Source organism: Chenopodium album, chromosome 14 (assembly GCF_948465745.1).
Source record: "Chenopodium album chromosome 14, dcCheAlbu1.1, whole genome shotgun sequence".
In the NCBI taxonomy this organism is placed as follows: Eukaryota; Viridiplantae; Streptophyta; class Magnoliopsida; order Caryophyllales; family Amaranthaceae; genus Chenopodium; species Chenopodium album.
Window position 1 is genome coordinate 24524420 of NC_137847.1, and position 72089 is coordinate 24596508.

The 72089-nt window shown below is 38.8% G+C and overlaps 1 protein-coding gene and 1 non-coding gene across 2 annotated transcripts; one reads left to right on the top strand and one right to left on the bottom strand.

Moving 5' to 3' along the window:
• Positions 1–29666: 29666 nt before the first annotated feature.
• Positions 29667–57920, top strand: LOC145580173 (putative serine/threonine protein kinase IREH1). The gene is made up of 18 exons (XM_081637562.1): positions 29667–30532; positions 34823–34893; positions 34993–35175; positions 35265–36620; positions 45441–45613; positions 45877–46123; positions 46290–46382; positions 46463–46603; positions 46692–46784; positions 47901–48105; positions 48501–48586; positions 53210–53298; positions 54448–54499; positions 54592–54648; positions 54736–54909; positions 54995–55072; positions 57409–57557; positions 57641–57920. Exons 1-17 carry the CDS (start codon positions 29908–29910, stop codon positions 57490–57492), a joined length of 3807 nt encoding a protein of 1268 aa, XP_081493688.1. The 5' UTR covers positions 29667–29907; the 3' UTR covers positions 57493–57557; positions 57641–57920.
• Positions 57921–63619: 5699 nt separating this feature from the next.
• On the bottom strand, positions 63620–63726 carry LOC145580470 (small nucleolar RNA R71). Its single transcript, XR_014099504.1, has one exon. It is a non-coding gene; the product is annotated as a small nucleolar RNA R71 (small nucleolar RNA).
• Positions 63727–72089: the final 8363 nt, after the last annotated feature.

Here is a 72089-nt window from a genome sequence, read left to right on the forward strand (position 1 = left end):
CTAAAATGTCGATGTGTGGTAAAGGGAAGTCGTCCTTTGGACTTCCCTTATTTAGATCTCTGTAATCGACACACATTCTTACCCTTCCATCTTTCTTAGGAACTGGTACCACATTTGCGACCCATTCGGGGTATTTGGATACCCTAATTAAACCTGCAGTTATTTGTTTTTCTTCTTTTATTTTAAGAGCTACGTCGGGTTTCATTCGACGTAACTTCTGTTTTATAGGTTTCATTCCTGGAATTAGTGGTATTGTGTGTTAAGCTATTTCATATCTTCGTATGACCAAGAAAACACATCAATGAATTCTTTTAGTAGTTTAATTAAATCAGTCCTTTCTTCTTTGTTAAGAGTTAAACCAATTTTAATCTCTCTTTTAATGGTGGGATCTTTTGAGATATCAACCGTTTCGGTGTCTTCAATTATTGGTGTTTTGTTTTCAAGTGTTTCCATTGCTTTAATTTTTTTTTTTGTCACTTTCATTGTTAGCTAAGCAATGCTCATCATCTTGAGTGAGAGAATGACACGAGGAGTAAGCAAATGAAGACATATTATTGAACTCGGAAATCATTACATTAAATAAAGAGACGTCTGTTAGGACTTGACTACTAACTATCCTAGGAGTAGGTTTTGAACTAGAAGGAATAGAGGGAGACGCAACTATAGAAGGTTTTGAAGACTCGACTACAGAAGACTTGAATTCAGACTCGGACTAACTCAGACTCAGACGATTCAGACTCATCGAACATTGGTCCTTGTCCTGTTGTTATGGAGATCTTTCTTCCACTTGGTGTAGTCACCTTCACAGTCTTTCTCCATCCTCGAACTAATCCTTCTGCCGATGTAATAAGCTTTGTGGGATCAAATTTTTCACTTTGCAAGACTGTTTGGATAAGCATAGAATCATCGTCGATACGCCTAGGCTTATTTTTCTCATAGTCGAAGAGGAGTCCCATGACATTAAAGTCAAAGCATGGGGGTGCTTTTTTCTTGTGAATGGGAGTTGGGATCTCATCTAGGAAATTGCAATCCAAAAAGATTTCGAATCCTGGTTGTCTCATCTAGGAAATAGCATGGATAATCTTCACTCTCTTTTATGAATTGTTCATTCAGAGTGAGAGGGTAATGATCCATTGGGATTGCTTTCTTTTGGGTATGAGCATTCCTCCGTGCATTGGACTTTTCCCGGGCTTGCTTATAGTCTTTCGGAGTCAGTTCAAAACCAAGTCCAAAAGTATCTAATTTAGGAAGGCCAGGCCTTGCGTTGCTATTCCTTTCTTCTTTCCTAGAGTCATTCCAAGAAAGTGCCCTTGCTTTCTGAGAATGCCATTGACTATCATGTTCGAATGGAGGTCGTAACGAAGAGGGGTCTTCTCATCTTCCTCGATGAAAGAGACCTCTTCGGCAATGAAGCCCCATAAATCTTCATCATTCTCATCATGCTCCACAATTACGAGAGGTTTATCAATTGCCTTGATCCTCATAGGAGAAGCATCAATCGTGACAGGAAGTCCTCCAACTATTGCCTTAACTTGTTGATGAAGGGATGAAGGGACGGCCTTAAGGTCGTGAAGCCAAGGGCGTCCCAATAATAGGTTGAAGGAGACTTTGATATTTACCACTTGAAAAGTAGTAGCATGCTCAATAACCCCTGTTGTAACATTCATGGTTACAGTCCTAAGAGCTTGGCGACGAGTTTTGTCATACGCTCTTATGCCTTGTGTGGATGGAGACAAGTCTTCATCCCGGGGGTCCTAGCATCCTCGCAATTCTAAGTGGGAAAACATTAATTGCCGACCCATTATCCACAAGGGTCATTAGGAGTGTAGGGAATATTTCAAGCATCCCAAACCTGAACCCCACTGTGATCATACACTTAAGTATGGTGGCGTCCAAAGGGAAAGAAGCTAGAGCAAAAGAGTCGCCAACAAGTTTTAGGAACTTGTATACCGTTCACGGGGTGAAAGTTACACCCCTTCACGATCCATGAGATCGCTAACCCCATAGTGGTCTAGAACCATGACTGGATATTCAGGGATGAAGGTACAAATCCGACCTAAAAGAGATTGAACCTGTCCTAAAATAGGCCTCTACTTTATTCTTCTCATATTCATGTGCGCTTTCTGACTAACATACAATCAATAGGTTAACCCTAAACCTGTTTAATCTATGTTGGTTGAATATTAATGCACAAACAAATTTGTTATTGGAGATCACTTGAATTATAATCACATTAACCTAAACAAGATTATTAATTATCTTATTAAGCGTGATTACAAGTACAAATTCCCTTTAAACCTTCAAGAGAGGGCGTGATCAAGCAATAACAATAATAATTTCAAGCAACAATAATAATGACAATCATCATCATAATATTCTAAATCTCAAAGCATAATAATATTAGCAAGATCCTTGGCATGATACTAACATGATTGATAACAAATCCTAGCATGTCACTAAACATAAAGATCAAATCTTTAGCCCTAACATGATATAAGAAATAGGAAGCAGCCTAAACATGATACTAGAAAGCAATAAAGACATCCTAACATGATAGTAGGAATTAATATAATATAAAGAACATGAATTCTAAAGATATAAAGCGATTAAAAACAACTTACTTTGTTGCCTCGTACCTCTTTCTTATAACAAAATACACACGTTAGTAAGTTCAAGGAAAATATTAAAATCAAACAATTAATTTAAATAATAGAAATAGGGATTTGGGACCAAACCCTAAAAAATTATCAACCTTTCACGTCTAGGGCAAAGGCAACTTTGAGCTTGGCTAGGTGTGTCTGGAACTCGTGAATGCGGTATTTTTATTTGAAAAGAGAAGGCTAGAAAGAGGGAAAAAGAATAAGCTTCTAGCTTAAGAGAGAGAATAGAAAGAAAATTAGACAATTGTTGATTATTGTGAATGATTGTTGATGATTTAAAACGGGGAAATACGACCCTATTTATATAGAAAATAGTCCGAAAACGATAGAAAAGAGTCAAAATTCAAATTGGAATAAAATTGATTCTGTCGCAGAACGACAGGGTCCAGCGCAGCGCGACTAAGCTGTCGCGGTGCGACGAGATAGTTTTTTACGGATTTGTTTTTATCATAACTTTTGATCCAGAAGTCGAAATAAATCATATAATGTCTTTGGAAATCTCTCAAAGACTACTTTCTAAACCAATTAGAATCAGATTAAAATCCTTTGTAGATAAAAAGATATGGCCGAAATAGTGGAAGGGTGTCAGTTTTGGATAGAGTTTCATATTTCTTTCATATCTTTTTCATTATAGCTCGGAATTAATATTATAATATATCATTAGAAATATAATTTCAAGATCTATCCAACCATATAATATTTGGATAAAAACTATGAGTCACGAAAATAATATCTGATCATCTTTGAATGTCTTTCAATTCGAATAGAATTAGGACTTAAAAAAGGAAAGTTTTATCCAATTTCAAATTCTTTAATCTTATCTTTTCAAAGAGGATAATTAAGATCTTTTAGAAACTAATAGAAGCTTCTAATTAATCCTAATTACTTTAGGAATGGTATTAAACCTTTGGACCCTCCACATTATCATTGGGCCGTAGGTAAAATCCGGTTTGAGCCCAATTTAGTATTTTGGCCATAACTTCCTCATTATTCATCGGAACTGGGCTTATAATATATCGTTGGAAAGGTCTTTTCAAACCCCATCCAACTACACCATTATTGAAACCTTATCATGGACCAAAATAAACTAGACTGGATGTTTTTCATAAATAGGGTACAAAAAGGAATATTTTCAGAAACAGAAAGAAATATTTTTGTTAAAACAGAAGCATTCACAAGTCTCTTTCACAATTCACCTTGTTCGATAACCATTAACGTGAAAGATATTCATCACTGGGTTTGGTTTTTGGGGAGACACAATTAGGTGACTACAGGGACATTCATCCTTTTGCAGATTACTGTGAGGTTTTAGGCCTTGTTATGTTTATCACCTTCTGGAGGTAAGTCTTTGTCAGAAAAAATGATTAGATTGATAGGGCTAAGAAGATCACTTGTGAGGAAGTTAGCCAACCCTCAAGAGTGGTTTCTGAGTCTATTCCTACCTTAGCCAAAGCATCCATTACTTCGAGCCTATGCTCGGGATGTAGCTAAGAGTTTCCATACATTCATCTCGACGTTAGTCTTTTTTAATTGTTTGACAACATCGTTGTCTTCTATGATTGGTATGGGAACTTGTTGAGTGGTAGGAATGGGTTGCGTTGTGATGGGAGGTTGCATTCTCCCTGATCTCGTGTGGACATCGATAGAGGAATCTTCTTCATCCCAAATATCATCGACTGGATAAATTGAGGAGAGTGGAGTTTCTTCTATATCTTTGAGGTAAACATCCTCATCATCACTTTCTCATAATCCATTGATGCTAACATCCTTTTCTGGTCGAATTTGAACCAACTTTCTATTGCCAATCAATCCTTAGACTAAGTCCTTGAATTTGAAACAGCGTTCTATGGTATGTCTGTAGGACTTTAGATACTAATAAGCGGAATTGCATGAATCATATTCATAAGCATCTAAACACCAAGAACAATGCACAACACATGAAGAACAAATAATAATACCTTTGAAGCTGAATCCACGTGCAATCGAGCAAAACAACGGGAGATAAAGAACCCCAAGTGTGATTCCTCTACTTAGTCCACATGCACAGATCAAACCTTCACTAATGCTAGTTAGTTGTGATTAAACCCTTTTAATCAACCTTCAACGGAGAAGTGAGACACGAACTAACCACGATCGACCACCACGAACACCACGAGCCACCAAGGGGGGTGGCCAGCCGTACGGATAGGGAGAGAGAGGGGAGGGTAGTGTGAGAGAGAGAGGGATTAGGGTTTTGGGACTTGGTTGCTTGAATTAGAATTAACTAACTTGTGAATTCTTCTGTCAATCTAAGTCATGGATCTTATTTATAGATCACATCTATAAATAAGAGTCCATGTCAAGCCTAAATTCCTTGTCCTAATCAAACTATTCTAGCTCAACACTCCTTATGGTATGTCATGATCTCATGAGGACCATTGATGGGTCTCTTACTTGTTTGACCCAATACCTTTGTTGTGTGACCTTGTAGGATCCATTCTATTGGGCTTTGGACTATTTAACTAGCCCAAAGATCATTTGCCATATCTAGCACCAAACAATGACGACCCTATAGAATGAACTAATTATCTCCATAATAGTGATCCTTGATATATCTAGTAATTGCACTTATCGAAGACATAATTCCTTCAATCTCCCACTTGTCTGAAATAAGTGCGCAATATTCAAATTCCTTAAGTCAATGTGTGTCGATTTGATAATATGATTGCATCTCATGTCGAGATCATATTAATCTACAAATATTTCTTGAAATCTGAGTTAGAATTACAAAACAAATGATTACTATGTAATCCATTTGAGCACGGCCATGCATTTTCTGAATTCTCCCTCTTCAAGGGGCCAAGACACATTCCTATTGAATAGGTAGACTCAATCCAATCTTGTGAAACCAAAGCTCCCACTCAATTCTTAAAGTAACCGGGAAACATCCTTTATAGCCCCCTTTTACGACATGACGTTTGAATGTACCACAGTTAAGACAATCATTTAATGGAATCAATATTCCACTCATGTCAAAGGAATCCACTAATATATCCGGAAGTTTTATACTTGAACTTCAAAGTAGGTCTATAGTTCGATCGTGCATCATTCATGCATATGCATGTGATTGACCGAGCATCATCACTATGCCCCTATAGCCCATGAAACCGCGCTATCCAATCAATCTTACATGCTAGAACATTTTATGAAATCATTTATGTCCAATTTAATGATTTCGACTAGGAACTTAAATAATATATGGATTTTGTTCACCTATGGGGTTTCATTCACCAGGTCATTAACCTGATGAGCCCATCAATCCATAATTATTTTGGACATTTTATTTAACATTAAAACCATTATTAAATAAGAAAAATAATTAATTTCTGATTAAACATAATTCTGCAAATGAATGTATTACATATGTAATAAGTTTTTCTCAAAAACAAATACAACTTAAATTACATCATTAGCTTCAATCCAGTAGCTCTAGCATGACCCTCATGCTTAGCTTGTGAAAGGGGTTTAGTAAGTGGATCAGCAATGTTCTCATCCGTATGAACTTTGTACATCTTGACATCTCCTTTGCCAACGATTTCTCGAATGAGATGATACTTCCTCTCAACATGTTTGGATTTGAAGTGTGACCTTAGCTCCTTTGATTGAGCAATGGTGCCATTGTTGTCACAATGCAACTTTATTCCTTTCTGAGCACTTGGTACAATGTCCAACTCTGTGAGGAATTTCTTAATCTAAACTGCTTCCTTAGCTGCTTCAACGGCATCTAAATACTCTGGTTCTATCGTAGAGTTTGCGACAGTGCTTTGTTTCGAACTCTTCCAGCTCACTGCTCCTCCATTCAGACAGAAAATGTACCCTGATTGGGATTTGAAGTCATCTTTGTCTGTTTGGAAACTCGCATCCGTATAGCCCTTGATATTTAACTCATCTTCGACACCATATACTAGAAACATTCCTTTAGTCCTTCTCAAGTACTTAAGGATGTTCTTGGCAGTTGTCCAGTGTGCTTCACCTGGATTTGCCTGAAATCTGCTACACATACTTAGAGCATATGCAACATCCGGCCTTGTACATATCATGGCATACATGATTGACCCTATTGCCGAAGCATAAGGTTTATCAACAATATGTCTCATCTCTTCTAGCGTTTTAGGGCATTGAGATTTACTGAGCGTAATGCCATGAGACATGGGGATAAATCCTCTCTTAGAGTCTTTCATCGAAAACCTGTCAAGAACCTTATCAATATAAGTCTCTTGACTTAGTCCAATCATCCTTCGAGATCTGTCTCGATGGATCTTGATTCCCAAAATGTACTCAGCCTCACCCAAATCTTGAGATAAGACAACTTTGGAACTCTTCCAGTCCATAACTCATATGGTGTCCTCTTAACTGCTTTAGACGAGCTTCTGTTTAGTACTCTGGCAGCTGCTTCTAATGCATATCCCCAGAACGATATGTGAAGATCAGTAAAGCTCATCATGGACCGAACCATGTCTAGCAAGGTCCTATTCCTCCTTTTTGATACACCATTTAATTGTGGTGTTCTTGGAGGAGTTAACTGTGAAAGTATTCCACAATTAATCAGATGTTCATCAAATTCTTGGGTTAGATATTCACCACCACGATCAGATCGCAATGCTTTAATCATTTTCCCAAGTTGATTTTGTACTTCATTCTGGAATTCTTTGAACTTTTCAAAGGCTTCTTACTTCTGCTTCATTAAGTAAATGTAACCAAATCTACTTAAATCATCAGTGAAAGTAATGAAGTAACTAAATCCACCCCTAGCTTTTGAACTCATTGGTCCACACACATCTGTATGTATGAGTCCCAAAAGATCACTAGCTCTTTCACCTATTCCCGAAAAGGGTGACTTGGTCATTTTACCTAGCAAGCATGACTCACAGTTTCCAAATGATTCATAATCAAATGAAGAAAGGAGTCCATCCTTATGTAATATCTAGATGCGCGTTTGGTTAATATGACCTAGCCTACAATGCCATAGGTAAGTTGGGTTTGAACCATCTGTTCTTTGCTTTTTATGATCTATGTTGTAGACATGGGTCGTATAATCTAATACATATATACCATTAAACAATTTAGCACTAGCATATACATATTTTCCCTTGAAATAAAACAACATTTGTCTTTAATTTCAAATGAAAAACCTTCAGTATCTAAAACAGGAACTGAAAAAATGTTTTTAGTAATCGCGGGAACATAATAACAGTTATTAAGCACCAAAAACGAGTCCAGATGGGAGCTTGAGTTCATATCTTCCAATAGCAAGTGCAACAACAGTTGCTTCATTTCCTACTCGAAGCATCATCTCCCCTTTAGCTAGCCTTTTACTCACTCTTAAGCCCTGTATTTGATTAACAATGTGAGCACCACAACCGGTATTGAATACCCATGTGGAAGAGGAAGTAAGGTTAATTTCTACAACAAAAACATTAGGTAACTCCTTACCTTCCGTTTTCACTGGTGTGTAATGGGGACACCCTGGTGTGTGGCAAGACCACCTACCACAATAGAAGCTATTTTGGGTGTTTTTGTCCCTCAGGAGAGTTACAGCTCGAGGACTAATCCGACTGCGCCCGTACCTACAAAACAACGGAGACTTCGGGTGTTTGGAGTTCCGCTTCCGACGGTCAAGTTAGTACTTGAATAGGGATAGGAGAAAGTGCGGAAAAGAAAATGAGATCTTCTCAAATTCCGAGATCAGGTGTTTCTCTGATGTGAGAGAATGTAGGGTAGGTGTAATAAATGACTGAATGTCTCCCAAATTTGACGTAAAAACTTCATTTGAGGAATGGGCCAGACCCGGTCATTTTTCAAGAACAGGATTATCTCCCTATTTATAGGGTCATTGGTGAACGTGCCCCTTCTAGGTCATTTGACCTAGATTTGGTGGGCTGCGCCGTTTTGCGGCGTTCTTGCGAATTGGGCTTTGAAGGCTGCAATTTAGGAAGCATCTGAGGTTGACACGTGTCAGCTGGCAATTGGCCCAAATGGACCTGCCTAGGCTTAACACGTGGTCCTCTCTGATTGGTCCACGTGGATAGGGTAATTTTACCCAAAATATTTGCCCCTCACAGGTGGCACGTGGCTGGCCACGTGGCACCTGTAACACCCGGCATTCAGTAAACAGTGAATAGTAAAAACTATTCACCTTCTAGGGTTTACGGGGATGCCCCTGCTTTTACCCTTCTATAAATAGAAGGTTTTACCCTCTCTCTCTCCCCATTTCACACAGCCTTAGACGTTTTAGAGAGAGAAAGAGAGAGCTTTTTAGATAGAGAAACTCTGCATCTATTTTGCTGTGATTTCGCGTTTTTCCGGCTGCATTTTAAGGAACATATCCGGTCACCGCTTGTAGCTGTTTTCAAATATTTAGAGCTAAGTTAAAGGTAACCGCCTATACTCCTTTCAAGCTTTTATACTTTTCCGCTTGTGTAGTTAGGCCTCAAAGATAAAATGGACTCTCCATCGACCCACACGGCACCGCCTAGGTCATTCAGTCGGTCTCCTAGTACGACTGAATCTAGAACTGGGGGTGCCATTTTTGGAAATTCGGACCTGCTTTGCTCATCCCCGAATACCTCCGTCTCTGTGTCTATGCAGGACAACATAGCCAGAGTTAAACAAACGGCTGTCAAGCCGAGCAGGCAGCGCGCTAGAAGAGTGCCCACTGATGAAGTAATTTCAGATGAAGAATATGAGGAATATGAAGGTTCGGAGGAAGAGCAAGAGCAGGCGGGTTCTTCTCCGGGTGGCACCCCTTCAACCCCCAGTGACACAATATTGGAAGGGGCAAACGCAAGGACGATGCCTCTACCCTAGGGTTTGATGGAGAGGGGTCAGGCGGTGAGGAAGCCGCCGAGAGGTCCGGCTCAGAAGCGTCGGGCTTTGACCAGAAAGATGTAGCGGTTGAGTATCAGCAGCCGGCTAAAGGGCCCGATTAGCCAAATCCCTTGACAACTAAAATGCTTCCTAGGGACTTAACTGTCATGCAAAGCAGCTTTAGGGCTTTTGCTGATGCGCACCCGGTTGGAGAGGGATGGAGAATAGCGGTTCCTCCGCCTGAGGCAACGATTGCCTGGGGGGACGATATTGAGAATGCCGACAACTATTTCGGCTATTATGAGGCGGTGATTAGAGCCAGCCTCCGCTTCCCCTTTCACAAAGGGATTAAAAGAATTTTGAAGGGGTATGACTTGGGTGTCTGGCAACTTACCCCAAACTCGTGGATTAACGTTCTGGGCTATATTGCCACCTGTGAGTATCAAAACATAGAGCCTAGTTTTGCTGCGTTTGCTCATATGCATTATATGAGCCGGGCCCCAGGCGGGTATGGTGCGTGGTACACTCTAACCACACACCCGAAATACTTAATAACCTTGGACAAGCCGTCCAAATGGTCCGGGTGGAAGGACAGATTTTACTTGATCTGCTCTCCAACTCTGGGCACAAACGGTTCCTTCACCGGTACAATCAAGATCCGGCGCTGCTCGAAAAGAAGTGCGCCTTGCCCCGGATGTCTTCTAGGGCTTACGAGTGGATCATGGAGCCGGGCTTTTTTAAGACAACAACTATGCCCTTGGAAGATGGGACTCAAATAATTGTTCCTAGGAACTGGATACCCCATCCGGACTTCTTTAAGAACGAGGCCTTCCTCTCCGCCTATGGGCTTAGCCCTATGTTCAAGCAGGGTAGACTTATAACACACTCGACGGTTTACCGTCTGTATTAATACCTTGTTTGTTTTTTGTTACTATTTTTTACCAACCTTTTCCTTTCTTACTGCAGACAAAGCAAAGAATATGGTTCCTCTTAAGATGACGCCTGCTAAGTCGGCTGCTCTTCTGAGGAAGGAGCAGCTTCTGGAGAAAAGGCGGCCTTGGAAGCTAAGGAAGCCAAGAAGGGAGGGGTAAGCCACCGACTGTACCCCCTTTGTCCAACTTCTGAATTACCCGACTGTATATCTCACATTCAATTTATGGATTTCCGGTTGTAATTCTGTTGATATTTCTATTCTTTTGTTTGCAGGCGAAAGCAAGTCTATCCCCCGTTCAATTACCAAATTGTTTAAACGGTCGGGGGAAGAGCTGGCCAAAACTCCGTCTAAGACGGGGAGAAAGAACCCTTCTACTCCCTCTTCAACCAACCCAGATCGTCCTACAACCGGGGGCAAAAGCCCGGTTGTAATAAAGCTTTGAGCGAAAGCTCAGGGCGATCTGCTGGAAAACAGCTGGATGCCTCAACGGCATCGAAGGGTGGCATGCCACCCACTACTACAGACGGCTCTGTAGCGGCTGAAGGGGAAACCCCTCAGCTTCGCGTCCAAGGTAAGACAAGGATAGAACTCTCTTGGCCGGTTAACTATATGCGAGTCAAGACTCGGGTCAATCCACCTGAAGGCTCGACGAGCAGTCGGCATGAGTCGGGTGCCGCCTATGTTGCTTTCTCACCAAGTAATTCTTTTGGTGCAGATGCTCCCTCAGCTCCGCCTAACATGCAGGGGTTTGCTAAGAGGATGGTGAGGACTCTCACCCGGTCAGAGAAGCTCTCTGTGCCGGATGTCCATGTCGTGGATTTTGACTATATCTAGTGCCTGCAGGCTGAGGTAATCCCCTACTTTTTATTTAACTTTTTAAGTTTTAAGCTTACTCTGCTTACTGCCTGTATCCATCTTTTCAGACAATGCTGAGGGTAGACGAGCTAAGGGTCCCCTTCAGGCGGAAGGGAGAACAAGTAAATGACGCTAAACAGAGGGTTGTTCAAGCTCTCAACTCTGCTGAACATAGTAAAATACAATGTGATGTTGAAATTAAAGCAGTAGAGTTGAAACAGAAGGGTTGATAAGGAATCTGACGGCTGTTAATGACGCCACAAATGAGCGGGTGGCCAAGCTCGAAGAGGAACTGAAGACTGCTCAGTCCAACCTCAAGGCCTTGGAGGGAGCTGATACGAAGAACGCCCAGCTGAGGGCAGACGTCGGCCGCCTGGGGGTTGACCTTGTCACCCTTAGGAACCAGCACAGGGACGAGATTGCCCAAGAATAGAAAAGACTGGTTGCTGAGAACGAGCGGGACACGGAGGCCCGGCTGCGTATCGCGTGGCGTCTACTCCACCCCAAAATTGAGTTTGATGTGCTGAAGCTTCGATACGACTACGCCACTGAGGTGTCGACGCACAGCAGCTCAACGAGGAGGCTCCGCCTCCCTTCAAGGCTTGGGCCCTTGAGCAAGGCTATGAGGTCTCCGATGACGAGGGGGAGGAGAAGCCGGTTGTAGGTCAGGACGAAATTGGAGATGATCAAGTCCAGGCTCCGAGTGATCAGACTGCAGCAAGCCTCCCAACCGGTCAGGACCAGCCGGAGCTGACCCAACAGCAATGATTCAGCTTCCTCCCTTTATTTCAGCGGCAGTGTGCCAACCTCTTCCTCCTTCCGGCCTGCGAGCTGAGTATTTGATGTATCTTTTTACCGACTAAGGAGTCGGGTGACAATTTTTCCTTCCTTTCTACGTTCCGGATGAAAATCCGGTTAACATTATTATCCGGTTTTTACCAGTTTGATAAATGTGCTTAATTTAATTTTTACATTTAAGTTTTGCACTTTTTGTTGAAATTTTTTTTGCCTATTTTTGCCTATCTTTTTGAAGCATGCGGCAATTCGGACGACACACCGGCTGTTCTTGCTCTTGGCGGCTGTGTAATTGGTTTCGGTACTTGTAGGATTGATTGACTTTGGAATGTTTGATACTTTTAAGAGTATGGAATGTTCCTGAGTCAATCAATCACAGCAGAGATTGCCCCAAACCAAGTGCATAGCCGTCAATCAGCAGTCGTTTTACCGAATCTGGGTATTCGCATATGACTCTTTGTTAGTCAGACGGGTGATTACCGCCTGGACATCAATGGAACAGGGAACATATTGTCCGCCTGTCTAATGGATCTCAGGCGGCTTAAAGTTCGTCTAGGACACCTTCAATCCATTGTACCTTAATCGCCTGCGCCAGTGGGGTAGTCGGCACAACTTCTTTGCTAGCCAGACGGGTGGTTATTGCTTGGCCATCAATGGAACTAGGGACATATTATCCGCCTGTCTGATGGATCTCAGACAGCTTAAAGGCCGTCTGGGACACCATCAATCCATTGTACCATAATCGCCTGCCCCACTGGGGTAGCCGGTACAACTTCGTTGCTAGCTAGACGGGTGGTTACCACTTGGCCATCAATGGAATAAGGAACATATTATCCGCCTTTCTGATGGATCTCAAACAGTTTAAAGGCCGTCTGGGACACCATCAATCCATTGTACCATAATCGCCTGCCCCACTGGGGTAGCCGGTACAACTTCGTTGCTAGCTAGACGGGTGGTTACCACTTGGCCATCAATGGAACAAGGGGCATATTATTCGCCTGTCTGATGGATCTCAAACAGTTTAAAGGTCGTCTGGGACACCTTCAATCCATTGTACCTTAATCGCCTACCCCACTAGGGTAGCCGGTACAACTTCGTTGAATAGTCTAACAATGAACTTCAGCAATTTACCGGCTGATGTCTCTTGACATCCGATTTTAAGCTTGATCATTCTTTTAGACTATTTTGGTCAGACAACTATGAGTTGACCAATTTGGTCGTTCAATTTTTGCCGTCTGCGTATGTTGGTAGAGCAAACGATAGAATGCCCTCTGCGACGATAACACCCGAAGGGGCGTCGCCGGACGCCATACTCAAATAAGAGCAGACGAATTTATAAAAACAAAATTGCATCCAGCCATTGGCCTCAGTTTTAATTTTAATTTTTGCCACCAAGTCTTTTGACTTGGTTTAATTTCACATTTAAAGGTCCGCTTGTTCACTGCTCAGACGGAAATCCGACTTAAATATAGTGTTAGCCGCTAAGTTTTAACCTAGCTTATTCGATTTGTTGTCCGTCATTGTTTTCAATAGACGGTAACTTGGATTGCGCATGTATATATACAAAGCAATTAAATTATTGAAAACAAAAAGCAACTTTTTTATTGATGGGCTTTTTATTTACAAAAATTTACAAGCCTCAAAAGTAGTACTTTTTCAAGTTATTTACATTCCAAGTTCTAGGCATCCGCCTATCGTCTGGAGTTTCAAGGCGGTAGGTGTCGTTTCTTACTTCTTCATAAATCCGGTAGGGGCCTTCCTTATTAGGAGTTAGCTTTCCATGTTCATTGGCCCTACCGGTTGCCTCCATTTTTCGTAACACAAAGTCCCCAACTTTCAAGGGCCGTTTGTCACTCTCTTGTTGTAGGCACGAGTCATTCTCAGACAGCAAATCTCATGACGCAAGCCAGCATTGCCCCTGCGCTCCAGGAGTGAGTCCAATGCTAGCCGCATGGCCTCCCAGTTTGCCTCTTCATCATATAGCATGACTCGTAGAGTCGGCTCATAATGCTCGATGGGAAAGACGGCTTCAACACCGTAAACAATGAGAAATGGGGTTTCACCAAATGTCCCTTTTTCAGTTGTCCGAATGGCCCATAAGACATGAATCAACTCTTCATCCCACAAACCACCGGCTCTTTCAATTTTCTTCTTAATACCGTCTGAGATGAGTTTGTTGAAGGCTTCAACTTGGCCGTTTGCTTGGGGTCAGCCTACTGATGCAAAATAATGTGAGATCCCTTGATTTTCCAACCAATTTTTGAGCTGAGGCGTCTCAAATTGAGGTCCATTATCAAATACCATAGACATAGGTACCCCGAACCGGGTGATAATGTTCTTCCAGATGAAGGAAATGACATCTTTTATCTTGATGCCTTTGACCGCCTCTGCTTCCACCCACTTGGTGAAATAGTCCACAGCAACAAGTGTCCCAGCTTTAGCCTTGACCGCCTGTAAATATTTTATCATAGTCGGATGGGTGGCTTCATATTCACCATGGTATTGGCTAACGACCAACTGAGAATCAGAGCAGGCGTCAATTCTTATTGCCCCTGCCGCCTTACACATGCGTATACCGGCTAGCAAGGCTTCATATTCCGCCTCGTTATTTGAGGCCTGGAACTTGAACCGTAGTGCATACTCATATTTGTCCCCTTCCGGGTATTCACAGATTATGCCTGCACCACAACCGTTCATAGTAGAGCTCCCATCTACATGCACCTTCCAAACCTGATCAAGGTTATCCGAAGCAACCGGCCTTGTCATTTCGACAATGAAGTCGGCAAACGCGTGACCCTTCACTGCCTTCCTTGGTTCGTAAGAGGTTTCAAGACTTTGCATTTCAATAGCCCATTTGAGCATTCTGTCGGATGTGTCCAAGGTTGTCATTGGCCGCTTGAGGGGTTGATCTGTGTAAATCACCACCGGATGTGCCAAGAAGTATGGTTTCAATTTCTTGACAGCCATGTAAAGAGCAAGGCCAAATTTTTCAGCCATGTAAAGAGTTCAGCATTTTTGAGCACATGGCTAATGAAATAGAACGAGAGCTGATTGTCGTCTCTCTCAGCAAGGAGAACCACTAAGGGCATGATCTGAGACGGCTAAGTACACATAGAGCATCTCCTTTGGCAGAGGGCTAACAAGCCTTGGCAAGGAGTGTAAGTGTTCTTTCAATTTTTGAAAGGCCGCCTCAACATCATCTCCCCATTCAAATCTAGTATTCTTCCTGATTGCTTGGATGAAGTAAAGGCATTTGTCACCTGACCGGCTGAGGAATCTCCCAAGCGCAGCTAGACAACTGGTAAGCCTCTAAACTTCCTTGACAGAGCGGGGTGAATTCATGTCAATCACCGCCTGTATCTTCTTGGGGTTAGCCTCTGTCCCCCTCTGGTCAATCAGGAATCCGAGAAACTTTCCAGACTCAACACCAAAAACACACTTTTTGGGATTTAACATGACCTTATGCCGCCTGAGTGTGGTGAAATTTTCTCGGAGATCAGCAAGGTGATCCGTCTGTAGCTTGGATTTGACTATCATGTCATCAATGTACGCCTCTACATTCCTTCCAATCTGATTAATGATGATTGTATTAATCATCCGTTGGAAAGTAGCCGACGCGTTCTTCAAGCCAAACGGCATAACCATATAACAGAATAACCCCTGATCAGTGACGAAGGCCGTCTTTTCTTGATCTTTTTTCCAAAGGGGTATCTGATGGAAGCCGGAGTAGGCATCCATAAAACTCATCAAGGCATGCTCGGCTGTAAAGTCGACCAGACTGTTGATCTTTGAAAGCGAGTAACTGTCCTTTGGACATGCCTTGTTGAGGTCTGTGTAATCAACACACATACGCCATGTACCATTCGGCTTCTTTACAAGCACCACGTTCGCAACCCAGTCAGGGAAGTTACATGGCCAAATGAACCCAACGTCTAACAACTTTTTAACTTCGACAACGGTCGCCTGACTTCTTTCCTCACCATGATTTCTTTTATTTTTCCAGATGGTCTTCTTTTTTAGATCCACGGCGAGTTTGTGGACAGCGAGATCTAGGCTGATGCCTGGCATCTCCTCCACTTCAAAGGCAAAGATGTCTTTCAATTCCTTCAGCAGATGGTGCAAGTCTGCACCAAGCCTTTCAAAGGCATTCGTCCCCACCTTAATAGTTCGTTCTGGACGGCTGTCGTCCAGAGGAATATCGATGTGTTCACCAGCCGGCTGGGGACGGAGATCGTTTGACCGCTCCCCGGTCAGTGATTGCTATTTCTTCTCCTTTTTCACCTCCACCAGCTTTTCAGTTTTTCTTTTCTTTGCTGCTGCTGGAGGGGGTGAATTAGGGTCCTTGACATCGTCAAGGTCTATTGGCTCCTTCAGCTGACCGGCTGCAGCAGCAGTCGGCTTAACGTCTGAGAGATAGCACTCTCTTGCCGTCTTCTGATTCCCGTTGAGGGAGCCAACAGTGCCATCATCCCTTTCATACTTGAGAAGCATGAGGGCTGGGATTATGACGGCCTTGCACTCGTTTAGAGTGGGTCGGCCAAGAATGATGTTGTACGCAGTCAGCTTTTTAACCACCAGGAACCGGACGAACATGTGTCGTCCTTGTCCCTTCTCCCCCAGCCGGATGGGGATGTCAATTTGTCCGACTGGGTGCACAACTCCTCCCCCAAAGCCAACTAATGCGTGGGAGACGTCGCGCAGACCGTCCCGCTTGTAATTAAGCCGGGACAGACACTTGTAGCTGATGAGATTAGAGGAGCTACCCGTGTCTATGAGGATCCGACCAACCAGCTGGTTGGCGACCTTGCATTCAATGACGACTGGGTCGTCATGCGGTCAGCGAACTTTGCCCCGATCCTTCTCAGTGATGAGGACGTCAGGGAATGTTCCACTTAAGGACACCTGTCCATCATCAACCGAGTGAATCATCCTCTTTAGGTGATCCTTGGTGCCTCGGATGGTCGAGCCACCACTTGCGTATCCGCCTGCTATAGTGTAGACTGGATCCTTGTCGGTATCCGAACTACTAGTAGGCTGGACAGTTTTTGACGACTGCCCCGGATTCGTCTTAGAAGCCGCTTTGGACTTCAAGAGATAGGACTTTAGCAAGCCCTTATCAGCCAGACGGTCCAACGTCCGCTTAAGGCTATAGCAGTCGTTGGTGTCATGGCCCACCTCCTTATGGAAGTGGTAGAATTTATTCTTGTTCCGAGACTGAACGGAACTCTCCATAGGATTCGGCTTCTCAATGGTCAGCCGGTCCTTCACCTCTGTAAAGATGGTGTAGCAGTCTTTACTGAATTCATACCACGAGACATACGGTTTGAATTCCTTCTTCATCTTTTTGGACGGCTGATCAGGTTCCTCAACCGCCCAGACTTCTTTTCTCTTTTTGCTCTCTGCAGCTTTCTGAGCCAGTTGAGCAGACCGACTCTCCTTTTGCCTGTCGGACTTCTTAGAGTCCGACTGGTTGCTGAACGAGCAGAGGTCAGTGGCTTGAATAAAGCTCTCCGCCTCTATCAACGCCTCTTGGAGGGTGAAGACCCTCTTTCGAACAAGGTCGAACTTAAAGGTTGACCCGTCCTTTAGACCCTTGAAGAAGTCTGTATAGGCTACCTCGTCAGACAACCCCTGGATTTGAATTCTCACCAGGTTGAACCGCTTGACATAGGAGCGGAGCCCTTCTCTATCTCCCTGCCGGATAGTGCTCAAGTTAAGACTTGTTTTCTTGGCAAGGATGTTCATTGAGAAGTTGGAGGCAAACAAGAAGGCAAGCTTCCTGAAGCTGTCGATACATCCGGCTGGCAGGTTGCCAAACCATTGTTGGGCAATGCCCTTCAATGTATCCGGGAAGCATCGGCACCACATAGCATCCTCCAGCCCCTGCATGTGCATGAGGTTGGAGTAGGCCATGAGGTGGTCCTCCGGGTTGGTGGTACCATCATAAGCACCAACCAACACGTTCTTAACCTTGGCCGGCTGTGCCGCCTCGGTTATCTCCTTGGTGAAGGCAGAAGTCTGTTCACCAAGTTTGAGCAGACGGAGCTGCCAGTCCAAAGGCTGGACGTTATATGCCGCCTGACCCCCAAAGAGGGTCGGCTGCATGAAGTGAGGAGAATACGGACCGTAGACCATAGGGGGTACATACGGTGCGTTCCCAATCATCTAAGGGCCAGAATGGACGGTATTACCGCCTGTATGGCTCTCATGCAAGGATTGAATATTCCCTGCAGGTTTGTTTTTTAAGCTGTCTGGAAAGCTCGAAGTAGAGGCTGACTCAGACAGCTGCTGACTTCTCCTGCGCTCGATGATTTGTCGAGCGTCAGGGGTAGAATTTTTGTTACCCACCGGTTGTTGCTCCTAGCTGGGCTTTCTTGGACCGTTCTGGGGCAGAAGGATCTTGGACCAGTCAAGGGTTGCGGCTACCTTGTCCTTTGGATGCGGAGTTGGCTGCCTGTCCCTGACTGACTTCTTCCTCGCAGCTCGAGGAGACTTCTTGGCCGGCTGACCCTTGCTAGAGCCAGCCGTTTTCTTTTTGATCAGGTCCTTGATCTCACCCTTAAAACTCGTCATGAATTTCATGAGCTCGTCTCTGGTGACTGGGGCTTGACCTCTTGCCGACTGGGTTTCCCCTTCCGGCTGACCAGGGGACCTACTGGTACCCGCCTGGCTTTCACCGCGTTCTAGTGTCTCTCTGGGACGGATGCGCTTAGTGATGAGAGAGCCATCTTTGGCTATGTACGTTTCAAACTGAGGATCATCCTCTTCATCATCTGTAAAGACCTCCGCCTGGATAGCCTTGGGGCCAGGAGGCGGTACAGACTCTTGAACCATCCTTGAGCTACTCTCCCCACACATGGCGCCAAATGTTTTGGGTGTTTTTGTCCCTCAGGAGAGTTACAGCTCGAGGACTGATCCGACTGCGCCTATACCTGCAAAACAACGGAGACTCTGGGTGTTTGGAAATCCGCCTCCGACGATCAAGTTAGTACTTGAATAGGGATAGGAGAAAGTGCGGAAAAGAAAATGAGATCTTCTCGGATTCCGAGATCAGGTGGTTCTCTGATGTGAGAGAATGCAGGGTAGGTGTAATAAATGACTGAATGTCTCCCAAATTTGAGGAATATCTCCCTATTTATAGGGTCATTGGTGAACGTGCCCCTTCTAGGTCATTTGACCTAGATTTGGTGGGCTGCGCCGTTTTGCGGCGTTCTTGCGAATTGGGCTTTGAAGGCCGCAATTTAGGAAGCATCTGTGGTTGACACGTGTCAGCTGGCAATTGGCCCAAATGGACCTGCCTAGGCTTGACACGTGGTCCTCTCTGATTGGTCCACGTGGACAGGGTAATTTTACCCAAAATAGAAGCATTGGCTTCCCTCCTTCTTCAAGTACTCCTCTGTGTGGTTGATCAATAAGTTGACTAGTGTCACTATCGAGCCTTCATCATCATGAATAAGCTTGACGAGAACAAATCCATCATGGAGTGAGAACAGAATAGTGATATGAGCAAAGTCATCATCAAATGGTCTCCCTAAGATATCCATCCAATTGAATAAATCAATCAATTCCTTCACATGGTTCTTAACTGACTGACCAGGAATGAGTTTCATAGCCATTATCTTACAATGAATTTTGTAAGTCTCAAACCTTACACTGTCAGTCCAGGAGTAGTATATTTGAGGGATCGAGTTAACGACCTCTCTAACATTTTGATCATTGATGCCTTCACTTCCTAATGCCCCAATGCCACCTCGACAGATGGCACAGAGACAATTATGCAGATTGGTCAACTCATAGTCCTTGAACCTTCTCTTCCAACAAGTTGGAATAGATGCCAATATGAGATTCCTAATTTTCTCTGCATTCGTAACATCTTTCGAGCGCCTATTAGGAGTGAAACCTACTGTGAATTTACTCTTAATGGGGATATAGAGTCGAGCCTCAAGCCTGTGGCTCCTAAGAACATTTCTTAGCTCTTCTTCCCATTCCCTGAAGTTTATGAGATTAAGCCTTGTTTTCAGTTTAGTTGGCAAGTTAGTGTTGTCGTTAAAGCTATTCATCTACAAACAAAATCAAAACGAGGCAAAGTTCAATAATTATGTTTAATAAAATTAAAGTACCATAAGCGAATTAAATTGGTAACTTTAATACATTTTATTCAATATTGATTGATCCCAATTGAATTAAATAATTCCAAGACCCTTTATTTGTGTAATAGTTGACCGGACTGAGGCCCTACCATCAAGAATTACATTTTCAAGGTGAGTAAACTCTTTACTGATTACAACTCTTGTAACTCTTGGTTGAATAATTAACCATCACATGTTTAATTATTACCCTTTGCTTCAAGGTTCTAAACGCTTTAGGTAACCTTGTTGAGTATAACCAAGTAAATATGTAGAACGTGATCTACCCAAATTACCCAAGATAACAAGTGACACTGTGTTGAGGCCGACCCATCACTCACGATCGAAGGATTGTTGGGTATCTAATTGGAAAAGCAAACTCAATATTTCCGGGACCTAGATTTATTATGTTGTGATTATTTAGTGAACTCTAGCGCATCATCAATCAACATAAATAAAATCTAACATGCATAATCTACTAATGCATAAATAAACATGACATAGTATGGCCCCTTAATCCTAAAAACTAATAAAGTAAAACTCCCACTTGAACCTTCATGGATCTCACCCATCTAGCTCTTTTGGGCCTTCACTCCATTGGCTTCTTGGATCAACTGCAACCTATAATAGTATTCTATTCTATCTACTACTTAAATAAAATAAAATAAATTACAAAAGTACTTAACAGTACGCAGACCGTATTTAGGTTACAAAAATACGAAACGATGCGCCGATCGTATTTAGAATCTATGGGTCATACTAGTCTATATATAGCAATAAATAATATCATATATTATAAAGTGCCATATAATAAATCACTCATCATGCTTTCCTAAAGTACAACATCGAATGTTCATAATAAAGGAAACATGGCATCTTAATATTTCATATTTTATTAAATTACCGCAATTAGATAATATCACATATTATTCATTACCAATCATAAAATATCATATATTCTATCTTAGGTATGAGATAGAATCAAATCTTATTTTAATTATGGAAGATAAATCTAATTTATTTTCCATGATTATCCTAACTAATTTAGGAGATTATATCCTAATTGCCTAGCCAATCACAATATTTTAAATTAATTATTATCCTAAAATAATTATGGGATAATCACATTATTTAATCAATTATTATCCATATAGAATCTTTTTGCTCAATTATTACCCAAACTTAACAAAATTAACAACTTTAATTTTGATAATTACCTTTTCAAAATCAAAACTTATCTTTTTAATTTTGAAAATTGATTTTTATCCAAAATAAAATAATTCTTTTTTGTTTTGAAAATCCACGTCAGTCATCGTGGTGTGGCCAGCCGAAGCTAGCCACAGTGGTCGTACGCCTTACGGTGTACGCTGCTCAGCAGCAACAACACACGCAACCCTTGCGCGGCACTACTATGGTTGCTCCTACTGTCTGAGCCTCCTGCCTAGCCCCGCCCACCCTCCTGGACCTGGTGTGACAGTCGCCGTGGCTGCGCCACCCAGCCGCAGTTGTCGTACCCCAAAACACCCTTTTATATTTTAATTTAAATAAAAATAAATCTTTTGTTAAAAAATAAATTAATTTTAATGTGGTCCAATTAATTTCAAAATTAAATCATATTCAATCTTGAAATTAGGGTTCTTCATGAAATTAATCCCCAATTCAATTTAACTCTTAAATTAAATAATTTGATCATGAGAAATTCATAATTTAACATGAAATCAAATAGATTGAAATCATAAATCACATAGCAATCGAATTAAATCAAAACCAAAACACAAAAAAAACACAATTTAGGGTTTAGGGTTTCGAAATTTTCGAAAATTAGGGTATAGGGGTTCGAATTTTTTTCGAGTTTCTAGGGCAAAATTTCAGATCTTTTGATGGCTAATTTTGAGCAAATTAAACAACTTTTAATAATTTTATATGTTAAATCACATTTAAAATAATAATTGACCCATAATTAAATTATTCTCCCTCCTAATTGAATTAAAATTGTGGACATTCAAAGAATTAATAATTCAATATGTGTACGCATAGGCTAATTGATACCACTGTAGGACTTTAGATACTAATAAGCGGAATTACATGAATCATATTCATAAGCATCTAAACACCAAGATCAATGCACAACACATAAAGAACAAATAATAATACCTTTGAAGCGTGAATCCCGGTGCAATCGAGCAAAAACAACGGGAGATAAAAGAACCCCAAGTGTGATTCCTCTACTTAGTCCATAGGCACGGATCAAACCTCCACTAATGCTAGTTAGTTGTGATTAACCTTTTTAATCAGCCTTCAACGGATAAGTGAGACACGAACTAACCACGATCCACCACCACGAACACCACGAGCCACCAAGGGGGGTGGCCGACCGTACGGATAGGGAGAGAGAGGGGAGGGCCGTGTGAAAGAGAGAGGGATTAGGGTTTTGGGACTTGGGACTTGGTTGCTTGAATTAGAATTAACTAACTTGTGAATTCTTCTGTCAATCTAAGTCATGGATCTTATTTATAGATCACATCTCTAAATAAGAGTCCATGTCAAGCCCAAACTCCTTATCCTAATCAAACTACTCTAGCCCAACAGTCCTTATGGTATGTCATGATCTCATGAGGCTCATTGATTGGCCTCTTACTTGTTTGACCCAATACCTTTGTTATGTGACCTTGTAGGATCCATTCTATTGGGCTTTGGACTATTTAACTAGCCCAAAGATCATTTTCCATATCTAGCACCAGACAATAACGACCCTATAGAATGAACTAATTATCTCCATAATAGTGATCCTTGATATATCTAGTAATTGCACTTATCGAAGACATAATTCCTTCAATGTCCTCCTGATTGATGGTATGGACAATAGAACCTATTTGTCCTTTTCAGCAATCCAAATGGTCTTAGATTGAAAGGTTTGATCTTCCCATTCTCAAAGAGCATTTGGAACATGTTCGCATAAGAAGTCCCAATGAGTGTGTATGCCTTATTATTCTTTCGAGGTGGTTCGACTACATTGAAAGAAAATGTCTTTCTTTTAGTAGTCTTTGTAGGCATTACTTCTTCAATGACACGCTTTTTTGAACCAACTTTGCATGGTCAAGGCCCTCGCGACATAGGTCTATTGCTTCCCTCATTGTGTTTATGAGAAGTCATACCTCCACTTTAGTGGCAGGGTGTTCTCCTGCGGGGAAATCACTCATGGCATCGAAAAAGGTTTCTTCCTCTTCTTCGATAGAATGAGTTTCTTCAATTGGTTTAATGAGGAGTGATGGGTCAGCGTGGCCTTCCTCATCAAAAATCGCCAAGGAGTCTGAAAGTGGAGCACTATTTATACTTAGCTTCTTGCTTGCAGGAGGCAATGGGAGTTTATTGCTATCAATTAGATCTTGAATAGCTTCTTTCAACTTCCAACAGTTCTCAGTGAGATGGCCCCTGCCTTGATGGTACTTGCAATTTGCGTTGGGGTTCCAACTAGTCGTCCTCTTTTTGACTGGTGGATCTTCAAATGGTCCATTAAGAGTTATGAGACCTTTAGCATGAAGATGATCAAATGTCGTGTCATAACTCATGCCAATAGGTGAGAAGTTTCTCCTAAATGGCTTCTTTTGTCCTTGATTGTTCATGGCTAGGACCTCGTTTAAGTTAACGGTGCTAATATTGTTTGAGTGGGTGGTTTTGGAAGAAGAAGGATTGTCGTTCTTCTTTCCTTTCCAGCCACTGTTAGAGTTGCTATCAGCTTTTTGTTTCGCAAGGTCGTCTTCAATATCAATTCCTATGTCATAGACGGCCTTGAAAGTACTCAAATTACTTTGGTATTTGAGATGTTTTGAGTACTTTTCTTGGAGATTCTTGATGAAAAACCTCACGGATTCCTTTTCAGTAGGAACCTCAACCATTTTAGCGGAAGTTTCCCTCTACTTGTTGAAGAAGGAAGTAAATCCTTCGTTCTCTTTTTGTTTCAACATCTCAAGTTCCCTATGGTCCGTTTCAACTTGAATGTTGCATTTGTATCTATCAATGAAAGCGTTTGTTAAAGAATCCCAAGAGGAGATTTTCTCCTTATCAAGGGAGAAAAACCATTGTTGACAAACAGTTTCTAAAGATAATGAGAACAACGAATGAAAAGCTTTCTTATCAATTCCCTTAATGTTCATTATTGTTTCAAAAGCTCTTAAATGAAAGTAAGGGTTATCAGTTGGCTTGAACTTAGGGATGTCGTTGGCATTGAACTTCTGCGGAAGAAGTTCCTTCTCCAAAGAGACCCCTTGTGAGCTAATCCCTTGGAACTTGTAGCCATTGGAGATTTTGCTCAAGCTCTCTTCCATTCGCTCAAGTTGTTGGTTCACAGGGTCATTGACTTGAAGAGTGAGAGTTTTGAACATCTCGATCAAACTAGCTATGTTCTGTCTTAGTTCACTAACTTCTTCCTGGGTTGCCATTTTCTTCTTAGCCTTTCTTCTTTGTCGAAACGGTTTATCAAAAAGTAAAACTTGGACGAAAGTGTTGTCTTTGATTAGTCGCCCTTCCTTTCTTGACCAAGCGCTGTAAATATTAAACCATTTTTTACTTAATGACTTGACTCAAATTGACTTTGATTTATTGGGTTTAAAAAGCAAAAGAAAAAATAGGGTGCATATTTTTGGGAATCATGTATGGGGTTCAATCAACATGGTTATGATGGGAGGATTAATATCCGACTTACCCCCTTAATAAGAATGACGGAAAACATGCGCACACAAGACTTTCTAGACATGGTCATGGTGAACATATATACAAAGTGTGTGCTTAAAAAGTGAGTAAAAGTGGCATGCTTTGACACTTGTGTATGACCATGCAACTACGTGCCTAGACACAATTAAGGACTAAATAAAGCTTTAGTTATTAATAAACTGATTAATTAGACTCGGCGTGAGGACTCAGGCAGAAAACTAAACCATCGCAGAAGCAACAGAACGTCGCAATGCGCCAGAGCCATCGCGGCGCGATAATGTTATCGCGTCGCGATGGACAGCAATGGACATTTGCGTGTCGCACCACAGGTCAAACATTCACGTCATTATTGAAACGTCAGTCCGGTCCTGTTTCCAGTGTTCTACCTTAAAGGACAAGCCTATAGTCAACTAAGTCAGGTTTAGTCAATTTATTAGGCTTTAATTAACCATATTAATTAATTAATTAATTAAACAAAGTCCTATATAGTCATTAATTAGTTTAAGTAGACTTATACACAAGTCAAACAAACGGTTAGTGTAAACACATATTGATTATGCACAAGCAAGAATGCACAAATAGTCAAGTAAGCACAATATGATGCAATGAGTTTGCAACCTAACCATGGCTCTAGTTCTCTAAAGTTCAAGGATAAGGGTTAGTCAAAGAGGGTCCATGGTTATGAGTCCAGATGCATCGCGCGGAAAAGCCTTACCTTTGGAAGGCTTGGCGCATATGGATGGGACCCCACAGGTTAAACTTGTTTCCATGATTTGGTGAATTCACAAACTCAGATGTACCCTTCGTTGCAATGAGCGTTCGATTGGGTAGATGGAGCGTTAATTCCCAGAGGGTTATGGCCATATGTAGAACACATATGGGTTCAGAAAAGAGGGAAAAACTCAATCAGAAAGTAAAATCGAGCAAATAGTACTAGAACCGATCAAAGCAAGAAAGCATAGTTCTGGCTCAGTATTGGAAGAACTTGGTGCGAGACAACAGGGACCATCGCGAGACAATAGCCCTGTCGCGCTGCGATATTGCTATCGCCGCGACAGAGCCATCGCACTGCGATGGGCACTATTTTCTCAACGCCAGTTCCTACATGCCTCAACAGCTCTCTTTATTCTTAGAATTTTCCAGTTTTCGCAGCGTTTTTTCGATTCTAGTTGTGAAAGATATTTCCTAAATTTCCTACATGTAAAAAAACCTATGTTTTTGATGCATTACGGATGATCTATCCAATGCGGACCTTTTTATGCTTATGCCAATAATGTCAATCAAAATTACGCACATGAATACTTAGAACTTTTCGAGTCTCATCCACTCATTCTAAATTATTGCCTCAGCAGAGACGCCAAAAACTATAGGGAATATCTCAAGCATCCCACGCTTGAACCCTATTGTGATCATACACTTAAGCATGGTGGCGTCCAAAGGGAAGGAAACTAGAGCAAAAGAGTCGCCAATAAGTTTTAGGAACTTGTAAACTGTTCACGTGGTGAAGGTTACACCCCTTCACGATCCATGAGATCGCTAACTCCATAGTGGTCCGGAACCATGACTGGATATTCGGGGATGAAAATACAAATCAAACCTAAAAGTGATTAAACCTGCCCTAAATAGGTCTGCACTTTATTCTTCTCATATTCATGTGCGCTTTCTGATCAACATACAATCATTGTATTAACCCTAAACCTGTTTAATCTATGTTGGTTGAATATTAATGCACAAACAAATCTATTATTGGCGATCGCTTGAATTAAAATCACATTAGCCTAAATAAAATTATTAATTATCTTATTAAGCGTGATTTCAAGTACAAATTCCTTTTAATCCTACAAGAGAGGGCGTGATCAAGTAATAACAATAATATATCAAGCAACATAATAACAACAATCATCATCATCATCATAATAATAATTTCATCAAAGCATAATAATATTAGCAAGATCCTAGGCATGATACTAACAAAATTAATAACAAATCCTAACATGTCACTAAACATTAAAAATCAAATCTTTAACCCTAACATGATACTAACATGATAGAAGAACTAGGAAGCAACCTAAACATGATACTAGAAAGCAATAAATAACATCCTAACATGATACTAGGAATTAAAATAATCTAAGCATGCTTTCTAAAGAATTAGAGCAATTGAATTACTCACTTTGTTGCCTCGTATCTCTTTCTATCAAAAGAATACACACGTTATTACTTCAAGGAAAATATTAAATCAAACAATTAATTTAAATAATTGAAATAGGGATTTGGGACTAAACCCTCAGAAATTATCAACCTTTCATGTCTAGGGCGAAGGCAACTTCGAGATTGGTTAGGTGCGTCTAAGACTCGTGAATGCGGTATTGTATTTGAAAAAGGGAAGGCTTAGAAAGAGGGAGAAAGAACAAGCTTCTAGCTTTGAGAGAGAAGAGAAGTAGATAATTATTGATGATTGAAAACGGGGAAACAACGCCCCTATTTATAGAGAAAATATCCGAAACGTTTAGAAAAGAGTCAAAATTTGACTCGAATTAAAACATCCCCTATCGTGATGCGATACGATAAGCCTATCGTGCTGCGATAGACTCCTCGCAGCGCGATAGTGCGACTACTATAAAACAATTGTACGAAGTCCTTCCCCTAATATAACTAGACGATTAGACTCCGTGTTTATCATTAATTTAAGATCGGTTTATCATTTAAAATATTTGTTTTATTCCAAATAAAATTCATTATCTTTTCTAAATAAGATAAAAGTGTAATTATTAATCCTAATTCCATTAGAACTTAAACTAAACTTCTAGATTATTCTAGAAGATTAAAGTCAATCCTAATAACTTTAGGAATAACAATTAATGGACCCTCCACTTGATCATTGGACCATATAAAATCATTTTGGGTCCAATTTAATATTTTGGTCATAACTTTCTCATTATTATCAAATTTGGGCTTATAATATATTGTTGGAAAGATCTTTTCAAGCCCTATCCAACTACACAATTATTGGACCCATATCATGGACCAAACCAAATTGGACCGGACATTTTCCATAAACAGGGTACGAAAAGAAATATTTTCGAAAACAGAAAGAAGTATTTTTATTAAAAACGGATGCATCACGAGACTCTTTCACATTTCACCTCATTCGATAATCAATGATGTGAAAGATATTCATCACTGGGCTTGGTTTTTGGGGAGACACAATCAGGTGTCTACAGGTTCTGTCCTTCACCCCTCATATTTTCTCTATAAATACGAATCTGATTTCTCTAGTTTTGGGGCACCAGACATTATTCTTTTTCTCCCTACACCGAAAGTCATTCTCTCTTCTCCCTCTTATGCTCTAGCCATAATACAAGACTCCTTATTCTTTCACTATACATCCCCTAAGCACCTCAAGGAGTCCATACAACACCCGAACTTCTATATTTAAACCAAGACGTGAAAGGTAAAATCGACTGAGGGTTTGGACCAAATCAATTCTACTCTTTATTTAATTTAATTTCAATTTGATTTATATTTTTATTGAAGTTACTAACAATTTTTTTATGATGTAGCAATTTAAAGAAGCACGGAACGTGAGTAATTTATTCACTTAATTACTTTTTTATTATTCTTGTTGCTAGTATCATGATTAGGTTTATTATTATTTGATTTGACTAACATTATGATTTTTAAATTGCTTCCAATATTAATGTTGATTTTATTGCTATTATTGATCACCATATTGCATATTTAAAGGGGATATGTAATTGAAAATCACACCTAATAAGATAATTTAGACGACCGATTTAGTTTCTTTTTTAATCTTGTTGTTTAATCAAGTGATCACGATACTTTAAAATTATATGTTGCATTAATATTCAACCAATTTAGCATAATTACAGTTTGGAGCAAATTGAATCTTTGTTTGCATGCTTTTGAGATCGCAGGAAATACTTTTCGTTATAAGAATTGAGTAGAGGCCAATACGGGCGAATGTGGCTCCATGACTCACTTCGTACCATCATCCATGATCTTCCTTTTCATGGCTCCTAACCATATGGAGTTAGTAATCTCATGGATTATGAATGGGATGTAACCTTCACGGATCAATCGTTGTTGCCTTTCGTTGTCCTTTAATCGTGGTTGCCTTAAATGATCCGTGAACGATTACATGTTTCTTAAAATCTTGTTGGCGGCTCCCTACTTTGCTTCGTCCCTAATCGTGTCCTTAATCGTATGTCAATTCCACTTCATATAAGTACCAAGCATATTTACAACATACTTAACGTAGGCGCGCTTCGAATGACGCCTGTAGGAGGGGCTCATGGTGTTGGCTTTTTAGGTGGGGGTAGTTTGGGGTAGGTACTACAGCTCCGAGAGGGTTGGGGTGAGGTTTTAGGGATGTTATGGGTGGTTGGGAGGGTGTTAACGAGGTTGCGGGTTATGGGTCCAGTGGTTGTGGGGTTGGTTTTAGGTCTAGTGGATGCAAGGTCGAGCCGATTTTGTGGTGGCTGGGGGTGGGTGTGGTGGGTTTGGGTGGTTTCTAGTGGTGCCTAGCCCTCCCTTTAATTATTTATCTCTAGCACCTAATTTAATACTTACTTCGTATTTTGTTGCACATAACAAGAAATAGAGGTACTGAGATGTGTTATGCAAGTTGATCAAAAATTAAGAACATGTTGGCTCGTGAATGCAAAGAAAGTAGGAAAATACTAGTAAAATAGTAAGACTGACGCATTAATCTGAAATCACAGCAGATATGCTGTAAACGCGCATCACCGTCTTCTCTCTCTCGTTTTTTCTATCTGCTATCTATTCTATACTCTATACCGATCCTGGTCCAATCTTTGAAACTTTGAAGACGACCTACTCCACCCACCATTTCTACTCTCCTCCTATTTTCACTCCAAAACTCCCCATTTTTCCGGCTATGATGTAGTACTACTTTCCGATTACCCCTTTTTTCGACTTTCCCAAAAAAAAAAAAAAAATGGTATTTAAAGGCAGATTTTTCTCCTCGAAGAAATCATCAGACTCTGATGGATCCAACAGTCCTCGTCGTTTCAATTCACCCAGTAGATCCGAGAAGAAGAAGGGTAAATCATCTGAAAAAGATTTAATTAATAATACTGGTAATAGTAATTCTACTGTTTCAGCTACTAACAATAGTAGTAGTAATTCGAAACATTCAGTTGTTACCAAGAAAAAGGATGGTAAAGGTAAGGAAGCTCGAATTGATCCTGGGATTAAGCCCAATTCAGGGTCACCGTCGGCTTCGGTGTCGCCGATTCTTGCTTCGTCTTTGGGTTTGAACAAGATTAAGACGAGATCAGGGCCGTTGCCTCAGGAGAGCTTTTTTGGGTTTCGACCCGAAAAGAGCGGTGTTGTGCTTGGGTCTAGTAATCTTTCTAAGCCTGGTAGGGCGATTCCTAGTGATGGGAGTGGCTCCAGTAGTAAGGGTAGTGGGAAAAAGGAGATGGGTTGGTTGGATAATGTTGTTGAGAGTGGAAGTAATTCTGATAGCATGTCGCCCGAGAGCGGTGGGACTGCCCCGAGCCCGAGTTTATTAAATGCAGGCCAGTTGCCGCGATCTAGACTGTCGTCTGGAGGAGTAGGTAAGGGTTTCTTACTTGCTTATAATTATGTAACTATGTGATGATTTGATCAACCGAGGAGAGAATTGTTTACCCTGTAGTTATGTAACTATGTACATTTTTGTAATTCTTGTAATTATGGATAGTAGCATGTAGTACAATCCTGCCTGGTTGGTTTTTTTAGCCGTGTCGTATTGTCAGTCTTTGGACATGAATGATTTTCAAGAAATAATAGGAAGTGGGCAACTTTGTTTCTATTTTAAGTTGCTTTGTGCTAGACGATTTTATGGTGTTAGTAATGGTGGTTGTTAAGGTTGATGATGATGATGATGGTTTTTATTACGGTTTTTTCACCAAATGCCTTTGACCTTTTGCAAAATTCACCAACTACCCTCAAGTTTTTCAAAATTCACCAAATACCAATGACGTTTGATATTATTCACACCGTGACCCTAAAATATCCCTCACGGTCCGTTAGCAATTAGTAATAAAATTTAATTTACCAAATGCCCTAAATTTTGATATCCAAACAAGGGGGAAAAAAAAACTCATCACGCCGAATTCCATTCCCTCCAATCTCATTCAAAGACATCCCAAGACTGCGTATACAGAACCTAATAATCAACGACTCACCATAATAAAAACGGTTTTTTCACCAAATGCCTTGACCTTTCGAAAAATTCACCAAATACCCTCAAGTTTTTCAAAATTTACCAAATATCACTGACGTTTGTTATTATTCACACCGTGACCTCAAAATACTACTGACGCTAAAGGTTCGTTAGCAATAAAATTTAATTCACCAAATGCCCTAAATTTGTTAAATAATTACACAAAATACCTCTATTTTTTGAGTTACAACGACTAGTTTGAAATTTAGGAAACTAGCTGTTAATTTTGATTCTTACCCTTTTTTGCATAAATAATGAACACATAGCAGTCCTCTTATTTGGTTAACCACAATTTTAATATCATGAGTTATATGTCCAAATCATTAAGAGTTGCAAACAAATATTGCAGTTCTAGGAGAAAAATTACAACTAGAAGCTCTAAGTCCGTTAGCCTGCGGACAAGCCCAGACCGTTTACTAGGCCGGGTATGAACAAATTATCAATCCCGCATAAAAGGGGCCTGAGTTTTCTATATTAAGCCCGTTGGAAAATATATGAACTATAAGCTCGGTCTGTTTCCCGCCGAAGCCCGCAAAATTATCATCTCTACTTCATTTGACCCCTTGTTTTCCTCTGTTTGCCCGGTCTCCAATACTTCTTTCACTTCTTTTTATGAATAGAGGTTTGTGTGCAACTCTTATGCACTCATACATTAAGGAAGAGGACTTAGACATATAACTCATAGTGTTAAAATTTGTGGTTAAGCAAATAAGAGAGCTGCTATTTGTTGAGTATTTATGTAAAAAAGGGTGAAAACCAAAATTAACGGTTAGTTTTCTAAATTTCAAATTAGTCGTTGTACCTAAAAAAGTAGAGCTATTTTGTGTAATTATTTAACAAAGTTAGGGCATTTGGTGAATTAAATTTTATTGCTAACGAACCTTTAACGTCAGGAGTATTTTGAGGTCACGGTGTGAATAATAACAAACGTCAGTGGTATTTGGTGAATTTTGAAAAACTTAGGGTATTTGGTGAATTTTTCGAAAGGTCAAGGGCATTTGGTGAAAAAACCGTTTTTATTATGGTGAGCCGTTAATTATTAGGTTCTGTATACGCAGTCTTGGGATGTCTTTGAATGAGATTGGAGGGAATGGAATTCGGCGTGATGAGTTTTTTTTTTTTTTTTGCCCCCTTGTTTGGATATCAAAATGAGAAGAGGTGGAAATGGAATTGCATCTGTATAATCTCCCTGTGGTAATTTAAAATCTTCAAATGTTAAAGCGTTGGAAAAAAGTGCAAGCTACTCTTTTTACTTTTCTACTGCCCGACTTCCCCTTTTCTCACCTTTCTACAATGAAAGGTGTGTGAGGCTAAAAGCTAATGTGAGCGAGTATGTGTGTGCGCGCGCGCGTGCGCATACTGGAGAGTTATATAGTGTTTTCTTTGAATTTTGGTTGATGGGAAAGCACATTCTTTTTCAATATTTAAAACCCGACAATTTTCAAATGTGTCTGCTGATGTAACAATGTGGTTCTGATTTGTGTCAAAAGACTTTTCAATTTATTATTTTACTGTACTGGCATCTAGGAGAGATTTAAAAGGAAAATTTCATACGCTTCCTATTTATGTGGTGATTTGAAGTATTTGGGTATACAGGTCTAATAGGCAATGGATCACGACCTTGATTTGTACCATGACAGTATTCTTGTCAAACCTACTTTTCCTCTTAGACACCCATTTCAGAAAATTTTCAAAGAAGAGGAAAAGGAATAGAAGTACTCAAGAATCAACTCAACACCATAGAGTTACAGCTTAAGATTGTCCAGTTTAACAATGGAACTCTGTATGTGGAGTTTGATGATTAAATGTGACCACCTACAGCTTATTTGTTAGCGGAGGAGGTTGCAATGGTTGTAATAAGGGGAGTGATGACAACATGCATGTGGAAGTGGGGTTGCATTGTGGTTGATAATGGTGAGATGAGGAGATAATTTTTGATAGGGTTGAATTAGTGATGGGCATGTGCTTTGTTATGATTGTCAGTTTTGTGACTCATGCAATAGCCCAGTAAACAGAAAAAAAATAAATTGTGTTTTTAGCTTTAGGAACTCCTTACAAAAACTTTCATAAAAAACTTTCTTGTATAAATATTTTTGTAAAATTTTACCTTTTGTCGGATTACAGCCTTTAACTTAAAATATGGTGTTGACTTGGCAGTTTTTGCTTAAGACACCAGGTACCATATAACAAACAACCATTTACTTTGCTATATAATATGTTTTAAGAAATGTTTTTATTTACGTATTTTTTTTGGTTGATTGTAGTTTTCCACAGAATTTTACATATTTACAACCAAACATATGACAAGGTAATATTGCATACCTTGCTTTGACCAAACAAAACAAAATATCAAGTTCCCTTTCTTGAATTTTCCCCTTGCTTTTCTTTCTTGATTCTTTTTCCTTTTGATAGAGTGCCAAACAGCCCCAGTGTTAGGAACATGGTTATTCATGGTGCTGAGTCAACTCAGGGTCTATCTTTTTGTGCTCAAGTCCAATGCCAATGTGTAAGGTGAAGGCACGTGCATCACATAAGGCAGAGTTGTTCCAAAATTATGTTAAATTATTTAGGCTTATTTTTCTTTGCTCAAGTTAGCTCTTCTGATATAGGGGGAGAGAAAGAGAGGGGGGGGGGGGGGGGGGGGGAGGAAGGGGAGAAAGAAGAGCTGAACTTAAAGAATTAAGCAAGGAGTTTGTGTCATTCATTATTCCTTAGAAAAATCAAAATTAGCTTCCTAGTGCAGCCTTTACTTGTTCTGGTACTAGTTAAAAGGCTGAGATGAAGACTTTCATGATTACAACCTATCTAAAAGGAGGATTTAGGTCTTACTCTGTTATGACTTATTTAACACAAAATGAGTTTTGATAAGATCAAATATAAGTGTAGACAAAATAATTTTAATAAATAAAGCTTTGTATGATAAGTTTAGAGGAAATCAGCTGAAGAGAACAGATCTTTATTTTTTGTACTTTAGTTGTCACCATGATTTGGACCTTTTTTCTTTTCATTAAAAGGAAATTAATTTTTTGTTTTATGCTGTTTTCAAATAAATAGAAGAATTATTTTACTATGGAAAAAAAAAGTTTACTAAAATATTTTTCAAAGCATTCATTTAAAAAGAGAAAAATACCCAAAATTGTGTTAGTTCAGCTACAATCGGTTTCCTGATGTCCACATCATTCCCACTAATGTGGCAACACAACTACTACAACTATTGCAACCAAAACCCCAATTTCGATCTATGGTCTTAACCTAACACTTTATTTCACCTATACAACAACCTCAACGAATGCACAATTTGATGCTTTGCTTGCAGGCAAGCTCTATTATCATTGTGCATTTAAACATACCTCTATCTCTCTATTCTATTTTTTAGGGGGGAGGGGGGTTGGGACATGGGAATAGGAGTAGGTATGGGTAGTCCACCAATGTCTGACAAACATGACGGCATAATGAATGACATAGACCTGAATATTTATAACATTTTGAGAATTCCATAGGATATGAAATGAATTTATTCCTATGCTTTATACCTTTATGTGCCATGCAGCCCATGTTGCATGTCGTCATTACTTCTTAGTTGATGGAGTGACATGTGATTATTTCCACCTATCCTACTAAGTCTGTACCTTCTATGCAGGAAATTTAAATTCATCCTGGGAGCAGTCAGGAAGCATACAAAGTCCAGATATTTGTACTCCTGAAGGACAGGTTGTTAGTTCCCTCTCTCATCACTCTGCATATTAGAAGCGCTATGTTGTTTTTCTTTTTTCGTTATATCTAATTGAATTATAATATTTTATTCTTCAGATGGCTTTTGATTGTGAAACTCCAAAGGAATCTGAATCTCCTCGTTTTCAAGCCATTCTTCGTGTTACAAGTGGGCCAAGGAAAAGAAATCCAGCAGATATAAAAAGCTTTTCCCATGAGTTGAATTCTAAGGGAGTACGGCCTTTTCCATTTTGGAAGCCACGTGGTTTAAATAATCTGGAGGTAACTATTATGTGCTGTAGTCTCACTCATTTCCTGATGGTATAATTTTTCAGTACTTATTTACTTCTAGAAATTGATATTTCATGTAGGAAGTTTTAATCATGATACGAGGAAGGTTTGAGAAAGCCAAGGAAGAAGTAGATTCTGACTTAGCTGTTTACGCAGCCGATCTAGTCGGTCTCTTAGAAAAGAACACAGAAAATCAACCTGGGTGGCAGGAAACTATTGAGGACTTATTGATCCTAGCTCGGAGTTGTGCTATGACACAACCAAATGAGTTCTGGCTTCAGTGTGAAAGCATAGTTCAGGAATTGGATGACAGGCGTCAGGAGTTGCCTCCAGGTACTCTGAAGCAGCTTCATACGCGGATGCTTTTTATACTAACGCGATGTACCAGATTGTTGCAATTTCACAAGGAAAGTGGATTAGCAGAGGATGGACATGCCCTTCAACTGCGCCAATCAACAATTTTACAGTTTGCAGAAAAAAGGCTTCCTCCTGGAAAAGATAGAAAAAGTAGTGTTTCTGGAAAGATTTCAAGGGGATCATCTTCACAAAAATCCTTTAGTCAAGAACAACATGGTCACAGTTTGCGTTCGTCAGATATATTCACTCCTGTTGAAGCGATAAAGATAACTGAATCTCCTTCTGGGAGGGAGCGGATTACTTCCTGGAAAAAACTCCCTTCGCCTGGTGTTAAAAAAACAGAAGTTCCGCTTGAAATCGAGCAGAGTGATAGTAAATTGGAGCATATAAACATATCTAACAAAAGTGAAATATTAGATACGGATCCGTCTTCTATAAAGGGATCTGAGGCCCTTTCTTCCAAAGATTCAGTTGCACAAACTTGTGCTTCGTCTAAACACCGGCAGAAAAATTCCTGGGGTTACTGGGAAGACCAGCCAAGTGTGTCAGATGAGAGTTCCATAATATGCCGAATATGTGAGGAAGAGGTTCTAACTTTACATGTGGAAGATCATTCAAAAGTATGTGCAGTTGCTGATAGATGTGATCAGAAGGGCTTAAGTGTCAATGAACGCCTTTTAAGAATTGCTGACACTTTAGAAAAGATGATTGAATGTCCTCCACAAAAGGATTTTCAACCTGCAATTGGGAGCCCTGATGCTGCAAAAGTATCAAATTCGAGTGTTACTGAAGAGTCTGATGTTTTTTCTCCAAAACTTAGTGACTGGTCTCGCAGGGGATCAGAGGACATGCTGGACTCTTTTCCTGACACTGATAATGCTGTATTCATGGATGATTTGAAAGGTTTATCATCTATGTCTTGTAAGACTCGTTTTGGCCCAAAATCTGATCAAGGAATGACAACATCATCTGCTGGTAGCATGACTCCTAGGTCTCCTTTAATGACACCAAGAACCAGCCAAATAGATTTGCTTCTATCTAGTAAAGGTGGTTATTCAGAACACGAAGATCATCCTCAGGTAATTTTCTCAGTTTTGTAAACCTCATATTCATGCTATCTGTTTATAGTTATTTAGTAAATTTGGAAATCAATGCAACTCTTACATGCCTTTCTTTTTTGCACCTCATTGCTTCTTATATGAGGTAATGCTCCACTGTTAAGCTTGCTGAGTACTGAGTAGTTACATTACTACTTTGGTAGAAACCACAAATTTGCACTTAGGTAGGTTGGTATTGTTGTGCTCTATGATATTTGGCACATGACTGATTACTTGAAACACAGGTGCGTAAACACCAAGAAAAGGAAAACAGTATGCCGATCAAAGAAAAATAAAGGCACTTGCCACCTCGAAAACTGAGAATCTGTAAAAAAAAAGCTTTCCTTTAGGATTAGAAGAATGAGGCCCTCCATAAATAGGGCTAGAAAAGAAGAAATTCATTTGTATGAAAATCAGAACACTTTTGTGGCTCTAACAAGTCACTTGTGATGATTTTTTCTTTTTTCTTTTTTCTTTTTTTTTTTTTTGTTTTTTTTTTTTTTTTTTTTTTTAAATTTATTTTTTACAACGGTCAGAAAAGGAGACTAGCTCCTAACAGACTCAAAGACTAATATAAGGAGAGAGCCTAGTTCTCTTAACCAAACTAACACTAGGACTATATCGGGGGATGGGGGGTACAACTTTCATAACTTGCTAAGGAATACAAATTAAGGGTTGACGAATTCCATCGCAGGCATTAGCTATAAGATGCTCGGTGTTTGTTCCTTTGCGCTTCTTGGACCTGCACTACCTGGGATAGACTGTATGTGGTCTAGATCAAACGCCATAGGGTCTTCTTCATTAGAACCAACAGATTCCACTTCAGCATTATTAGTGGTAGAATAGTCTCTCGCTGGAACTTTACTCCCATCCTCGATGCTTGAATCTTCATTGCTTTTATCAATTAGACGAGAAAACGTGGGCTCATCAAACCTCTCAACAACAGAAGTGTAGGGCTAACAAACTGGTTGACCACTTCTGAGAGGGCTTGACCTTTTCTCTCTTTGATTTTTTGTCATGTTTCCTCTCTCTTGGACTCATCTTCCTACGAGGCATGAACAAGGATTGTAGATTTTTGGAGTCCGTACCCTTGTAAGTTTCAGAATGCCTATCCTGAGTAGTCCTTTTCCCTCATTTGTACAATCATCCATGAGCCAACAGATTTATTAGAGAAGCTCAAAATCTTCCCTTGCCCTAGTTTCGAATAGGACAAGCTAGAAATCCTTAGAGATTGGCTGCCTCTCGTTTCATTGGAGAAATAATGGATTGCTCTAGGATCCATTACCTTTGCATGTCTTGAATCTTGATTCCTGATTGTTTTGGGAGCTTAGCTTTGAAAGGCGCGAGGCGCACCGAGGCGCAAAGGGTTTCTGGAGCTTAGGCGTGAGGTGCAAGGCGGAGGCGCGCGCTTCTCGTACATGAGGCACACTTTTTTAAAATTTTCTATTTTAATTATTCTACAGCTGTCTTGGTATTGAACATAGGGAAATAACCTAAAATATAACTACATAAGTTTAATAATTAAATAACATTAAAATATTATTAAAAAAAAATTAGGAAAGAGGGAAAAGAAGTCACGTGATTACTAAAATCAGAAGAGGAAGTGGGCTGTCTTCAACTACAGAAGAAAAAGGATAAAAAATACTTTCAAGAAGAAAGATGACATATCCATTTAAATTTAACATCTTAAATGCACATTCTAGGCTTAACTCAAATGCGTTCGTTCCAAAGAATAGTAAAGAATGTTACTATATCCCACAAAGAAGCTTAAAGTAATAACTAATTGAAAGAGATATGTCATTACTCCCACCACAGCACACAAAATTTGCATTCTTTTCCTGACCACAACACCACAGTCTGCCTTACCAGCCTGTTTTCCACTTCTTTTAGCTTTCTAATCTTGCATTAGAATTTTCAAGTGCTGTGAGACCTAGAACGGCATACGGCATGTCCACTCCATTACTAAAACCCCAAAATGCTAATGCCATTAAAACAATAGCAGTCTTGTAGTGCAAGAACAATTCTCTTCCAGCTTCTTCATTGGCAAATCATATGATACTCTAGTGATACCGTTTTATTTGGTCTCTGAGTAACATAGAAATTGTCTATATCTCAGATATGGGGAGGAGGCGTCAATCCTAAAAGCAAGAAAATGGCAGGAAAAACATTGTCAAAATGATAAAAATACAAAAATGTATTTTTTCTTACGTCCTCCGTTCCAATGTTGACTTGGAGTGGTGGTTGTAAGGTAGGAGTTAGAAAATGTGATGGTGTGTTTAGTGGTGGCTATGACGCCTACGAGAGGAGGTCTTGGGTTAAGAGGGTGAAAGTGAGAACTTAATTTGTTATGGGCAAGGGAGAAGAGAGATCCAGGTGAGGATGAGTGTAAAATCGACAATTTAACATATTAAAAATTGAACCAAAATAGAAACACGTCAACAAACAAGAAACTTTTTAAAAAGGATTACATGTCAAATAATTTGGAACTTAGTTTTAAAAAGCGCGAGGCGCAGAGGGTCCTTGTAGCCTAAGCGCAAAGCGAAAGCGCACGCCTCTTGAATTTGAGGCGCAAATTTTTTAGTGTTAATTTATTTTTAGGATTTTTAAGAAAATAACACCTCAAATTTAAAAAAAAATTGATTAGAACACCACATTATCTCAAATTTTTATTATAACACCACAAAAAAACCAAAAAATATTTGATTTCACCACCAACTAACGGATTTTTGGATGAAATCTGTCAGTGGGACCACCAAGTACACGTGGCACTCCTGGATTGGTTTTAAAAAAAAAGAAAAATAAAAAAAAAAAATAAAAAAAAAACCTAAACCCTTACCCAGCCCCACCACCGGCAACCCTGCAACTACTGCCGACAACCCCTCTCCCCATCATATCCCCACTGTCGGCACCCTTAGCCATCGAAAAGCCATCGAAAAACCCACCGGAGCAGACCTTGAAACACCCTAGCCACCGAAAAACTACCTAACCCAACCTCAAAACACCCCAGCCACCGAGAATCGGTGTTTAAACCCCAACGGACGGAATTCCAACCAGCAAAAACGACCTCTCCTTTACCCTTTCACCCTCAAAATGGCCGGACCATGGAAACCCAAGATGGTAAATTTCGGTGGTTAGTTTGGCCGTTTCAAGGGTGGGGCAAAAGGAGGTGGTTTTTTCGCGGTGGTTTTGTGAGGTGATATGAAGTAGTTGGGCTATTTTCGGGGAGTGGTGAACAGGTAGAGCCGCTGGTGTAGGGGTGTTGGTCGCTCGGTTTCTCCGGTCAAGGTGGGGCAGTGGTGGTTTTCGGCTAGAGTTGGGTTATCGGCGGTAAGGTGGTGCGGTGGTGGGTCTGGCTTGGCTGGGTTAGGGTTGAGGTTTTCTTTTTCTGTTTTTTTTTCTTAAACTAATCAATGAGTGCCACGTGTACTTGGTGGCTCCCACTAACGGATTCCATCCAAAAATTCGTTAGTTGGTGGTGAAATCAAATTTTTTGGGTTTTTTTGGTGGTGTTATAATAAAAATTTGAGATAATGTGGTGTTATAATAAAAAAATTTTAAAATTTGTGGTGTTATTATTTAAAAAATCCTTACTTTTATTTTACTTATTTTTTTGGCATAAATAAATTATTTAAAAATCAAATTAAAGTGATAATTATTTTATTTTATTTTTCGTAGTGCTTTTTTGAAGAAATTTTACAGCTCTTTTGTTATTATTTTTCTGAAAATAATTAAACTTAAATCAAAAGTCTTCGCTATAGCCTCTTTAGCTCTATCCATGGCTTCATAAATGTATCCCATTGGAGGCTTTTTCTCCCCATCAACAAGTCTAAGCACCTTAACAAGAGGACTTGTTACCTTAAGAGCATACACCACATTCTTTCAAAAGCTTGCTTGCAAGATACAGGATGCAATTCTCTTTCCTCCTGCTTCCCTTTGGCCACTTGGAAGCACTTCATTCTCAAGAGGTTACTATCTTTCTCAAGTTGCCTTTTTGCTTATGAAATTGAGCTAGTGTGATGAAAGCTGTTGCAAACCTAGTAATTGATGGTCTATGCAAATTTCTTTGTTGTGTGAACTTCCTCATCAAGTTCACAAGAGAGGTATGACCATAAATATAGCCATTGATGAACATGCACTTCTTTAGTGCATTTAAAACTCTTGGTTGTTTTCCAATGTCTTCTAACATCAACTCAATACAATGAGCCGCACAAGGAGTCCAATAAAGATGAGGTTTGTTAGCTTCAAGTAATTTTCCTACAATTCACAAAAAAAAAAAGTATTAAATACAAACTTACAAACTAAACTAATTAGGAAAATTTGATTGAACATATCACAAGAGTGACAAGACTATTTACTAATTCATACCAGCTTTGACGACATAATTAAATGCATTGTCCGTCACCACTTATACAACATTTTCCTCTCCAATTTCATCTATCGTCTTATCTAGAAGTTTTTATAATAACTCTGCATCTTTCACAGCTTCCGAAACATCCCAAGGTTCTTATGAACACGGAACCCTTAGGAGAATTGACAAGGAAGTTTATAATAATCTTTTGGACAATCGAATCATGCCATCCATCTAATAAAATTGAATAACCTTTACTTGTCCACTCTTTCTTGTTCTCTTCTATTTGCATCTCAACATCTTTCACTTCTTTGTTCAAGATAGGAACTCTAAGCTCATACATACTTGGTGGTTTTAATTCGGGACCATATTGACTAATAGCTTCAATCTTTGATCCAAAGCTATCATAGGTAGCCGCATTGAATGGAATCACGCATCATAAAACCACTTACCAATTGTCCTACAAGTTTTCTCCCTTAACTCCTTATCAAAAGCACCAAAAATTCCTTTCCTTTCCTTCCTAGCTTGCATTACTTCTTCAGGAGTTGTAGTAATAAACATATCCAAAGGACCTTTGCGCATAGGTTTCTTAACAATTTTGCAAGTTTTGTGACAACATCTTCCTCTTCTTCATCAACATCATCCGTTTCAAGTTGGGACATGCTCGGCATCATTTGACTATCGACTTTTGCTTGAGATTTGTTTAGCATAAAAGTCTTAACTTCCTCCCTCACATGTTAGTGACATAAGGATCTTTGTGCCTAAGTTTCTTAACAATTTTGCAAGTTTTGTGACAACATCTTCCTCTTCTTCATCAACATCATCTGTTTCAAGTTATCATTTGACTATCAACTTTTGCTTGAGATTTGTTTAGCATAAAAGTCTTAACTTCCTCCCTCACATGTTTGGGACATTTAGGGCATTTAGTGACATTTTTATAGACACCAACTAAGTGTTGTTTTAAACGATGTGCCCCTCCCTTTGTCACTTTATCACAAAAACTACAATGCCAATTAACTCTATTATTAGGTTCTGGTTTTCCATATTTTCTAGCCGGGTCCGCCAGTGGAAGGAAGGGACTCTTCATTCATGTTCCAAGAATCCAAGCTGAAATGACAAAGTTGGACAAATTAGAGTTTGTGAGCTCAACAAGATAAACTACAAAACAGAAGAAAAAAAAAACCAAAGCAATTAAAAAGCAGAAGACTTTCTTAAAAATATACAAACAGGAAAAACAAAAAAAAAAATAGAACAATGTAGAACCTATATAAACAGGAAAGCAAAAAAAAAAAAAAAAAAAAAAAAAGAAGTAATCTGAAAACAGAAAACAGTAACAAGATAAACATGCTAAATAAAAGCAAGCATACCTGGTTTTAGGCAATTTCCACCAAAGCTTGGCTGGTTTTCGACGAGAATTGGTTGAGAATTGGCTGAGACCCAACGGGAAGCGGTGACTAGGGTTTTAGTTTTCGAATAATATGTTTTCTCTCTCTTCTTTTTCTTTTATTAAAGCCTGTTTTTTTTTTTTTTATTTTTTATTTTTTTTATTTTTATAATATTTAACTTCTTCTGATTATGATTATTTGGATGCACGCACCGACTGGCTGCTAGCCTCTAACTTGTGTCCTAGCTCGTCTCAAAGCTAAATTTGCTTCAATTACTTGTCTCTTTCCTTCCGCTTTCCTCAAGTTAGCTTCTGCTATTTCAAGAGTTTGTTGAGCTTCTTGTGAATCAATGTCACTTCCCAGGGGAGTCTTTATTTAAAATACCTCTTGGATTGGACTCTAACGACTGCTTTGGAAATTAAGTTTATAACAAATCCTCTATGTTTCGATTTTTTTTTGAATTAGAAAAAGCAAAAGAAAAAAAAAAACAGAGAAAGATGGAAAGGCTTCTCTTTATAAGAATTGCACGAGACACAACCCCCCTACCCCATAGTAGCTTAGCGAGGGCCAAACACTGCTTTGGTCCACTGGTTACCTTTAATAGAATAGATTTTTCTTTCTTTTTTGGTTGTTTAGAAAGAAAGTATCCTTTAGCTCTAATGTTGATCGGCCAATGAACCGCTGAACTGCAGCAGAAGACAAGCCCGTGTTCGGCACGAGCAAGGTCCCCAAGGGGGATGAGCTGGGGAAAGCTTGAACCCAATTCCTAACGTATAAGCACGTATCCGTTAGTGCTTTATATCAGTAAAGCGACGCCTCGAGGTAAAGGTGCTGAGGCTAGACTTCGCAAGCTATGGGAGGCGTTTTTTAGGTCGCCTCATGCCTTAAGTGCTCCTAGGCGCACTTTTTAAAACTAAGCGGCCAACATACTGTGCCATATAACAATGCAAGCCTTATTACCCGTTCGATAAAATTTCCCCTTTGATTTATGGGGCACGCTGACATAAAAATTTGTTGCACGCTTCCACTTCAACCAACCCGTTTTGATCCTATGAGCTACATCTCCATCCAATTCTCCATCCTTTTGAATAATAAACCTAAATATCGAAAGACAATCTTCCCATCCAAGGTGATCACCGACCCTTGTTTTGAGACACTGCGAAACTCACATTCCAGATATGTCGTCTTATTTCTGCTCACCTTTAAGCCACGAGACTCCAAAGTCCGTCTCCACAATTCCAAACTTACTTTCCACACCTTTAATTGTCTCATCAATCAACACAATATTGTTAGCAAACATCATGCACCATGGTATATCATCTTGAATCGAGCTCGTCGATTCTTCCATGACTATTGGAAAAAGATTAAGACTAAATGTAGAACCTTGACGAACTCCAATTGTTATAGTGAACTCTTCAATTTACTTATTTCATATGAGAACAGAAAAATAAGTTTGGATTAGATTAGAAAAATTAAGTTCTAATCATACTTTATCGCTATATGTGCGATTTTTAATTGCTAGATATCTTTAAATTCTGTAATGAAAAAATGTATAAAGTACATATTAACAATATACACATTATTACAAATCTAACAAGACCCCGCTTAATATACTTAAGCCATTCTTTTATTATTGCACATGGGCTCACTTTTTTGGTAGTGTGACAAAGGAAGGTCAAATACAAAATTATACATGTGATGTAAACATAAAATAAAGAATGAAGTGTTAAATGTAAGTGTATATTGGGTATTTGCATTGTGAACGGAGATATGTTGTTTCCTAAAATTGATATGGTTCAATATTTGTGAAACTTCCTTGAAAGGAAAGTGGTGCAATAATTAAAGAATGGAGGAAGTATATTTTTTTTCGTATGGATTAATGTACATATAAGGTCAAAATGTTATCAAAAAATAAGTTTATATCAAATAAGTAAAAATAAGGTGAACTAAACGTAGTCTAATTCTTAACGATATAAAAAAAAATGTTTAGAGAATTAAAACAGTATAGACTTTGTAGGAAATGAAATAGCACATGTACAACTTGTTACATAAAAGCAAAGTAACACAATATCTAATGTAAATCTTTCGGATAATTAACAATAATACATATCTCTCATGCCAAAACATATACACAATGCAGTTTCCCTATCTTCTCTCTTTCTCTTTGGAAATCTCCATAGCAAAACTGTAAAAGTCTCTTATCCTTTTGATAGATAGAATTTGAGATTGAGATTTGAGAGTGAAAGAGTATTGATTCATAGACTACAAAACTTGCTGTTATCCAAATCTCCGTTCTTTCTATGTTGAATAATGATACTAAATAGGGAATTCTAAAATCATCATTTTATTTCCTTAGCTTATAAAGCAAGTCTTGGAGGTGAGTTCATTTGACTTTTGCTAAAAGTAACTTCTAATTTTAAGAATACTATGGTGATTGTGGATGTAAAACTAAATTGTGGAATAATGTTGGTAGGTCTAAGTTTAATTCAATCAAAGATTGTCGTATAATATTGTGGCTTATGTCTTTTCTGCTAATATTATAAAGTGCACCGAAGTACCGAACCTTTTCTGCCTCCTCATAATGTTCCTTGTCGATTTGCTTGATAATACTTAGTATAAATTCATACTTTTCTACTTTAGGGCTTTCCATTTTACTTTTATCATAGCCTTTAACAGTCTCGCTTTGAAATGCTTTAATTTAATGTTTCCCAAGGTTTTCTATTTTAATCTCCTTGATCTCTCCAATCTTGAGTAGTCTTGGCCCAAAATCTGGTTGGGTTAAGGCTCTTGAGGGGTCTTCTTACCTACCCAAGGAAAGCAACTTCATTTTTTATAGTGATAGTATTACTTTTGCCTAATCTTATTTAATTATTGGGAAACAAAAAAGGGGGGGGGGGGGGGGGACAAATTTAAAAATAAAAGTTCCCTCAAGCTTGACTACACTCACAGATGCTTGTTATTTAGCAATGTCCAATTTTTCAGTGTTTTTACAATGCCGTGAAAATGTTTAATATACTGACATAAATTATTTGGTTATTCTATCCCTAAAAAAAATTTTGTATGATGCAGATGTCTGAACTGGCAGACATTGCTCGATGTTCAGCAAATGCGCTGTCTGAAGATGATCGTTCAATGAACTATTTACTCACATGTCTGGAGGATTTGAGCGTTGTCATTGGCCGTCGGAAATTTGATGCGCTCACTGTAGAGACTTTTGGAGCCCGAATTGAGAAGTTGATTCGGTCAGTCTTTTCTTTCTTTTTGTTTGTTTGTTTGTGTGTGTGTGTGTGTGTGTGTGTGTGTGTGTGTTTTTTTTTGTACTGAGGGTATGGCTCGAATTTTCAATTGATGAAGCTATGGTTCTGCTGATGTTTGAGTATTAGGAGCCATGCTTGTTGATTATACGGAGCTGATGCTTTAAGTAGCTTAAATGTTATTGATGCTCAGCTGTTTTGTTCATTTATAATTACACCCAAGTGCTTCATCACTGCCTTAATTTCTTCAGGGAAAAATACCTACAACTAGTGGAGCTGGTTGATAATGAGAAAATTGATCTTGTAAGTACTGTAATTGATGAAGATGCACCTTTGGAAGATGATGTTGTACGTAGTTTAAGAACCAGCCCTATTCATTCTGCCAAGGATCGCACGTCAATTGATGACTTTGAGATTATGAAACCTATTAGTCGTGGGGCATTTGGTCGGGTTTTCTTGGCTAAGAAACGAACAACAGGAGATCTTTTTGCTATTAAGGTACCCTTTTTCTTTGTCATTTTGAATGTATGTATAGTATGATGTTTTTGATTTATTTGAATTTTGTGATACTTCTATTGGTGTTTCAATCTCGTTGTTTTTGACATTGTCACATGTAAATTTTGAAAGCCATCAATTACTTAATTAAATTTTGCTATTTATGTAGGTTTTGGCTAAGGCAGATATGATTCGCAAGAATGCTGTGGAGAGTATTTTAGCAGAACGCAATATTTTGATTTCTGTCCGCAATCCTTTTGTGGTGAGCAGGTCTATCTTGTTTTTCCTCTTCCCTTCATTCAGTGAATGATAATCTCTTTAATCTCTATTTGTTATTATCAGGTTCGGTTCTTTTATTCATTTACTTGTCGTGAAAACTTGTATTTGGTTATGGAGTATTTGAATGGAGGAGATCTGTATTCACTGTTAAGGAATTTAGGCTGCTTAGAAGAAGATGTTGCTCGGGTCTATATAGCCGAAGTGGTTAGTTTTTTCCTTATATCTTTTATCTTCTGGTTAAATTTCGTTATAAATGCAAGATTGCCTCTTGAGAGCCTTGGATATTTTTCAGGTCCTTGCTTTAGAATATTTGCACTCTCTTCATGTGGTTCATCGTGATCTCAAGCCGGACAATCTATTAATTGCCCATGATGGTCATATCAAGGTATAAAATGATTATTGTGTCCGTTCAAATTTTAAACTCAATTTGCACATATTTGAAGCATACCTAACCTGATGGAGCTTGCATGGAAAATATGGCTTCTAATTATATTAGTTACTCTTATAATTTGCCTTTGGTTTTGTGAAAAGCAAAGAACCACAATGTGAAGAATATACATAAAGCATAAGAAAAATAAAACTTTTAAAGTTATATTCTAATCTTTTATAGACGTGATTATTTGTACGTTAAAATCTAATCAATTTATAATGCTTTAGTGCACTAATTACAGAATGACTAAAGTTGCTCTTCTAAATTAACAATGGAAAATGTTGTAACAACTCCTTCCTTCCATTCTACTTATCATTTCTTCCTCCTCTCCTAAAAAATTCTGCTCTTCTACATTTATTTATCGTGCTTAAATTAGAGAATTATTGTGGTGATTAATAATAACCTCATATGTTCATGAACCTCTACCTCGTTCAGAATTTGAAAGATATTCAAATTTTAGACGAACAAATTGCATCATCTATATGTGATTGCATCTTTTTGACAATGACTGCCTACATACCCGTCGGCTGAGATCACACCAATCTTAGTTTCATTACTTCTCTATTTAGTTTAGGATATTTAAGCCAGATCAGATTTTTAACTATCAGAAATTTAGAACAAATTAATAATGTCTATATGAAGTATTAGCTAATAACGTCTCTTGAATCTCACTGCATTGTTTATATACTCTCTAAATATATACTTTCTATATTTATTTTCGTATTTAATTTTTTTTTTTTTTAGCCCACCAATGTTTTATGAACTTTTTTCCTTTGCTAAAGTTTTCTCAAACCTTTATGTTTTCTACTTCAACGTTTTAACCACTCTCTTAAATTTTTCTTGAATTTATTCTTGGTTCTCTTTTAAAACTCCCTTAATTATTCAAAGCTCTTTCGTTTAATCACTTTACTCACCTTTTCCAAACTCTTTTAAATGATGATTTTGTTATGTCCTTTTCTTTATATGTACGATTCCTTATGACGATTCATGTTAGCTGACCCCAAATCATTTTGGGACTCAGGCTTTGTTGTTGTTGTTGAAGCTTACTGCATTTTTTCAACATTTGGTCAGTTGACAGACTTTGGGCTATCAAAAGTTGGTCTCATCAACAGCACTGATGATTTATCTGGCCCTGCTGTTAGTGGGACAGCCATTTTTGAAGATGATCAACCGCAATTGTCTGCTTCAGAGAAGCAGCAGGAAAGAAGGAAGAAGCGTTCTGCAGTTGGAACACCTGACTATTTGGCACCTGAGATTCTTTTGGGAACAGGACATGGTTTATCTTCCTTATCTTTTACTTTATATCCTGAATATAGAAATCTGCCTGATTTATATGAGGTATCAAATGTAATTTTCAACTAAATGGTTTAAAGGTCATCAACTTTCTGGTCCATTTGGTGTAGCCAGAAGCATGGGCAAATTATTTGCAGCTATTAGTATAAAGCTGTGGAACTGTGAAATAGTTCCTGTAGAATAATCTATTTAATTGAACTTTTTACTCTGTTTTTTGGATGGATACATAAAATAGATTGAGAAAAGCACTGTGTTGATACTTGATTTTCCTATATCTTTATTTCGCATTTACTTTAGTTTGTTTTTTCAAAAATTATTGATTAATGTGGTATCTGGGTTTTTATTCATTATTATTATTATTTAAATATTTGTTTTTAGGAGCTACGGCTGATTGGTGGTCTGTTGGAGTTATTCTATTCGAACTCATTGTTGGAATCCCTCCCTTCAATGCTGAACATCCCCAGGTAATTTTTTACTTTTTATAATTTAATTTGATTATATTCTCTTTGTATTTCACCTTCAATATGGGCAGGACTAGTTGGCTCCTGCAATATGGCTTATTTATCTGTAAGAGTTGGTCATTGTAAAGGCTAGAGGATTAGTCCTCCTTCGAGAGTCGTGGAAAAGAATATACTTCTTTTTGGAAGTGTATTTTCTGGTTTCAGATAATACCTTGTGTCCTAGGAAAATTGTTTGGCTAATGGATTACAATGTTTGTTGCAATATGTCGAATGTGACGTAGGCATAACCTGGTATATGAGTATTTTTGCAAAAAAAAAAAAAAAATGGGGCTCATCATCTAATATTATGTGTAGTTGTTTATGCTGGAATACATCAGAAAATTTGAAGAATTTTTATCATGTAAGAACGACTAAAAGTCAAAAAGTAAAAGAATTGAATAAAACAACAGAAACCTTAACCTTTGTCTTCCTTTCCTTCTCCCTATGTCTCTATTGATACACAAAGAAATCAATATGAAAATGAGGTTCACAAAGAAGAAATAAGAATCCTGTGCAACTTTCTAGGTCACTGGAAAAAAAAGTGGTACCAATATCATAAAGCAGATGAGGTATATAATAGGAATTGTGTATTGAAATTAAAATTAGTTACACTTAAAATAGTCATGCTAATCTTGAAATCTGACTATAGAGAACTGTTTTTCTAGTGTCCAAATTCCAATATCTTGTTTTGGTTTCAAAAACACTGCCATACTTGCACCAATGACTTGGTGAAGATAGTAGATACTCCCTCCGTCCCTTTTTTACATTCCTATTTGTAAAATTACACGGGAATTAAGAAACTTGGAATAAAACAAAGAACAATAAAACAAAGTACAATGGGAATTACAAGACATTAATTGATGTCTTTGAGTAAAACATAGATATAATAATATTTAATGTTGCACATGTCATCAATCTTTTGAAAAAAAAAGGACTAATAATATTTTATGGTGGAAAAAAAGGACCAATCATATTCATCTAAATTGATGCAAATGGATTCTGAAAATAAGAGTGAGAAATAGAAAATAAGAGTGAGAAAATAGAGAAAGCATTAATTACAAAACAGAAAAATAGGGATAATTTGGGATATTTGGTAAAAATTTACTTACTAAAAAAGGAAAGTAGGAATGTAATTTTGAAATACCCAAAAAGAAAAGCAGGAATGTAAAAAAGGGATGGAGGGAGTACTAATTAAGTGGCAACATTAAATCAAATAAAGAGTGTAAAGATAATAACACATACAGCTAGTGGCGACGTGCTAACTGTAGATTTATAAATTGCCTTAAAAAAAAAAAAAAAACTGTAAATTTATAAAACAACAACGAAGAACCAAGAAAGAAAGGCATCTATCTAATCTAATCAACACCCACTTGCTCCTATTATATTGTTCGCATGTGATTTTGATGCATCCACCTCCACTGCTTTGCTTACCATTTTATATCTGTCATTTTATTTTATTATTTTTTATTTTTTTTGAATTATAATTTAAAATTAGCATCATGGAAAGCTAAATATCTTCCTTATAAATGATACAGTCCTTTGAAGCAGACTAGAAATAGTGTCCATGCATGTTTTCAGACTTGAAAAGCTTCAATCAAGGCAGACTTTATTTCTCTTTATTTTAATACTTTTTAGACTGGGTTAGGGGGATGTCATATTAACAATATCTATAAGCTGGACCTAATATGTCCATACCCAACTAACCGGAGCTGCATCATTTTAGTATGGGTGCGAAACTACAGAATGGAATTTCTATGCTTGAGATGGTGTGCTTGTTCTGGTCAAGAAGGAGAAAATTTGTGTTAGAACTACAGAATATTAGCCACTTGGTGATGTGGGGGTTATTTTTTTGACCTACATATATTCATTATATTAGAATTGCTTGCTCCAAGCAGTGTCAATGTCATTCTTTTTTCCTTCATTTGTTTGAGATACAAACGACGCACATGTTTTAAACAACACATTAGAGAAAAATAAATTTATCCCTATTAATAAAATACTTTTTCAACCACTTTCATCATCATCATTAGCTGTTGACTCCGGTCTTATAAGTCTATTGGGACTGTGCACCGGTCTTTAACCGGACTGTACCTGATCCCCCGGAACCTGAATCATAAGATTCTGAAGATCAAGACTGACCAGTAAATAGTTGGTCTAGACTGGATTGGACCTCAATTTCATGTCCGGTCCGGATTCAAACCAGGAATAGACCTCAATTTTTATTTATTTAATTGTTTTAATCAAGAATTAGCCGCAATTAGATATAGTTAAGTATAGCAAATCTCAAAATATGACAAAAGGAGAAAGATCTTAATTCAAATAATCCTTATATGCTATACCAAATTAATGAAATTTTTAAACCCAACACTCTAGGGCCCCGTTTGGTTTGATGTAAAACATTTTCAATGAAAATTAGTTTTCGTGGAAAACATATTTTAAAGGAAAATTACAATTGCAAATTAGTTTTCCTTTGTTTGGTTACATACAAAGAAAAAGAAAATAAAAAAAATAGGAGTGGGAATGTGAGGATGGATGAGATGAAAGTAAAAGGAAGCAAGGAAACGGGAGGAAAATATGGCTTCCCTTTGTAAAAGGAAAATGTTTTCCATCATTAAGGATGTAATTTTCCATCGTTGGGAAAATTGTTTTCCACTCCTTTACAAACCAACCAAAGGAAATGGAAAAAAAAAGGAATAATCATTTTCCGTGAAAGCATTTTACATCAAACCAAACGGGGCCCAGATCTTAATCGATCTTGTTCTTATGAAAAAAGGTCCTCAATTATAAAGTTTAAGAAAATCTGCCACTTACAACCCGTAAAATTACCCATTTTGCGGGTTACAACCATTACTTTTTTTTTTCTCTTGCAAATTACAACCAAAAAAATTACTAAACATTTTAAACTACAACCAAAATCCAATTTTCGGCCATTTTTACCAGAATATGACGTCATTATATCAATAAATGATCCCAAACTAATATTGGCTCGGGGTTATCTTTTATATCAATAAATGATTAATGACGTCACATTCCTGTGAAAGTGGCCAAAAATCGGATTTTTGTTGTAGTTTAAAAAGTTTGGTGACTTTTTCGGTTGTGATTTGCAAAAATATAAAGTGATGGTTGTAATCCGCAAAATGGATAATTTTACTGATTGTAATTAACAAATTTGTCCAAAGTTTAATTAAGGAATCATCAAACGCTTTATAAATGGATCACAAATATACTTAAATACATCATATAACTTGCATAAATACCTAAGTTATACCTTCCTCGATTTATTATACAAGTATGCTACAATAGCATAAACATAATTCACTAAAATAATTGAATTTGGAATTAAAAAAATTAGCTTCTAGAAATCTAGCGATTTGGTAAAAAGAACTGAAATGTGAAGGTTTAAGAAACAAATCTCAAAATTACCCAACTCTAAGTTGCAATTGTAAAGTCTTTTTGCCAATCTAGATTGCTTTAGTCACGATTTTTCCTTTTTTAAATCTTCTAGAAGATTCACGTGAATGATTTAGCTCCATTGAAGAACTCGAGAACTTAGATATGATGATTTTTAATGGAGTATAAGAGGAGAAACTTGAGAGAGAAAGAGAAAGAAAGAGGTGTATGTGCAAGTAAAGCAGTACTTCAAATTATATAAAAAGGAGAGAGAATGAAAGAGTATTAAGTGTCAAAATGTTGGAAAGAGGGAAAATAGAGGAGCATTAATTGAATAATCGTCTTAAATATGCTTCTCCCCCCCCCCCCCCCCCCCCCCTAAAAAAAAATAGAAAAAGAAAAAGAAAAGAAAAAGAACAAAAAAAAAAAGAGTTATATTCCATGTAAAACGGGTTTTTGGTCCAGACTAGAACATTTTGGTTTTTACTTGTACCGGACTGGAAGCCCCAAATCTGTTTTTAACATGGATTGGGCCATTGAGTATCAAAATTGAATTCCTAGACTAGTGTATTTGTGCACACACCTTATTTTCAATGTAAGTAGTGTCAGTGTCCTACCCCATCTAGTCTTGGGATACCAAGAAGTTGGTTCGTTGGTAAAGAATTATGCGGGCCTCCTTTATTACCAAACTGTCAATAGGTACAAAATCCCGGTAAGATATTGTAATTTACTGTCGGACACAACTACATCAAATCTTTAATTATTGAAGCCATAGATCTACAAATAGGCATATTAATATGAGAAACAAGTATTTAGGGCTTTTGTTCACCTTTGTCAAAGGAATCCCATGGTGGTATTCTCATTCACAAATCATTATGGGAAGTAGTCAGTGAGAATGCAGATCATGAGTGGGAAAAAAAAAAGGACTTTAGCGCCTTGGTTTGCCTTGTGTCTTTTAAAACTAAGCATTCAAATTTGTAGAATAACCATTTAAAGGAATGGAAATTTTTTTTTTTTTTTTTTTAGTGTTAGTCTCTTCTAGATCTTGGTCATTTCATGCAGTTTTGTGCATGCGATTGCTCGTCACTACATGGACATGAACACACGTTAAGTCTTTCTTGGTTTTGAAGAATTCATGTTTTCCATGGGCAGTTTCATTGTTAGTGCCTCATTTTAACAAATTTATTTCTCTTGTAGATAATTTTTGACAATATTCTCAATCGCAATATTCCCTGGCCTCGTGTTCCGGATGAAATGAGCTCTGAAGCAGCAGATCTTATAGACAAGTAAGTAAAAAGAAGTTATTCGGTGAGTTATTTGGCTTTGTTTATGATCAGATGGTGTTCTGTCTGTCTATCATGTTAAATAATGTTGTCAGGATTAAGCATACCTCAAGTTTCTTGGTTTCTTTTTTGTAGTTGTTAAATTTTCCTGTTACCATGTTTGCAACCTAATTCTTAACAGTAGATTTGTAGGGACCAAGCTCATCAGAGTCATAATTGCATGATATACTGATTCTAAATAAAGTTAGTATTCAAAACAATTTGATTATGGTTAAAAATTCCAGCATATCCTCACTAAATTTAGCAAAGGCTACAAAGTTTATATTTGAGAAAGGCAAGACTCTTTAAATTGGCCTTTTGATGATCTGTTGGCGAGTATATTTTGAGGCAATCTTGACGATTCATGTTAGCCAACCAAATCAATAGGACTTTTGTTTTTGTTGTTGTACCAAGAAAAAAGTTCTTAAAAAAAATAAGGGGGGGGGGGGGTGGGGGATGTGTGTGTGAGTGTCATATAAATTGGGGGGGGGGGGGGGGTGGGGGATGTGTGTGAGAGTGTCATATAAATTGGGGGGGGGGGGGGGTGGGGGATGTGTGTGTGAGTGTCATATAAATTGGGGGGGGGGGTGTGTGTGTGAGTGCACATTTGTGTAATTATGTGTGTAATCAGCACCAGGCTCACATAAAAAAGACAGATTTTAATGCCAACAGCTAACAAGAGTTTGCTGCTTCATAGGTTTTTGGGGAAGTTAGTTCATTTAATCGTAATGGTCTGTATAGAATACTGTTTATAGCTTTCTATGTGAGTGTGGAATTGAATTAGCTAACATTTGTAGTGAATCAGAGTTTCTGTGACCATGCTTTTTGATGGCCTGTAGGCCTAGGGTTATAAAAATTGAGAACAAGTATACAGATTCTTTTTTAATTTGTGGTGCAGTTGCTTTATTCTATCCGTGTTGTTATAAGCTTACAATTTATAAAGACCAGTCACCAGAGCGGTTAACATGTTTGGTTTGATAATATAATCAAGTTATAAGACCATGCCATGAGTTCTATAAATAGCTATAATGGAAAAGCATTGATCAATTCTGATCTTTTCTACTAATACTTTTTTCTTACAATCAAATGTGTTTGTGGCCATATATAATTCAGATTATTGACTGAAGATCCTAATCAGAGACTTGGAGCTAAAGGAGCATCAGAGGTAATACTGTATTTCATCTAGGCTTTTAAATATCTTTCTTTTTAATTTCCTGTGAATGTATCATCCCATAATCCCATAAATTTACAATTTAGGTGAAGGCACATCCTTTCTTCAGAGATATTAACTGGGACACGCTGGCTAGGCAGAAGGTGCAACATTTAAGTTGATCTTAAACGCCTGTGACTATTGTTACTTATTAAATGTGTATACGCTATCTGATGTTTTAAATACCTCAGGCAGCATTTGTTCCTGCTTCAGAGAGTGCAGATGATACGAGTTACTTCACAAGTCGTTATTCTTGGAATCATTCAGATGACCATGTTAATGCAGCTAGTGAATTTGAAGACAGCAGTGATGATGGTTCTGCTAGTGGGAGCAGTGGCTATCTGAGTGACAAACAAGATGAATTGGTAATGTCTGTTGAACTGGAGCTTGTTACTTTGTCATCATTATCCTTGACTACTGATGTATTGATATTGGTAATATTGTCATCAGGGAGATGAATGCAGTGGATTGACAGAGTTTGAATCTGGCTCAGCTATTAATTACTCCTTTAGTAATTTCTCCTTCAAGGTGTGTTCTTGGCTCCAGCATGTCTGTGAATTTATTTATATATTTTTATTGATTATTGAAACACAGGAGGAAAAATTTAAACCTTTTGAACAGACATTGCACCCGGAATTGCTAGGACTTATTTCTTACCCTGTCTAAAAATTGTATTAGTATATAGTCTCTCTCTCTCTCTCTAAAATTGGGACAAAATTGAATTGAATGCCATCAAAGGAATTAAGTAATAAGTCAGTGGAAATTAGGAAAACAGATGAAAACAGAAAGTGAGTAGAATCTAGGAAAATTGAGGAGTGTATATTCTTGATACTCGATTGTTTGACATCATGTGGCTTTTAATCTTCTTGCATTGCTTCTAAATGTTATTTGGTTCAACCAAAAATTCTTATGAAATATAGTGTAAATGATTAATGAACCCTTAACAAAGGAAAAAAAAAAATAACAGTTGATCAAATTTGAAGTTTTGGGTGAATTTTTTGCGATATTTGATAACTAAGTTATCAAAATCAGTGGCTACTTGCTAATTTTATTTTGAAAAATACTTTTTATGATGCGTATATGATTGAACTAAGTGAGTAAAGTGACCAACATCGAGTATTAACTTTTAGAAGTGAATTGATCTGAATAGTTCCAGGTTTCACCGATCTTAGTGTAGAATTTTATTTGTGAATGGTGGGGGCGTTGTGATGATGGTTATAAGTGATTGAGATTGATGGAAGGTTGAATACAATGGTGGGGTTTTTCGTGGGAAAATTTTGTGGGTTGGTGCTAGACCTGGCAAATGGGTCATTCGGGTCGGGTCATTTCGGGTTAGCTAACATTCAGGTCTGGTCGATTCGGGTTTTTGGTCAACTCCGGGTCAGGTATCGGGTCCAGTTCGGGTCGGGTATGTTCAGGTCGGGTCAATTTCGGGTCAAGTATGTTCGGGTCAGGTCAAAATCTGGTCGGGTCATGTTCGGGTTGTTCCATTTGTGAATCAAGCTCAAATCAATAATTTTATACGCAGTATATATTTTGTTATTGTTATAACAAACACTACCAATTCAGTTTATGAGCTTATCTACGATTAAAGATGAACAATTTGAGTTATTTTTGGTACAAGACATTTTAAGTTCAATTACAAGGTAATTTTAGTTCTGGACATTTCGGATGTTGGGTTTGTTTGGGTCAATTTCGGGTATCGGGTCAAACAATTCGGGTCAATTTCGGGTCGGGTCAACTTCGGGTCGGGTCAGTTCAGTTGTCGGGTCAGGATCGGGTCAACTCCATTTTCGGGTTGGGTCAATTTCGGGTTTCGGGTCAATGTTTTTGGGTCAATTTCGGGTCATGGGTTGGGTCATTCCGGTCGGGTCATCGGGTCTGGTCAGGATTGCCAGGTCTAGTTGGTGCAAGCCAATGGCACTGGGTGGTGTGGTTCACTGGTGGTTTGGCTGAGGCTGGTGGTGGTTTGGCTGAGGCTAGTGGGGTGAATGGTCGTGGCAATGATAATTGTTGGGAGTAAGGTGTTGGTAGAAGGGGAATAGGGTGATGCAGTTTTGGGGGTTAACTTGCATTAAGAGTAGTTTTTCTTTTTTCTTTTTTTTTTTTTTTTTTTTTTTTCCCCCCTCAATAACATGGGCAACAAAGTAATAAAATTCTCTCTTTTGTATAAACTGACATGCCATTGCTAGATGTTTCATCTAAAAAGACAAGAAACTATATTTGGGAGAAAATGGGGCATGGGGTTGGGGGGGGGGGGTATGTTTCATCTAAAAAGACGAGAAACTATATTTGGGAGAAAGTGGGGCATGGGGTTGGGGGGGGAGGGAATAGCTACATGGACCAAATCAACAACCTATAATCCAAAGACGTAAGGTGCTTATCCACCTTCTATCACTATACGGGGTATATTCAGGTGTTCTTGGGTTTGTTGTAATGCCAAGGATGGTTAAAACCTGCCTGATCTAGGATGCCTGTTATATATTGCTGTCACTAACATTGGAATAAAGAAATGCACGGTTAAAGTAGGAAATATGATTAAGACAGGCTATATTCAATGTTTATGGGAGATTTATCATGTGTGAAATTTTACAAGTCAGGGAATCTCTCAAGTTTTGATTGGATGTAAGTTCAATTTCTTTTGAATCGACTCTAGCATGAGTAGCTCACAATAACTTATTGATTAAACTTAAATGTTATGGTCTCCGGTCTCCCATTTAACCAAATTTTTTTTTCCTGCAAGTTTTGTAGAAGTATATGTTGCAATTTGTTATTTTTAGAAGTACATGTTTTCAAGGAGGAAATTACCATGGTTCATTACTTCATTCTCATTCTCCTGTGTTTCTCTTTATTGTTTTCTCCAGAATCTCTCTCAGCTTGCTTCAATCAACATTGATTTACTTAGCAAAGGTTGGAAAGATGATCCGCCCCCAAATTCAAACGTTTGACTACCATGTATTCCCTGAGTCAAGAACGCCCTGGAATTCCCTGTTTGATTGTACAACCTGTAAATGTATGATCTTATCTACATTCATAAGCTTTAATTATATTCATACCTGCCATTGTTTCATTACAAGCATGATTGTATTTTTGCAGAAATAGAAGCAGCTATTAGAGAACATACAACGGAATGTGTCTAACCTCATACACTGCAACAAATTTTGTATTGAGGGGTTGCCGATGTTGAGGTTTTTTGTTCAATTCCGGAACTTAGAATGTTAACAACCATTGATAATTTTCTTATGGAAGAATTTGGGTTGGAGGGGGGCATGAGGGTGTAATAATGTATGTATATTGTTGAATTTGCCTGCACATGTGCTACATTTGTTTGCAACATCAATGGAAAAAACATCCCCATTTACCAAATGTCCAAATTTTAGTTGTGTAAACCCCACCAATTTACTTGGTAAAATTGGTTTTAACTACCTTTGTCATTATCAATTGACTCACCATTGTAATTGAACAATGGTTAATGACCCGAAAAATTGGTTTCAACTACCTTTGTCATTAGCAATTGACCAGACCCAAAAATAACATGAAATTAGATATAAACTCGACTCGTATTTTATTGAACCCAAAATAAGTTCAATTAAAATTACTCGAGTTTAATACTTTAATGTGATTACAATGATAAGGGTCTTAATTTTGGCTTAACAATATTGATACATTGTTGTTTTTCATAACATATGATATACAATATACCTGATACCTCTTGTATGCAATTATACAGGTGCAGATTCGAATTTACCAACCATATATAAGTATAAAACACAATTTTATACAAGAAAATGAACTAAACATGTATTTGGTTCAAATCGAACTCGCACTCCAATTTAATTGGTAAGCAACCTAGACCTGGCAATCCTGACACGGACCCGACGACCCGACTTGAAATCTGAATTGACTTGACCCGAAGTGACCCAACTTGAAATTGACCCGATACCCGAAGTGACCCGACTTGAATTTGACTTGAATTAATTGACCCAAAAAGACCTGAAATCCGAAGTGACCCGAACTATAATTACCTTATACTTGAAATGATCAGTTACAATTTAAGCCAAATATTTGACCTGAACAAACCCAAATAATTTATTTAATTTATTTGTAATGTGTAACAGTGCAAGTAATTTACATATTTTGAATATTACTTTTCTCGACGTTACAATAATCTTGTATTGAAGATAGATCTGTCAATTTTCGACTCTACCCGCAAACTCAATCCGAACCCGACCCGTTTTTGTCGGTCTTGAACAAATTTTTTGACCCGTAACTCGATTTAACCCGAACCCGTTCAACCTGCAAATTTGCATGTTAAACCCGACCCGAATCCCAACCCGTCGACCCGATTTTCTGGTTTTTTTAATAAATATATTTATTAGAAAATTAATATTAGTTTATTGATTAAGTTTGATTGTTTGTCTACCATCGAACATTCTTTTTTATCTCTTTCTCATTATCTATATCATATAACTATAGCTCAAAATCCATATCAATCACCTCCTACACCAATTATCGATCCACACTAATTGCATCCGTATAACTCATATCACCGTCATACTACCGATTGACAGGTCTACTGATATTATGTCAAGAGATATTATAGTTCACATATATAATTATGTTGGTCTCTTCCTTTTGGTAAGTTTCAAAGTTTTATTTTTAAGTTTATTATTTTATTTAATTAGTTAGGAATCGATGTTGGTGAAATGGTGACGATTTAAATTATGTAGTATGTAATGGCTAAAAATAGTATAGTGAAAATGTTCGATTAAAAAATTGGAAAAAGAATATATACCTCCGTTAAATGTTATGTGCAACTTTTGAGGGGTTGCGGTTACCAAGGTAAAATTTAAGGGCCAAAGATTAGTTAGTGTAATGGGAATTAATTAAAGAAAGGGGAGAGAGAAAATGGGACCACCCTACCTAAAAGGGTGGGAAAATATGATTTTATGAGGAGGGAGAGAGAAATTGGGACCACTCCACTTAATTATTCAAATCTGATTTTTTAAATGAGGGTATATTGGTCTTTTTAAGCTTTTTTTGTTTATTATAATAGGAAAGAAGATGAAAAGTTGCACGTAACCTTAATCATCCGTTTTTGGTAAAAGTTGCACATAACATTATTTAACGGAGGTAGTAGCAAAGTAAGCTTGAAAAACCAGAAATTTTAACCAAAAAAAATTAAATAAAAAATTATTCTAATCCCGTTGGGTTGACCCGAACCCGAAACTTTGGGTTAGGGTTGAGCATTTCTCAACCCGTAACTTGGAGCAACCCGACCCGAAATGACCCGTGACCTGAAGCGACCCGACCCGATTGACCCGTGACCTGAAGCGACCCGACCCGATCGACGGGTCTAAATGAAGATGACAACAATAACATAACAATGATATTAACACTAACAACTATATTTTCTATAAAAGCAATAATAATTACTTCGTATAAAAAAAATTCTACTATAAAGCTTGACTCAAAGTAACGACCAGAACTGTCCTGACCCGACCCGATCTTAACCCGATATATGGACCCAAAATTTAACCCAGCCCGAATGGACTCGACCCAAACTTGACCCGACCCAATGGCGACTCGAAGTGTTGGCCCGAACACGACCCGAAACCCAACCCAAACCTGACCCGAACGACCCATTTGCCAAGTCTAAAGCAACCTCACATAACCTTAACCAAATTGACTAGACTCAAACATGAACCTCATCATCTGGATGCTAGATTTATTCGACATGACCCAAAACCTGATTTAATCTAGCTCGAATCCAACTTGTATACCTTAATTAACAACTCTAGGTATCACAATCAACTAACCATTATGGAAGGAATATGCTTATGGGTATATATTGTTTTGTGTAAAAATACCCAAGACACGTGGCCCTGTCAGAAGATGACACGTGTCAACCCATGAGAGATCCAAATGGATTAATCGCCTAATGACACGTGTCCCTCCAAACAAATGGGAGAAAAGGCTGCCTTCTTGGCCCAAATCCCAAGAAAGCCGTATTACGGCGCAACCCACCAAACTTAGGTCAGAATGACCTAAGAAAGGGGACTTTTCCCAATGACCCTATAAATAGGGAGATTTGCCCCATTTATGAGACAGATACATTTATTACAAAACCCCTACATTCTCTATATCAGAGTAAACACCTGATCTCGAAATCCGAGAATATCTCACTTTTACCTTTTCTGCACCTTTTCGTATTCTTCGACCAATACTAACTTGATCGTCGGAGGCGGAGCTCCTACCAACCGGAGTCTCCGTGTGTTTGCAGGTACAGAGTGCGTCGGACCAATCTTTGAGCTGTAACTCTCCCGAGGGACAAAAACACCCAAAATATTTGGCGTCGTCTGTAGGCAGAGTACCTCTAAGATGGTTCAAGATTCTGTACCGCCACCTGAACCCAACTGACCTACGGCCGACGGGGAGGTCAACATGGACCATGATTCAGATAACGACTGCGAGGTCGAAACTTATATGGCCCCTGATGGGTCACTCATCTCAAAGCGCCTCTGTCCTAGAGATAGGCTGGCACGGGGCAACAACGAGGCCGATACTAGAAGGTCTGCTGGACCACCCCCAGGGCACACCCAGGCGGCACGGGGTCAGGCTCCAGTCATCCAAGACGAGCTCATGAAATTCATGACAAGTTTCAAGGGTAAAATCAAGGACCTGATCAACAAGAGGACGGCTGGCTCTAGTAAGGGTCAGTCGGCCAAAAAGACTCCTCAAGCTGAGAGGAAAAAGTCAGTCAGAGACAGGCAACCTACTCCACATCCAAAGAAGAAGACTACACCTGCCATTGATAGGTCCAAGATCCTTCCGCCCCAGACGGGCAAAAGGAAGGTCATTTGAGCTGTTTAGCCGGATGGCAGCAAGAAAATCTTCTCCGATGCTCGACACATCATCAAGCACAACCAGAGCCAGTAGTGATATTTCTATTTTATATAGTGTTTTACCCCCATCCCTTGGTCATAATTGGTAGTGTTTTTGGTTGTTAGAGCCACTTTTATTACTAATTGGTGTTTTCTAGTATTTTCGTAGTTTTGGTTAAGTTTTGTAGGGAATTGCACATTTGGAGCATTTTCCTGTGATTTTATGAAGCAACTACGAGCATTGGAGGAGCACGACCACTTTTCATAGCCCAAGGCAGGTTAGAGTCATCGAACGAGTGATTAAGGGCTTGACATATGAGATACCGAGGCATTGGACACCAAGTATTAAAGCCCCAAAGAGGAAATCCAGATTAGGCCGAAGAATTAGAGCCCAATCGAAGTCCAAGAGTAGCCCAAGTGACCTTGCCCGACCAGGTCGCCTCGCCGTGTGGCGCGCCCGACCGCGGAAGAAGAAAAGAGGCCTTCGCCCGATCTTGTGCCCGACCGGGCGCGAGAGAAGCTCTTCGATTGAAAAAAGGTGCGCTCGACCAGACGGTGCCTCGCCGGACCGAGCGCGTGTTTCTGGAGGGATATTTAGCGTCGTTTTACTTTGTTTTCACTTAGGATTTTCTAGCTTAGTATAAGTACGCTTTTGTGAAGCGAGTTTAGCATGACTTCTTACTCTCTTTCTGTCTCTAGCTTTTCTCTCCCTACTTAGTTTTTAGATAAAACTTCTCTCTTGTTCCTTCTCTCTACAACTCTACAACTTTGTTCTTAATTTAGTCAATTATTTCCGTTAACTTTGGTAAAGATATCTTCTTTATTATTTTCTGTAATTTAATTTCTTTATTTCATCATGTCTTGTTTAATTGCTTTGACTAGTTTAGATTTAATTATGTGTGAGTAGTTTTCTTTCTAGGGTTTATGGGGATCCATAAATAATATGAAGGGGTAATTTATAGTTGTTGATTGTCAATGCTCGATTAATTTCCTATTAATTGATTTAATCCTGTGCAATTAGATTAGGCCTGGTTTAATTGTATGAGTTATGCAATATTGATTCGAGATTCGAGAGATGAGAACTGATATTTAGGCTTAGTTTCAATAGGCGGACTAATTTATAAATGGTTAAGTCGAGGTTCGAGAGATGAGATTTAATACCGGTAAATTAACTCTGTGATTATAATACATAGCGAAATCCCTTTATGATCTGATTAATTGATGCATTGATGATTGATTATTATGTTTTACCCTGAAATATTATTTATTATTGAACCTAAACCCTAGGCTTTTATTAATTGATTTCTCCCAACTTTTATCACCCTTAGTTTAATTTCATCATATCTATAATTTAATTACTTTATAATTTAGATTATTTTAATTAATTAGGAATAGGAAGACTTGTTTCCCTGTGGTTCGACCCTTCTCACTTATCTGCATAGTTAGAGGAATTTAGGAATTAGTTTTTATTAGGTGATACGACTTTACCCTGTCAAAATTTGGCGCCGTTGGCGGGGAAACGGTTTTATTTTTATTTCTAATTGTTTTTGTAGTCTAGATTATTCTCCTTCGTCCTAGAGAACGTGAGTTCTTTGGGACAGTTCTCATATTTGTCGTCTAGTTCTTTGTTTATGCCCAGGTGTTCCAGATCAGGTTACATCCCTTTTGACCCTGAGATTGAGCGTTCTTTTCATAGACAAAAGAATTTGAACAGGCAAATACTGGCAGGTTCTGGGAATGATATTCCTAGGGACCCTCCATCTGATTCCAGCCATTTGGAAGTTTCTTCAAAACCAGAATCAGAGATGACAGGAAATCCACCTAAAAAGCTCAGCGATTATTCGCAGCCGTCACTGACGGATTTTCCACATCTCAATCCTACCCCGGCTCTTGATGGAGTGCAATTCGAGATTAAACCCCAGTTTATCATGATGATAGAAAGGAAGCAATTTAGTGGAGCTAAGGGTGAAGATCCTAATCTCCATATTGTAGATTATTGTCAATATTGCAATACCATTAGGCAAGGTGGGGTCACACAAGACCAAATCAGGGAGATCCTTTTCCTTTCTCTTTATGTAGAAAGGATAAATTGTGGTTTAATGGTTTGAATAGAACTGCGCTTGGTATTACTAACTGGGAGACTCTTGTTTTGAATTTTTATAACAAATATTACCCTGCAGAGAGAACAACTTTACTAAGGAGTGCAATTCAAAATTTTGCCCAAGAGCTAGATGAAACTTTATATGAGGCTTGGGAAAGATTCAAGGATCTGTAGAGAGAGTGTCCCCACCATAATTTAGCACAGTGGCAGTTGATCCAAGCCTTTTACAATGGGATTGGAAATTCATCTAGAACAATTTTAGATTCTACAGCTAGTGGGAGGTTTATGAATCTTAATGTTGATGATGCAGGTCAAGTTATTGAAGATATGGCAATCCACAATTCCCAATATGGGAATCCTAGAGGTTTTGCTAACAAAGGGAAACATAGTGTTGACTCCGTATCCTTTTTGCAAGCTCAATTAACCTCTATTTGTCAGAAATTAGATAATCTCTAACTGCTAATATAAATAATGTTTCTGCTATTAATAATAATTCTAATGATGCTTTCTATGAAAATTGTGGAATTGTAGGTCATTGGGAGCAAGATTGCAGGAGTCCCGTGGAACAAGTTAATGCCTTTCAAGCCTATAGGCAGAATGACCCATACTCCAACACCTACAATCCTGGGTTTCGGAACCATCCATATCTTTCTTACCGGAGCACCAATGTTCAAAACCCGCTGCCCCCACAACAATCACAAGCACCACAACAACCACAACAGAAGTATTACCATCCCAATTCTGGCCAGAAAACCCAATCACAATCCTCCTCATCTTCTGACCCTGCTATGTTTGAAATTAGAGCAATGCTTTCAAGCATGCAAAAACACATGGAGAGTAGGGATGCACAAATTGATTCGATCATAGCTCATAATAAAATCATAGATAATCAAATTGCGTAGATTTCCTCTACTCTACAAGCCTGCCAACAGGGAGCCCTACCATCGCAGCTAACCAGACCTACAGATCAAGCTTTTGCAATTACCTTGAGGAGTGGTTCACACTATGATGGGCCCCTTATGCCCAGAGATGATGAACCTATTTTAATGAAAAATGCTAATCTTGATTCTGTTAAACCAAACAATGTTGCTAATAGCCCCACAGGGCTCCAGGGTAGTACTAATATTTTTGATGATACATTACAGGGCACAACTCCAGGGAAGGATGCAACTCAAGATAAGATTAGCGATGTTCAAATGCTAGTTATCAAACTTCCTTTCCCCAATAGACATTTGAAGACTAAATTGGATAAGCATTTTGGTAAGCTCCTGGAGATGGTGAAAAACTTGCAGGTAACAGTTCCTTTCACAGAGCTAATTGCACAAATTCCTGCATATGCGAAATTCATGAAAGAAATATTGACTAGGAAAAGGTCTATTAGTGAGGTATAGACAGTCGCTTTTACTGCAGAATGTAGTGTCGTACTACAAAATAAATCTCCACCTAAACTAAAAGATCCGGGTAGTTTTTCTATCCCTTGTCATATTGGCAATCTGATGATTGATGATGCATTATGTGATTTGGGTGCTAGTGTTAGTGTCATACCAATATTACCCTTCAAATGGCCGATCGTTGTTTTAAATACCCTTTAGGTGTTTTAAAGGATGTTTATGTTAGAGTAGGTAAATTTTATATACCTGTTGATTTTGTTGTTCTTGATATGGCGGAGGATTTGCAAACCCCAATTATTTTGGGTAGACCATTTCTCCATACTGCAGGAGCAATTATAGATGTGAAAAGTGGTAAACTGACACTATCGGTAGGGAATGATAATATTATTTTTAATTTGAATAATGTCCCTAAGAGCCCCATGATAGAGGAGAAGTGTTTTAGAATTGATGTGGTTGATAATAATTGTTCTATTGAGCCCCAAGCTCTTGTTGAAGATCCCTTGGAGGCGATATCTTGTGTTGCATCTTCTATAGGAAAAACTAGCATATGGAAAGAGGAAGTGGATGCAATAGAAAGAGCCCTATACTGCGAAGGGCTTGGTTTTGAAGATGAGGAAGTGGAGACAAGTGAGCAGGTTGCGACAACTGAGCTCATAATGAGAGTCCCACCTGATCGAGTGACAATAGCTCAGTCAAGTAAAGTACCAAGGCAAATTAAGGCCTAAGAGGTGCCCATTGCAAGTAGTAGTAAGGAACCCCTAGTTCAATCCACGGGAGATCCGCTCGACCGGGCGAAATCGCGCCTGATCGGGCGCGAGAGGAAGAAAATTGTGGCCTAAATCTCGCCCGACCGGGCGAACATCTGCCCGATAGGGCGCGAGAAGAGGTTCGTATACGAAAAATTTCGCCCGATCGGGCGAGATGGCGCCCAATCGGGCGCATAAAAGAGCTTTATCGAGGACACAAAATCGCCCGACCGGGCGAGGAACCGCCCGATCGGGCGCGAGGTTAGCGAGTTACAGTCCCCCTAATTCGCCCGATTGGGCACGCCTCCTCCTTTCCCCCGTTTTGTTTTTTTTTCTTTTCCTTTTTCTTTCTTTTTATCTTTTTTCATCTTTACCTTTTCTCTTTCTAAAACAAGTGGCGCTTAGCCATACTAGGCTAATCCCTGAGTCAATGAAGACATTGTCTGATTTTGGCTTGGGCAAGTTTTTGGATTGAGGTATGGTTTCTATCTTTCTTCTTATTTTTGGTGTGTTCTATTATAGATTTATTACTTTCTAGTGTAGTTTTATTGCTTTGATAAATAAAAAAAATACAAAAAAATACGTTCCAATGAATTACAAATCATGCTTCCCTATGCCCCATACTTGAAAATTATTTTGATTCTTGGTATATGATGATGAGCATTGTGGATAGGTTAGCCATGATTTGATATTTGATTGCTTGGACGCCTTAATATGCGTCAATTTTGCCCAACTACTTGTGAATATAGTGCTTGACTAGTTGATTTGGTAAGGAATGTGTGTTAGTTCCTGGTATGTCAATGAATTTGAGTATTGGTTTGCAACTTTGAGTAATATTTGTATGACTCAATATTATGCACATTGAGGAGGACGAAGGCGCTTGTTCTTTTAAGTGACCTTAAGATGATTTTAGATACATTTGTTCCCTTCTTGCTACCCATGTTGTTGCCTTGACTTTTTATTGTTTATTAGCCACATTACAAGCCGATTTGCCCCATTGGTTGCTAGTCCAAAGCTTGGCTTGGGGGAGCTATTAGTGAGTGAGGTGAGGGAGTTTTGTGGTGTGCTTATTATTTGCACAATTTGGGTGGGTGTTGAGAAGTTATTTTGTTCTTGATTGTGTTTTATTTTTGATGATCTTGAAAGTTAAATTTTCTTCAAAAAAATAAAGGGTGATGATACGAAGAAGAAAAAAAAATTAAAAAAAAAATTGAAAAATAAGTGAACTTCAAAAGAAAAAAAAAGAGCAAAAGAAAAAAATTGTTTCAATGTTCAAGTGTTCTATGTGAAGGTTACTCAAAAGAAAAGAAAAAAAAAAAGAATTCAAAAAAAAAAAAAAATCAAGTCAAAGAAGAAAAAGAGGAATTAGTTTAAAGTTTGTTTATTCACTCGAGTTCTATAATATCATATCTTTATGAGTGAACTTGTAAGTGATGGAGAGTTTGTGAATTATTGATTTGGTTGTTTAGTGAATTTTTGTAGAGTAGAGTCGAGTTGTGTTGGAGATGTTTGGTCATTATTTATTTTTGACCTTGGGTCTTATTAGGATTTGGCTTCCTTAAGCTTAGCTTTACTCTCACATTTTCCCAAATTTATCCTACCGTTTTCCCTAGCCTTACAGAGTTGTGTGAATGTGAAATTAGTTGTTTATCAATGCGAAGAATGACTTGCCATATTCCGAGTCGACTATTAGGTTGTGTGAATGTTTTCTTAAACACACAAGAGTATGAGTTGGGAGGGCATTGTTCACATAAAGGAGTTGGGATGGAGAGTGATCGAGTACATATTTTACTCGCCACGTAAATGAGAGTTGAGTGTGTGAACACTAGTCTTGAATTCTATATGCTCTTGTGGTTTGCTCTATTTGACAATTGTTAGGGAGGATGAGTGATTGGATGGATGAGATTGGTTGATGCTGATGCATGCTTGTTAGATTTGCCTTGAATTGGTTGCTCTTGATTTTGATTATTTGGGGCAAGGCATGTTTTATGTATTCATTGATGAGCTCTTTGCTTAGGGACAAGCAAAGGTTTGGCTTGGGGGAGTTTGATATGTCTATTTTATATAGTGTTTTACCCCCGTCCCTTGGTCATAATTGGTAGTGTTTTTGGCTGTTTAGAGCCACTTTTATTACTAATTGGCGTTTTCTAGTATTTTCGTAGTTTTGGTTGAGTTTTGTAGGGAATTGCACATTTGGAGCATTTCCCGGGATTTTATGAAGCAACTACGGTTGGAAGAGCACGACCACTTTTCATAGCCCAAGGCCGGTTAGGGTCATCGAACCGGTGATTAAGGGTTCGACATATAAGATACCGAGGCGTTGGACACTAAGTATTAAAGCCCCAAAGAGGAAATCCGGATTGGGCCAAAAAATCGGAGCCCAATCGAAGTCCAAGAGTAGCCCAAGTGACCTTGCCCGACCAGGCCGCCCTCTCCCTGAGGCGCGCCCGACTGGGCGGGGCGGAAGAAGAAAAGAGGCCTTCACTCGATCTCGCGCTCGACTGGGCACGAGAGAAGCTCTTCGATTGACAAAAGGCGCGCCCGACCGGGTGGTGCCTCGCCCGACTGGGCGCGTGTTTCTGGAGGGAGATTTAGCGTCGTTTTACTTTGTTTTCACTTAGGATTTTCTAGCTTGGTATAAGTACGCTTTTGTGAAGCGAGTTTAGCAGGACTTCTTACTCTCTTTCTGTCTCTAGCTTTTCTCTCTCTACTTAGTTTTTAGATAAAACTTCTCTCTTTTTCCCTCTCTCTACAACTCTACAACTTTGTTCTTAATTCAGTCAATTATTTCCGTCAACTTTGGTAACGATATCTTCTCTATTATTTCCTGTAATTTAATTTCTTTATTTCATCATGTCTTGTTTAATTGCTTTGATTAGTTTAGATTAAATTATGTGTGAGTAGTTTTCTTTTTAGGGTTTATGGGGATCCATAAATAATATGAAGGGTAATTTATTATTGTTGATTGTCAATGCTCGATTAATTTCCTATTGATTGATTTAATGCTATGCAAATAGATTAGTCCTGGTTTAATTGTATGAGTTATGCAATATTGATTCGAGATTCGTGATATGAGAATTGATATTTAGGCTTAGTTTCAATAGGCGGACTAATTTATAAATGGTTAAGTCGAGGTTCGAGAGATGAGATTTAATACATGTAAATTAACTCTGTGATTATAATACGTATCGAAAGCCCTTTATGATCTGATTAATTGATGCATTGATGATTGATTATTGTGTTTTACCCTTAAATATTATTTATTGGTGAACCTAAACCCTAGGCTTTTATTAATTGATTTCTCCCCACTTATATCACCCTTAGTTTAATTTCATCATATCTATAATTTAGTTACTTTATAATTTAGATTATTTTAATTAATTAGGATTAGGAAGACTTGTTTCCCTGTGGTTCGACCCTTTTTCCCTATCTGCATATTTAGTGAAATCTAGGAATTATTTTTTATTAGGTGATACGACTTTACCCTGTCAAGCAGCTGTCTGAGTCAGCCTCTACATCAAGCTTTCCAGACAGCTTTAAAAATACATCTGCAAGGAATCCCCAATCCTTACATGAGAGCCATATAGGTTGCAAGTCCATCCATACCGCCCCTCAGATGATCGGGTTAGCCCCGTATGTGCCTCAGATTCCATACGGGCAGTACACCCCTCCTTTTATACAACCGGCCTTCTTTGGGGGACAAGCGACATATAATGTCCAACCCTTGGACTAGCAGCTTTGTCTGCTTAAACTTGGTGAACAAACTTCAGCGTTCACCAAGGAGATAACCGAGGCGGCAGAGCCGGCCAAGGTTAAGAATGTGTTGGTTGGTGCCTATGATGGTACTACAAACCCTGAAGATCACCTCATGGCCTATACCAACCTCATGCACATGCAGGGGTTGGAGGATGTCATGTGGTGCAGATGCTTTCCGGCAACATTGAAGGGTATAGTCAACAATGGTTTGGCAACTTGCCATCCGGATGTATTGATAGCTTCAAGAGGCTTGCCTTCTTATTTGCTTCAAACTTCAATTCTCGATGAACATCCCTGCCAAGAAAACAAGTCTCGACTTGAGCACTATTCGGCAGGGGGAGAGAGAGGGACTCCACTCCTACGTCAGGCGGTTCAATCTGGTGAGAATCCAGATTCAAGGACTGTTTGACGAAGTTGCCTATACAGAATTTTTTAAGAGTCTGAAGGACGGGTAACCTTTTAAGTTTGAACTTGTCAGAAAGAGGGTTTTCACCCTTCAAGAGGCGTTGATAGAGGCGAAAAGCTTCATACAAGAAACCGACCTCTGCACGTCCAGCAATCAGTCCGATCCCAAGAAGTCTGACAAACAAAAGGAAAGTCGGTCTGCTCAGCCGGCTCCCAAGGCTGATCAGAGTAAAAAGAGAAAAGAAGTCTGAGCGGTTGAAGATTCTGATCAACCTTCCTAGAAGAAAAAGAAGGAATTCAAACCATACGTCCCTAGGTATAAGTTTAATAAAGACTGCTACTCCATCCTTATGGAGAAAAAGGACCGGGTGACTATTAAGAAACCCGCGGCCATGAATGGTTCCGCCAAGAATTAGAACAAAAATAAATAATGTCAGTTCCATGAGGACATCGACCATGACACCAATGACTGCTACAGCCTCTAGCAGTTGTTAGACCGTCTGGCTGATCAGGGGGAGTTGAAGTCATACATCCTCAAGTCCAAGGTCACCTCAAAGACAAACAAGGGGCAGTCATATAAAAAGGCTCCCCGCCTACTAGTAATTTGGACACTAATAAAGATCCGATCTACACAATAGCAGGCGGTTTTACTAGAGGGGGCCCTACCATCCGGGAAACCAAGGACCATATGAAGAAAATGGATGTTAACTGTGCTGAGGAAAGTCAGGCATCCACCAGCACATTCTCAGAGGTCGTCATCACTAAAAAGGACCGGGGCAAAGTCCGCCGGCCACATGATGACCCTGTAGTCATTGAATGCAAAGTGGCCAACCAACTGGTTGGCCGCATCTTAATCGACACTGGTAGCTTGTCTGACATCATCAACTACAAGTGCCTGTCCAAGCTCAAGTACAAGGCGGACAGCATGCACAAGGTCTCCCACCCTCTTGTAGGTTTTGGGGGAGGAGTTGTGCACCCAGTCGGAAGGGTCGATCTGCCCACCCGGCTGGAAGAGAAGGGCAAAGGGCGGCACATGGTTGTCCGATTTCTGGTGGTTGAAGAGCTAACTGCCTATAATATCATTCTAGGCCGACCCACTCTGAACGAGTGCAAGGCCGTCATCATCCCATCTCCCATGTTGCTCAAGTATGAAAGGGATGATGGCTCTATTGGCTCCCTGAACGGGGATTAGAAGACGGCTAAAGAGTGCTATCTCTCAGATGTTATACCCACGGCCACGGCAGGCGGACAGGGGTCAGATTCAATAGACCTTGACGATGTCAAGGACCCTTATTCAACCCCAACAGCCGCCAAGAAAAGAAAACCTACTCATCTGGTGGAGGTGAAGAACGAGAATAAATAGCAATCAATGATCGGGGAACGGTCAGATGAACTCCGTTCTCAGCCGGCTGGCGAAAACATTGATATTCCTCTGGATGACAGCCGTCTAGAACAAACTGTTAAGGTGGGGATGATTGTTTTTGAAAAGTTGGGTGCAGACTTGCACCTACTGCTAAAGGAATTCAAAGACATTTTTGTCTTTGAAGTGGAAGAGATGCCAGGCATCAGTCCGGATCTCGCTGTCCACAAACTCACCGTTGACCCGAAAACAAGCCCATCTGGCAAAAGATAAGAAATCACGGAGAGGAAAGAAGTCAGGCGGCAGTTGCTGAGGTCAAAAAGCTGTTAGATGCTAGGTTCATTCGGCTATGTAACTTCCTTGAATGGGTTGCAAACGTTGTGCTTGTGAACAAGCCGAATGGTATCTGGCGCATGTGTGTAGATTACACTGACTTGAACAAGGCATGTCCAAAGGACAGTTACCAGCTTCCAAAAATCGACAGTCTGTTCGACTCTACGGTAGGGCGTGCTTTGATGAGTTTTATGGATGCTTACTCAGGCTTCAATCAGATACCCCTGTGGAAGAAAGATCAAGAGAAGACAACCTTCGTCACTTATCAAGGATTATTCTGCTATACTGTTATGCCGTTTGGCTTGAAGAATACGCCTGCTACTTTTCAACGAATGATTAATACTGTCTTCATTAATCAAATTGGGAGGAATGTAGATGCGTACATTAATGACATGATAGTCAAATTCAAGCTAGAAACCTTCACCATACTTAGGCGACATAAGGTCATGTTAAATCCCAAAATATGTGTTTTTGGTGTTGAGTCTAGGAAGTTTCTAGGATTCCTAATTGATCAAAGGGGGATAGAGGCTAACCCCGAGCAGATACAGGCGGTGATTGACATGAAGTCA

Coding starts and splice junctions, on each gene's coding strand:
- LOC145580173 (XM_081637562.1), top strand. CDS start 29,908: ATGGTATTTAAAGGCAGATTTTTCTCCTCGAAGAAATCATCAGACTCT. Junction 53,299..54,447: donor GCAGCAGATCTTATAGACAA/GTAAGTAAAAAG, acceptor TATATAATTCAG/ATTATTGACTGAAGATCCTA. Junction 54,500..54,591: donor GAGCTAAAGGAGCATCAGAG/GTAATACTGTAT, acceptor TTTACAATTTAG/GTGAAGGCACATCCTTTCTT.